At 53.5% G+C, this 69,167-nt stretch overlaps 3 protein-coding genes across 4 annotated transcripts in view; 2 read left to right on the top strand and 1 right to left on the bottom strand.

The window, feature by feature from the left end:
- Positions 1-6,242, top strand: part of SLC10A3 (solute carrier family 10 member 3) — a 7,012-nt gene extending 770 nt beyond the window's left edge. Inside the window, exon 2 of one of the 2 annotated variants that reach the window (XM_031944420.1) lies at positions 3,144-6,242. In XM_031944420.1, the coding sequence (XP_031800280.1) occupies positions 3,299-4,729 (1,431 nt within the window). In that variant the 5' untranslated portion in view covers positions 3,144-3,298 and the 3' untranslated portion in view covers positions 4,730-6,242. The remainder of the gene's footprint in view (positions 1-3,143) is intronic. The other variant, XM_003774661.4, reaches the window with a different exon arrangement.
- Positions 6,243-19,114: 12,872 nt separating this feature from the next.
- On the top strand, positions 19,115-26,480 carry UBL4A (ubiquitin like 4A). The gene is made up of 4 exons (XM_031944399.1): positions 19,115-19,307; positions 19,580-19,685; positions 22,690-22,898; positions 23,717-26,480. Exons 1-4 carry the CDS (start codon positions 19,260-19,262, stop codon positions 23,825-23,827), a joined length of 474 nt encoding a protein of 157 aa, XP_031800259.1. The 5' UTR covers positions 19,115-19,259; the 3' UTR covers positions 23,828-26,480.
- A 7,470-nt stretch (positions 26,481-33,950) lies between these two features.
- On the bottom strand, positions 33,951-62,079 carry PLXNA3 (plexin A3). Its single transcript, XM_031945197.1, has 33 exons — positions 61,669-62,079; positions 58,222-58,902; positions 55,844-56,383; positions 55,368-55,550; positions 53,676-53,804; positions 53,486-53,586; positions 51,690-51,813; positions 51,445-51,601; positions 51,262-51,361; positions 49,360-49,474; positions 48,250-48,450; positions 47,253-47,349; positions 46,846-47,036; positions 46,618-46,763; positions 46,231-46,351; positions 45,675-45,811; positions 44,737-44,907; positions 44,313-44,406; positions 43,997-44,236; positions 43,731-43,874; positions 43,402-43,636; positions 43,128-43,270; positions 42,742-42,998; positions 42,470-42,536; positions 42,148-42,294; positions 41,847-42,006; positions 41,226-41,329; positions 40,837-40,933; positions 40,034-40,224; positions 39,243-39,412; positions 38,147-38,359; positions 37,416-37,566; positions 33,951-36,077 (listed from the first exon to the last, which is right to left on the bottom strand). The coding sequence occupies exons 1-33, from the start codon at positions 62,062-62,064 to the stop codon at positions 35,982-35,984; spliced, it is 6,099 nt and encodes a 2,032-aa protein (XP_031801057.1). The 5' UTR covers positions 62,065-62,079; the 3' UTR covers positions 33,951-35,981.
- Between the last annotated feature and the right edge of the window lie 7,088 nt (positions 62,080-69,167).

Genomic DNA, 69,167 nt, shown 5'->3' with positions numbered 1-69,167 from the left:
GGGGAACCCGCCCGCGCTGCCCGGCTCATTCATCCCAGCGTCTGTGGCAGAAAGTTTGCTCTCCCTCAATAGCTCTGAGGTTTAGTACCCTCAGAAATAGGGGGGGGGGGGTGGAGGGGGGCGGCTGATGTCAACACTCATTCTTCCTAGGTTTAAGAAACCTCACGGAAGGACCACTTTGCCTTCCTTCCTATTTTCTAGCTCTTTAGGGGAACTTTTCTTCTTGCTTAACTGCACCATCCCTTTTATAGAATACAGAAACGGTTGTGCTTCCCCAAGTCACTTCACTGGGCTTCTCTCCCGAAATCCAGCCCCAAAGGGAAAAAAAAGGGGCTGGGGGGTGAAGCAGGACGGGAAGGAGCACAGCACAATGAGCTTGTTCTTTGATCTTCGCTTGCCACTCAACAAGTTGGGCAAGAGGGATGGATGTCTGTGTCTATGGCAAAACCGTGGCCTCATCCCGTTTCAACAGCTGAGTAGGAGCAATTAAATTAGGCGATGCCACCGCTTTCGTCATAGGGCATTGTTCCACATCTCCCTTTCCCAAGTAGTCCTTTCTGCTGAGGGCTTCGGTAGGTAAGGCAAATGCGGTTAAAATCTCTGAGCTTTCTGGACCTGCTACGGATTTTATGGGAGCAGCTCTGGGTCAGTTTCCTATCTCGGACTCCAAGTAGTTCCCCCCATGAAGTGCAAGAAGAGGGGGCTGAAACCTGAGCCAGTCTCCCACATATATGAGAAAAGAGGCCTTCTCAGAGAAACTTGCTGTAAAATTTTGTTATTACTTCATTGTTTCTGATACCTTTTATCCGAAGGTAGTTTCCCCATTCTCCCTTTTAATGGGGTCTAATATTGCTTTTGCTTTGCTGAGATCATGATTGCTGTCCCTTGTCTTTTTTACTTCAGCTGAAGCATATAGTAGAGGCTGCTTCATCTTTTTTTTTTTTTTTAAACTTTGAGTGTGTGTGTGTGTGTCTTTTCTGTTTCATGTTTCTTGTAAACACCATATTGTTGGGTTCTGGTTACTAATCCATTCCGTTTTCCACCTCCAATTGACGGGTGAGCTCATCTCATTCACATTCACAGTTGTGATTACTGTTTCTTTCCAGCCTCCTTTTTCTGCTTAATCATTCTCTCCTTCTCTTTATCCTATATCCCCTCAAAAGTCTGTTTTGCTCCTGACAACTGCCTCTCTTACTCTGCTTTCTCATTTAGAATCCCCCTCCTTTTCTCTTGTCTCTTCCTGTTAACCTGTTGGGTAATAGAGATTTCTATACCCAGTGTGTGTGTGTGTGTGTGGTGTGTGTGCGTGGTGCGTGCGTGCGTGTCTGTGTGTGTGGTGTGTGCGTGTGTGTGTGTGTGTGTGTGTGTGTGTATACACTTCCCTCTTTGAACCAGTTCTGTTGAGACTGAAGTTCAACCATTCCCCCTCTACTTTGTGAAAGCTCTTGTGTGCCTCTTTTATTTGCGGTCATTTCTCCTGTTCTACCTCTCCCTTCCCCCTTCTCCCAATGCATCCCTTTTTCTCACTTCCTCGGTTTTTTTTAAGACCATTCTCATGGATGCTTTTTTTATGATATTAACGCTATTTTTACTTCCCCCATCTATTCAAATGTGCCCTTCCTTCCCTTCTCCTCATACCAGTGTGATGACAGCACATACCCTTTCTGTACATCTGAGAAGAGAGAGATTTGTTTTCTCATCTCTTAGAGGGTCTATAGATGGTCTCTATAGAGTCTTCCTTGTTCTAAAGTCTGTGATCCTAGAAAGGAAGAGTTGAATATTTGAAAGGTTGAAACCCAAGCACAGGAAATGGTCTGAGAGAAACTGAGCCGGGGGGTCTCAAGAACCTGATAAATAGATCCAAGCGTGTGATGTGCACCATCACCAAGATTCCTGACCTGATGTGAAAGCTTTCCTTCCCAGAACCCTCGGAGTCACGTCATGTGAATAGCTGCTTAACAGAACGGGGAAGGCAATTGAATAAGAAACTACTCCCTTTGGGGGGGGGGGCTTGGGGAGGGTGACCACACCTTGTGGGCATGGTCCTATCTCTTGCTCCAGCTCAAATCCAGTGCTTTTAGGTCTTCAAGGGAGCCACTGCTTTCTAATCCCAGACAGACATATGTAGCCTGCGTAAGGATGTCAAGTATAGATTTGGCCACAGCCCCCAGCTTTACGTGCATGGTCAAAAACACGTAGCTGGAGGGCCAGAAGGGACTATTGAAGTCATCTGGACCACCATCTCACTTTACAGATGAAGAAACTGAGGCACAGATAACTCAAATAACTTGCCTAGACATTAGGGTTTGAATACAGATCCCTAACCTCAGGGGCTCCCCATGGCCAGCAGGCTCCAGCTTAGCACGCCAGACCTTCTATAGTCTGACCCCACTTCCTTTTCCAGTTTTCTTGCCCACTGCTCCTCCTACATGTACTCTAGTTCTTGGCTATACTGTTCTTCCCATCTCCCCTCACTGTTCTCCTGTCACAAGACTATTAAGTAGAGTTCAGCATGGTGGCCCAGAAGGAAGGGGACGTAATGGTGACTACTGTCGGGCCCTTGGCAATGGGAAACTGAAGGGGGGAACTTTCTAGTCTATGCCTTCTGGGCATACAGGCATTGCTATGAGAGTCTTCAGGAGAAGGGGCTGTCTTCTCAGACCCTGGATCAGTCAAAGCCCTCCCTGGGCTGGGGAGGGGTGGAGAAGCAGGCAAAGTGGGGAGAGAGCCAAAGGAAATGAAGGGTCTGGGGCCTGGTATGGCCAGCTACTCAGTTTTTGCTGAGACAATCAGGGTTAAATGACTTGCCCAGGGTCACACAGCCAGGAAGCGTTAAGTGTTTGAGGGCAGATTTGAACTCAGGTCCTCCTGACTTCAGGCTGGTGCTCTCTCCACTGCGTCACCTAGCTGCCGCTTTGATTCTAGAGCGGAGTCGGTTTCTAGGGCCATGTGAGGCTCTGGTAGGTTGGAGCTGTAAAAGCTCACGGCTACAATGAAGGAAACCCTGGAGAGGTGGCAGGCTTCCAAGAGAAGAGTCCTCCTCTGTCTTGCTTCTGGCTCTCTTCCGTGGCCCAACAGCCTGGGCTAACTGCCCCCCCCCCCAACCTGCTTTTCTCACACTTCTCCATCTCTCCTCTCCCCAGGCAGGGCTGTGCTGTCAACAACAACAGCAAGACAACAGTCAGCTGCCCAGTTCTCTCCCAGGTCCACCTCATGGTACTCGTTAGGAGGCCCTGCTGAACCCACAGACTTCTCTCCCCGCCTCTCTTGAGTGGATGGCTCCGGTCTTTCAGCAGAGATGGCATTAAGCAGCAGCAATGGCAGAACCAGGGAAAGTGCTGGCACGGGATGGGAGCGTGGCTGTTCATCGCCCAAACGCGCGCTCTGGTGGGCCGTGCTGCTTGCCGGCCTACTCGGCGGGGCTCGGGGAGTCCCCGACGCTAACTTCAGCGTGGCCCCCGGCTCCAAAACCCCACTCTCAAAGGGCAGGTATCTGAGCATTGGGGAAGACTCCGTCATGGAGTTTGAGTTCCCAGAGAAAAGCAAGGGCATCATCGTGGTCTCTAGTTGTTACCCAGCCCAGAGTAACAGGACGGCATTCGGGCCCGTGTTGAGCGTCACCTCTCTGGACACAGAGGTGCTGAGCATTGAGAACGTGACCGCCCAGAGCTGGGACAACAGCCACTTTGTGGTGAACATCCAGTCTGGCCTGGCCGGCCTGGCGCCGCTGCGCATCCGGCTGCTCGACCTCCAGAAGGTTCCCCCTATGTTGATCGAGGAGCGACAAGATTTTCTCATCAAAGTTTCTCCCGTGGAAGACGATGCTCCCGGCCACCAGGGAGGCCTGGGCCGCTTCTCGGAGAGCCCGGTGCTCTACGTGCTGCTTCCGTTCGTCTTCGTCAACAAGTGTGCGTTTGGTTGTAAGGTGGAGCTGGAGGGTTTGAAAGGGCTGGTGAAGAGTCCCCATCCGGTGCTGCTGGGCATCGTGGGCCAGTTCCTCCTCATGCCCCTCTATGGCTTTTTAATGGCCAAGGTCTTCACTCTGCCCAAGGCCTTGGCGCTGGGACTCATTATCACCTGTTCCACGCCCGGCGGGGGAGGAAGCTACCTTTTTAGCCTGCTCCTCGGGGGGGACGTGACCCTGGCCATCTCCATGACCCTGATCTCCACGGTGGCAGCCACGGGCTTCATGCCACTGTCCTCCGCGCTCTACGGCCACCTCCTCAGTGTCCACGAGACGCTGCACATTCCTTTCTCTAAGATCCTCCTGACCTTGCTCTTCATCGCCATCCCCATCTCCGCCGGCATGGTCATCAAGTATAAAATGCCCAGGGTTTCCAGAGTCCTGCTCAAGGTCATCAAGCCTTTCAGCGTCGTTCTCATCCTAGGGGGGCTCTTCCTGGCCTGCCGAATGGGGGCTTTCATCTTAGCCGACGTCAGGCCCCCGATTGTGCTCGCGGGGCTGACGGTGCCCCTGGCTGGCCTCTTGGTGGGCCACACTCTGGCGGCCTGCCTCAAGCTCTCCGTACCCCATCAGCGGACAGTCAGCTTCGAGGTGGGCATACAGAACAGCTTGCTGGCTCTCGCTGTGCTTCAGCTGTCCTTCCGACACCTGCAGGCTGACCAAGCCTCCCAGGCCCCCTTCATCGTGGCCCTCAGCAGCACCTCCGAGATGCTGGCCCTCGTCATCGGCCACTTAGCCTACAATAGCCTCTACTCTGTCACCTAAGGCTTCTGCCTTCCTCCTCCTGCCCCCACCAGAAGTTATCAGATACCAAAGGCCTTCAGTCTCTATGCACTATGCACCCAAAGTCCGGGCTTAGCTTTTTTTTTAAACCAGTGTTTTTTTATTCCTGCCGGCCATGGCCTTCGGTGCCAAGAGGAAGGGGCAGGCGGCTAGGGAGAAGGGTTAGCGAACGCATTTGAATAAAGAGAGAGAAGGAAGTTCTGAGTGATGAAAATTCTCTGCCCTCTTGCATTTGGGAGAGGCCGAGGGGCGGGGAGGCCGAGATCCCGGGCGTGGGCGTCAAGGGTAAGGCGGTACCTGCGGCTTCCAGCTTGCCTTTTGGCAAGTAATTCTTTAGTTGCCGTTCCCAAGAACGGCAGAAGAAAAGCCCAGCTGAAGCTTCCAGAACCCGGACCTGGCCATTTGGGGTCGTGGATTCCTATCAGTCTACCCGGAACCCCAAGCCTGGCTCTTGTTCTACTGCTGCCCACAGCTCACTGACCCCATTATACCCGGGCCCCTTTGTTGCTGCTTTGTTTGACATGTTTAAACCTACTGGGACCACCGTCCCGGGTCCAGTTATCTCCTCTCAGAGGACTTAGGCTCCCATCCCTGTGGTATAGGGAGCCTAGCACTCCATGGCTTTTGTGCCCCGAGGAAGGCAGCTTTTAGTTTCTTCAAAGAGAGGAGTCCAAGCCGTTAGCATTGTCTTCAGGGACAAGCTCGGGCCCTTCTCGGCCGGCCCTCACGTCCGCGTATTCCTTCCACTCCTTATGGACGAATCAAAAAGGGTAATTTTTGTTAGGAGAGGGACACCAGAACCCTCACCTGCCCCTGTCTCTTTCTCCAGTAATTGTGACAAGGTGGAAGAGAATGACAAGTATCCAGCCAGGTTGGCTTTGACTATGTGTGTGTGTGTGTGTGTGTGTGTGGCTGTTGTGACCATGTGTGTGACTCTGTGCCCCAGCTCGGGGGCAGAGGTAGACACGAGCTGAACAGCTACCTGATGCCGTTCTCCCGTGAACTCCTTGAAAAAAGAAGGGTCTCGGGGAGTGTGTAGCATTGCAGCAACTTGAAGCGCAGTGGAAGGCCCTGCCCTGACCGCCCCCCCGTGGAGGCACCCTTCTTGTGGCCCATTCTTGGGTCAGGTATCTGGCAGCTTGAGTTCCTAGAGGGAGCTCGATCTGTGTGTGCCCACAGCAGAAGGGGCTGGGCTTCTTCTGCCCACGGCTGGGATCAAAGCCCCACCCTCTCACCAGTAGAAGCTGTCATGGAATGGAAGCTTGGGTAGCTGCCACAGTGTGGCCTCCTGCTTCCACCACTAGCCCAGCCCAGTGCAGCTTCAGCGACTAGTCTGAATTTTAAGGGCAGGAGAATTGCCTGCAATGTTTTCCAGAAGCCAGGCTGCTTGTGCTTCCTTTAGCTGCGGACTGTGGAGGGGGAGTTATATTTTTACATCATTTCTTCTTGTATTATTTGTTTTTGAATTCCAATTATTAAAGTGATTTTCATTGGATTTTTATGATTCCTGAAGGCTTTTTTTAAAATAAGCAACAAAAACCCTTTGAACCTGATGAACTGAAACCAGATTTAGACGTAGGCCACAATAACACCCACATGGGGGAATGGCAAGACCTCTTCAGACTTGATAGGACCTTAGTAACTGCGATCAGGGAATGCTGCTTTAGGCAGTGCACTTTCTAACATGCTTGGATTCTCGGGTGATTCAGTGGACAGCGAAGGACCAGAAAAGCCAGAGTGTGATACTTGCCTCGGACACTAGCTGTTCGATCTTGGCAAAGTAACAACTTCTCTAGGCCTCAGTTTCCCCATCTGTAAAATGGGGATAATAGCACACATGGGTAAAGCACTTGCACGCCTTAACAGTGTTATATAAATGCTGTTGTTCAGTTACTCAATTGGGTTTGACTCTTCGTGACCCCGTGGCCCCTCTGTCCTCCGCTCTCTCTTTTTTTAAATAGTATTTTATTTTTTTCCAAATACATGTTACAATATCTCTCAACATTGACCTCTGCAAAACCTTGTGCTCCAAATTTTTCTCCCTCTCCTCCCCTTTCCCCTCCACAAAAAGCAGCAATCTGATATATGTTCAATAGTAAATTTTAATTAAATTACATTTAATATTAAATATGGACAATTCTTCTAAGCACACCTCCATTTTCATCACATTGCACACACACACAAATCAGCTCAAACAGGGGAAAAAGACAAAGGAAAAACACGGGCAAACAAACAGAAACGTCTGATCCACGTTCAGTCTCTCTCGTCCTCTCTCTGGCTGCAGACGGCTTTCTCCGTTCCACAGCTATTGGAATTGCCTTAGATCATCTCATTTTTGAAAAGAGCCAAGGCCATGGCAGTGGATCATCACATAATCTTGTTATTGTGTACGATGTTCTCATAATTTTTTTTTTTTTTTTGGCAAGGCGATTGGAGTTAAATCACTCAAGGTCACGCGGTGAGTGTTAAGTGTCTGACTGGGTTTGAAATCAAGTTCTCCTGACTAAAGAGCTGGTGCTCTCTCCACGGTGTCACCTGACTCACCCCCACTCTTGGAGCTCATGTTTGTTGTTTCTATCCATCTCATCCTCTGCCGTTCCCTTTTCCTTTTGCTTTCGATCTTTCTCAGCATCAGTCTTTTCCAGTGAGTCCCATCTTTCATTTTTAGCCAAAGTATTTCAGCTTCAGTATTTGTCCTTCCAGTGAATATTGTTGCTGTTCAGCATGATCCCATTTGAGCTTTCCTTAGCAGAGATACTGGAATGGCTCGCCATTTCCTTCTCCAGCTGCTGTTACAGGTAAAGTAAACTGAAGCAAATAGGACTACGTGATTTACCACAAACAGGATCATACAGCTAGCAAGTATCTGAATCAGGATTTTAATTCAGCTCTTCTTGACTCCAGGCCTGGTATTCTATCCACTGTGCAACCCAGCTGTCCTATTCCACGGAATAGTCAGAGACAATTTCTTTTCCCTCAGTAGTATTTTATTTTCCAACCTCGCATAGTTTCCAACATACATTTTTATAAGATTTTGTGTTCCAAATTTTTCTCCCTCCCTCCTCCCCCAAGACAGCAAGCAATCTGATATGGGTTAAACATGTACAATCCTCTCAAACATATTTTATTATTTGGTATGTTGTACAAGAAAAATCAGACCAAAAGGAAAACAAAACCACAAGAAAGAAAAAGCAAACAAAGGTGAAAATATTATGCTGTGATTCACATTCAGTCCCCGTAGTCCCCTGACTAGATGCGCATGGCTCTCTCCATCCCGAGTCTATTGAAATGGCCTTAAATCACCTCATTGTTGAAAAGAGCCAGGTCCATCACAATTGATCATCACATGGTCTTGTTACTGTTCTCCTGGTTCTGCTCACTTCCCTCAGCATCAGTTCACGTAAGTCTGCCCAGACTCTCTGAAATCATCCCACTGGTCGTTTCTTATAGAACAATAGTATTTCCCATCGCATTCGTATCCCACAACTTATTCAGCCATTCCTCAACTGATGGACAGCCACCCAGTTTCTAATTCCTTGCCACTACCAAAAGGGCTGCTACAAATATCTTTGTGCATATAGGCCCTCTTTTATGGTAAGAGTTCATTTCTCTGAGTATTGACTGATTTGGCTTCCAAGGAACTCTCAAAAGTCTTCTCCAGCATCACAATTCAATTCCTCATAGTCCTAGTGTCCCAGTTAGACATCACTACTAGAAAAACCAGAGCTTGGACTGTGACTGGCAGCAAGGTGATGTCTCTGCTTTTTTGTGTGTTCTCCAGATCTGCCAGAGCTTTCCTTCCAAGGAGCAAGCATCTTTTCGTTTCATATATAAATGTCGGCCATCTTATTTATTATTAAGGGACTGGCTACCTTGAAGGGCTTAGTTTGTTCCATGGCGTTTCACTCAGTTTTGCTCTTTGGTCTCCAGTTAGTGGGGTAGACAAAATATAAACCATTAGCCTCCTGGCCTGCTGCCCTCAAACCAATGTGACTTCATGTTTTACTCCCTGTTTACTCTTGATATAAAGCAAACAAAAGCACCAGACCTGCCAAATGCCTGAGAGCCTTAGGAAACCGCCATGCCTTAGGTGAGACTGCTGGGCATCGGAGCCCCAGTGCTCTAAAGTGGCTGTGGATCAGCATCTAATCGATCTTCTCCCTCCAAGAGATTCTAGGGTACAAAAGTCTCGGTGCCCAAGGCAGTGGTTGACTGGGTAGGGGCTGAACTATATCAGAGTACTGGAAAGTGTCCAATTGTTCAACAAGCATTTATTAAGTACCTGTTGTATGTCAGGTGCTGGGAATACAAAGATGTGAAATGGGTCCTCCCCTCATGGAGTTATAGCTTCCTGAAGAAAATGGTATGTGTGCATATAAGCACGTGCAAACATATATCATGGCTGGGTTTCACGCTCCACAGTCAGGCTAGGGAAAATTAAGAAAGAAGCCAATCTAATTCAAGGCTCAGGGCACTGCTATTTCCTCTCCTGGCAAGAAACACTCCTCCAAAGGCACAAACTCATTCCTCTTCTGAGCTTCCCTGTTTCTGGCAAGAGCACTGCTGTCCTCCCAGGCACTCACGCTGGAAACCCCCAACTCTCAATTCCTGCCACATCTGTGCTGGAGTCAGTCATACAGTCGTGTTGACTGATTCCAATCTACATTCCAGGTAATCCTTCTACTGGTCAAGGCCACCCACCCCCTAAATGTGTCTTAATCCCATTCTGTCCTATCTTCTCAAGCAGATTACCACCTAATCATGGCCATTCTCTCTTTCTAATCTTCAGTCTCTTCCTGTTTCTTAGTTCTTTCATTTTGACCTCCAAACATTCTCATATGTCCTCCCTCCTTACAAAAAATGCTTTCACAAGGCTATCATTCTCTCAATCTATTTAATCTTGTATCTCTCTTCCTCCATAAACTCCCAGAGAAAGCTGCTTATACGCATCGACTCTACTTCCTCTTCTCACTCTTCCCCTTCGCAGTCTTGCTTCCAACCTCACCATTCAGCTGAAACTTCTTTTCCCAAAGTTCCCAGTGATGTCTCAGTTGCCAAATCCAACGGCCTTCTCTCAGGGTTCATCCTTCTTGATCTCTCTACAGCATTTAACTGCTCTCCCTCTTGTCTCTAAGTTTTTATGGCACTACTCTCTCCTTGTTCTCCCACTTCCCTTCTTGTTCTGCCCCTAACCATGATTTTAGCTCAAGGCTCATGCTGGGTCTCCTTCTCTTTTTCTGCACTCTCTCCCTGGATGAGCTCCCATTAATTCAATGATCATCTCTTTGTAGTTAGAGGTCTCCCTGCCTCAAGTCTCTCCCTCCTCCAGTCCATCTTTCATTCATCTGGCAAAAGAATCTTATTAAAGGTCTTGTCTGATTATGTAACCTTGTGGCCTCCCCTGGTCTCACTGTCCCTGACACTACCAATAAATTCCAGTAATTCTCTGCTTCTTGCAGAAAAAAAAAAATTAAATCCTCTGGTTTGTTACACAAGAGAATCAGAAACAATGGAACTTATAACCCAGTGTTTCATAAATGAGAAAACAAAAATTATTTAGGAAAAAACTACCTATTGGATAACAACAGTGATGAAAAGCAGAGAACAGTCTCTCAAAAATTATGCTTAGACCAACACTTTACACCATATTCCACAATAGTTATGTGACCTTAATATTTTTTTAATTAATTTTTTTCTCAATAGTGTTTTGTTTTTCTACTTACATGTAAAGAGTTTTCAATTTTTGTAAGACTTTGAGTTCCCAATTTTTTCTCCCTCCTTCCCCTACCTTGCTCCTTTCCAAGCAACCTGACATAGATTATATGCGTACAATCATTTTAAATATATTTCCATATCAATCATATTGTGAAAGAAAAATCAGAGCAAAAGAGAAAAAAATACAAGAAAGAAAAAGGTTTTTTTTAATTTTATTTATTTAATAGCCTTTTATTTACAGGTTATATGCATGGATAACTTTACAGCGTTAACAATTGGCAAACCTCTTGTTCCAATTTTTCACCTCTTACCCCCCACCCCCTCCCCTAGATGGCAGGATGACCAGTAGATGTTAAATACATTAAAATATAAATTAGATACACAATAAGTATACGTGACCAAAACATTATTTTGCTGTACAAAAAGAATCAGACTCTGAAATTTTGTACAATTAGCTTGTGAAGGAAATCCAAAATGCAGGTGGGCATAAATATAGGGATTGGGAATTCAATGTAATGGTTTTTAGTCATCTCCCAAAGTTCTTTCTCTGGGCATAGTTGGTTCAGTTCATTACTGCTCCATTGGAAACGATTTGGTTGATCTCGCTGCTGAGGATGGCCAGGTCCATCAGAACTGGTCATCATCTAGTATTGTTGTTGAAGTATATAATGATCTCCTGGTCCTGCTCATTTCACTCAGCATCAGTTCGTGTAAGTCTCTCCAGGCCTTACAAGAAAGAAAAAGTAAACAATAACAACAAAGGTGAAAATAGTATGCTTCACACTGCATTCTGGCTCCACAGTTCTTCCTCTGGATGTGAATGGCATTTTCCATCCCACATCTATTGAAATTGTCTTGGATCACTACCTTGCTGAGATCAAGTTGATCATCATACAATGTTGCTATTACTGTGTACAATGTTCTCCTGGTTCTGCTCACCTCACTTAGAATCAGTTCGTGTCTTTCCAGGCTTTTCTGAAATCAACCTGCTCATTGTTTCTTATAGAACAATAATATTCCATTACGGTCATTTACTATAATTTGTAATTACTATAATTTATACAAGACTATAATGAATATAATTATTCATATACTATAATCATAGTCATTCTACTATAATTTATAAACCATTCGCCAATGATGGGCATCCCCTCCATTTCCAATTCCTTGACACTGCAAAAAGAGCCACCACAAACATTTCTGCATCTGTGGATCCTTTCCCCTCTTCTGTGATCTCTTTGGGATAGAGGCCCAGTAGTGATACTGTTGGCCGTAATTCCAAATTGCTCTCCAGAGCGGTTGGATCAGTCCACAACTTTACCGATAATGCATTTGTGTATGTGACTTTAATATTAAAGTTCCTACTATCTATCCTAGCTTCTTAAACCATGGTTCACAACCCCATAGGTGGGGCTCACAAAATTATGATTTAATATCAAAAAATGTTTGATTTGTATGCTTATTTTATATATCTATATACTTGGAGTCACGTAAAAATTTCTCAGGCAAAAAGGTGGCACGAATGGCAAAAGTTTAAAGAGCTCTGCTATTCACTATTAGATTGTTGATGGTGTGTTATAGGTCAATACGGCCATTCTGGAAATTTATTTAGAATTACGCAAATTAAGTGATTGTAATCCTCAGGCCCTTTGATCCAGAGATTCCATTTCTGGGCTTGTACCTCAAGCATGACGTTGATAAGAACAAAGTTTCCATATGTTCCGTGTGTAGATGCCCGTGGACTAGGAGGGGCTAAACAAATTGTGGTACATGAATGTAATGGAATATTATTATACTATAAGAAATGACTTGTGTGACAAATACAGAAAAGCCCGGAAAGATCAAGATGAAGTGATGCAGTGTGAAGTCAGCAGAGCCAAGAAAACAATATACACAGAAACTGCAACGGTGTCACTGGAAAGAATCACACACATAGAAAAAGCAAAAGTGAATGTTGTGAAATTATAAAGAGCAAACAGCCCTTGAAAAAATTTATAAAAGAAGATACTTCCACCCCACCTCTTTGTAGATGTGGAAGGTCTACAAGTTATGTACATTGCAAATGTTTCCAAAATTTCTCAATGTATTGGTCAGTTATGATGATTTTCCCCTATTTAAAAAAAAAAAACCTATATGTTATATTGGATGGTTTTCTGAGAGGTGGAAGGGATATTGAGGGAGAGTAAAAATAATTTTTATTCCAGCAATTTTATATATATACACACACACACATAACTACATAACTCTACATGACTCCAATCCAGCTACACTGGCCTTCTTGCTGTCCCTTGAGTACCTCACTCCATCTCTCTTTTACTGGCTGTCCCCAGCCTCATTCCTCTTCTGAGCCTCCTTGGAACACTCTGCTCCCTTCCCCTCACCTCCTGAGACCCGTAGTTTCCTTCAAGACTCAGGTCAAATGTCATGTTCTGCAAGAGGACCTTCCAGGTGTCCCTCCCCAAGCCTGCCATGTTACTGCCTTTCCTCTGAGATTACCTTCCATTTATACTGCACACATCTTATATGTGTACAGTTCAATTTAAAAACCCATTTATTAAGCACCCACTATGTGCCAGTTACTGTGCTAGTTGTTTGCATGTTATCTTCCCCATTAGAATGGAAGCTCCTTGAGGGCAGGAACCCTGTTTTGGACTTTTTTTGAATCCCTAGTGCTTAGGACAGTGCCTGACATACGGTAAGTGCTTAATAAATATTTATTGATTATTACTTGATGGTGACTCCCAGATTTCTAACTACAGCCTGAATCGCTCTCCTGCTCAAGAAACACCAGTCACAACTTCTTACCTTTAGAAGCAAGTACAGACTCCTTCATTTGGAACTTAAGGTCCTTCACAACCTGGCTCCAAGCTACTTTTCTAGTTTTCTTCTGCACTATTCACTCCTCAAACTATGATTCAGTCATATCGAATCTCCAATACCATTTCCTTTTAGGAATTATTGTGACACTGAATAGTAAATGTCATTCAAAAAAGCTATCATAGCCACAATAACTCAAAAGAGTTTTAAGCAGTTGTAGTGATATGAAATTGTGGCTGAGGGCTGAGAGCCTTCCGAAAGATTGTGAAGATACAGAAGGGAAGTCCTTGGGGAGACTGTGGAGTATGTGTAGACACTAGGACAGGTTCTGGTCTGACCACCCTGTCAATCAGTCAGTGAACATTGATTAAGCACCTACTAAGTACCAGGAACTTCTCTAAGCACTGGGGATATAAAAAGAAGCAAAAGACAGGCCCTATCCTCACCCTCCCATAATCTAATGGGGAGATGATATACAATTATGTACAAATAAGCACTAGACATGAGAAACTGGAGATCACCAACAGAGGGAGCCAGTAGTATTGGAGGCAGGGGTGGGGGGGAGTCAGGAAAGGTCCTGCTGATGAAATTGATGTAGATAAGCCAAATGATAAGAACGAGGAAAGCAATTGGTGCCAAATGATGGGGTTTGGTAGCAATTCACATATGAAGAATTCACAAGGGCCTTTTCCTTGCCAAAAGGTACATTTATTTATGAGAAGAGGTTATGGACAAAAGGCCCATATTTACATATTTGTAAATATGAACTAGATTTGGGAGAGCAGATAGTTAACGATGAGAGGGTTTTTTTTTTTTTAACAATTAACAATAGAAGAGACAAGTTCCCCAGCAGAGCTCACAATTAACCAAGAGAAAGGGAATATGCCATTGATGGGCAGGCTAAATCCATAGAGGAGTTTAGCCCCCTAAAAGGGACAGTTAGCTATAAGAAGGGAAAAGACACCATAGGCATGGGGGAGGGGGTGAAAGAACCATGAAACAGAATGCTATGGCAGGTTAACCCCAATAGGGAGTCAGAAAAAATGGCACAGACCATGTAGGGGAAATTTAACCTTGGCTTTCTGATTAGATATAATAAGGTGGGGTTTCCCAAGACTGAGCTCAGCCCCATTAGGGCCCTTCCCTACTTGCCTTAGGGAGTAATCTTATTGGTACTTCAGGTTTTCTCTGCCAGGTCTACCTAGTTAGCCAGGACTTCTTCACTATGTTGAAGAGAAAGCTCTCCAGTTGCCTCACAACTTCTGATGAGAGACTGTGGGAAGGGGGAAGGCCTGAGGATCTACTCTGAGGCTCTATGGCTTTAGTTCTAGGCCTCTGCCTTTGTTCTTTTCTTTTCTAGGTTAAAGGGAGGATATCTCCAAGCTTATGTGTTCTGAAGGATCCAGAGAGTAAGGCACAGGAATCTGGGAACTGGAGTCCAGATCAGGTATAGCAATCATCCCAAGTTTTATCCTCCAAGGAGCAGGACTGACCTTTAAGGAAAACCTTTGGGATCCCAGATAGTAGAAGCTGAGTAGAAGTTCATCTGGCAGAAATGCCTCATTGGGACATGAATTTGATGGGAGGAAGGATATGTAAGAGCTGAGTTAAATTTTGAGCCTACTGCCTCCCAGAGACCAAAGTGATGTTAATTTTTGCTGTAGCTTTGAAGTAAATAGTCTTCTGTAAATACTCATTAACATCAGAGGACTATGATGAGATTGACAAGGGGAGCCCCGAAACTCTTTCTCTTTTTCTGCCTCTAACTTTGGGGGGAATGCCAAGCTCTCCCCTGAGAGACTTACCCCAGGGGATCAAGATAAAGTTGTTTCATTCTGATATCTGGGTGGGACTGGTTGAGTCCAGGACTGCTCCTACTTGGCCTGAGTTGGAGATTAGCCCAGAGACACTCATTCAATTCCAAGATTTTCTATTCTGATTCCAGCTAAAACTGCTCCCAGCCCCCATCAAGAGCTGCCTCCAGCTTCTAGCCAAAATTTCGATTATAAAGAGAGGCAACTTGGGGCTCATTCCTTGCAGGGGACCCAACATGCCATGCCAAGGAACCTTTCTCTCCCCCTGGCATAAACTGCAACCCTCTGCCCGCTGAAATGATGTTCTCCTTCAGCATTACTCCCTCTTTATCTCTCTCTCTCCTATTTCCCTAACAAGGCCTTATTCACTTTTCTCTGCTAGGAGAGGATTTTTCTGCTAAAAACTTTATATCCCTCTGTCGGGACCTTGCCAACCAGGAATTCAGTCTTTCTAACAAAGGTGGACTTCCCAATGCCAGTAATAAACTTCTTTTTTCCAGTCTAGCTTTTTGGGTTCATAAATTCCTTTATGAAGGACCTCTGTGCCGCCAGAAGGGGATTCCCACAACTCCCTGCCCTTCGCCAAACCTCATCATTTGGCTCCCTGACCGAGAGTCGAGGAGAACTGAACCTCATCATGATCAGGGGAGCATTTCCTAGTTTGAAATACGCTTGTGACAAATTTCTCTTAGTCAGAATGTACATTTATGTAGGAGAAGAAGTTACAGACATAATGAAAAGTTAAAACAGGCATCAAGAGTGGTAAATATGAAATAGATTTGGGAGAGCAACATGGTTAGCAAGGAAAGGACTTGGAAAAAGCCAATTAATTTCAATTAATTAGGAATCAGGAAGGGACTTGGGCTTATGGATCGGAAATAAAAGGCTGCCTTTTTGGTTTCAAAAATGTGTCTCTTAACCTAGGTACCTATTGATGCAAGTGACAGGGGTGGGGAGCAGGGGGAGGGGAGGAGAGGGGCTGAAACTGTGTCCCCTTTTGATCTGTAAAGAAGGGAGATTCCTAGTCTCAGATCCTCCTAGGAAAGCAGATCTTCCCAGACAAGTTAAGAAGTCATCATTCAAGTGGGCTTTTCTAAAGCAAATCACCCCTCCTAGGTGGCAGGATCCTCCTTCAGGAACCCTTCAAAGTGATTTCCATTCAATTGGAGATCTAGGCCTGATATTGAGAAGTAGCTAGGCCTGGGGACTTTGGCTTTCTTTTCAACTGGAAACCGGAGCCTCAGACTCCTACAAAGGGCAATTCTAAACTGTACATTTTTGCAGCAGTCCCAAGCAGTGTGCTTTGCTCCTTGGCACAGCTGCCTGCCCTGGCAGGCTCCTGTGAGAGACCCTCTTCTCAGTGCCAAGAAACTCCCTTTTTTGCCACTAATATTTTGGGTTCCTGAATTCTTTCCTATCAAACCTGTGCCGACCCGAAGGGGAGTCTCACCTCAACTCTGCACTGCCACTACAACAGTATCACATGAATGTAAAATACAATCTTTCCTGCATTTAGCAGGGAGGCAGTGAAGTTCTTGTACGCTCAAGACATGAGCTAGGTCTTTTTAAGTTCCAATTTCTACAGGAAGCTGTTCCAGGTTCCTTCAGATGCTTGTACCCTCTCTCACAAAACTACTTTTATGTTTATTTTGTATATATTCTACATACATATAAGTAATAGGGATTTGGATTGGTGCTTTACACCACAGGGAACATGCCTGGGAATAAACTCACATGGACCATCCCAGAAAGCATACATTGAAGGGTCCCCCTGGAAGGTTCCAGGAATTCCAAGATATATATATATGCCAGCACAGAGAAGGGCTAGTGGTTTGAGATGATGAAGCAACTAATTCCCTTACTGGTCACTAAGCCCAGTGAGCCAGTGGCTCATTGGGTCTTTGAAAGGATCCACCTTCTCTCTCAACTGTGTGTAAGTTTCAAGGCCATTCTAGCTTTTTCCACAGAAGGCTGGGGGGTCACATGAGAGTCAGTGCTGGTGATGTGGCTTATGTAGACTCCAGATGATGGCAGGCACCAAAAGTTGGGGTTCCCTGGCCATTGTCTTTGGCAAAAAGTGGATTTATTTAGGGGAATAGGTTACATATATATTTTTAATATTTATATTTTTTTAATATATTAATTTTTAAAATAATTAATGATGGGAAGGACAAGTTCCCTAGTGGAACTATTGAGGGTGGAAGACATCCCACCAATGTTAGAGTTCCCAGGTCGGTGTCACAGATATGGTAAAAGGGTTCCCAGATTGTTTATCTCCAGGTTGAGGGGCAAAGATTTATTATGCTGTTGGACTAAGTTCCAAAAAAGGATGAGCAAAGAACCAGGAGCAAGAAGATAAATTCATAGAAATAAGATAGAGATGAAATGCTTCATGCCACTGATATGTTAATTTTATAGATTAGAGGTAGAATGGAGGAGTGGTCGGCATGCACCTCAATATCGAATTTTATGGTTTAGAGGTGAGGTTAAGGAGTAGTCTGGTATGGACCTCATCATTTTTCTCGGAAACCCTATTATCACTGACCAACAGATCTGGCAATCAGCAAAGTTTGTAGGACTATACTATAATATTCCCAAGGCCAGGAGACTTTAGGATCCTTAACAAATAGATTGTTAGAACAATAGCACTTCTAAAGTCTGGGGGCCTCAGGATTACTGCTCTATTTCCCCTGGAAGCTGCACCCCATCAGAACTTCATATTTACCAGGAGAAAGGAAACAAACACCCCATGAGGCTGGGGCACGCCCTTAGCTGACAGGCTAAATCCTGAATGGATCTTAGTGCCCGGAAAGAGTCAGCTGTAAGGAGGAGAAGTGGGTCTGAAAGGAGAGACAACACAAGATATACATAGATAGAGAGGTAGGTAGGTAGATATAGATAGGTAGATGATAGCTAGATAGATAAAATCAGAGGTGGAGATTCACACTGGAGGGGGGAATTACTCCTAACCAGCTCTGCGTTTGGAAAAAGAATTAATTCCAAGTGTTCCCATTCTATGGGCTATCCACTTCTAGAGTTCTATTATTAAAGACTTTTAACCACCCTCTCAAGTTCAAATGAGTTATTTCTCACAGAGACCAAAGAGTGGACTGGCTTGCCAAAAGACATGGACTTGGACTTGGAGCCAGGCAGACACGGTAAAGTTGAGGCAAAACATGAAATTTCTCACAAAGTGCTTCATGTTAGGCGGTGTACAAGTTATGGTCACTGAGTCACAATAACTTTGTTACTTGCTTATTTTGTATTTGTTTATTATTTGCTCAATATGCCTGTTGTGTTCAGCATTATTTTGGGGAATGTAGGAAACAGTTCGGCTACATCTGAATCTTTGTACATGGAGGACCCATCTCCTCTCCCCCAACTACGAATAAATGGCCAAATCGAACCCGTCCATTACGTTCCACTTTTAACTGCTTGTTGGGCAAGTCCCCCTGGATGTCCGAAAGTCATCCTTCTGCACCCGACCTAACTTCCCCATATAATTGGTTTTGTGCGCCCCCCCCCCCCCCCAGAGGACAATGACCCGGGGAAAGTCGAGCTGCTTCTGGGCCCGCAGTTTACCCAGCGGGCCTCAAGTTCTGGCACTTGGGCCTCTGGCTTTGAAGAATAACGGGGGAACCGATAGTCGGCGGGTGGCTCCCAGCCCCCAAAACAACTGAGTCAATTTCCCTCAGCTCAGGAGTCACCGCGTGACACTTCTTCTTCGGCCCGGCTCCTTTCTACCCCTCCCGCTGTCTTCTAACACCTAACTTTCCCCAAGTACCGACGGGATGCGGCCGTTATTTGCCTCCAAAGACACGGGGACATTTCCGAGCTCCCGGAGTCCTTTCCCCTCCCCCGCGCCTCGTGGCTTCCCTCTGACAGAGGCCGGCCCGGGGCTTGGCTGGGAGAGGGGGGGGAGAGGGGGCGGCGCCGGGCGCAGCGGACCTCCGAGCCTGAAGAGGGCGCGCGCGTCCCGCAGCGGCCTCGAGTCTCACATCCGGTCCGCCCCGACCCCGGCCCCGCCTTCCCGGTTCCCGGCAGCCTCGAGGGCCAGCCCCGCTCTCGCTGGCTGTTGGTTCCGGACGAGCCTGAAGTTGAGGTGGCTGACGGGGAGGTGCAGTCCAAGTCCGCTGGGAGCTCTTAAAGGCGCCGCTCCCGCCGCAATGCAGTTGACCGTGAAGGCGCTTCAGGGCCGGGAATGCAGCCTCCAGGTACTCCCACCGCGTTTTGAGAATATTGACTCCCCCCCCCCCCCCACTCTCTCTCCCGGCGGAGGGAAGGGGGGTCATGTGGCGCGCTCCCAGGGGCCGGGGCGATTGGCTGGCCCAAGCGGGCTAGGGCTGGGCGAGGTGGGGGCGGGGCCCGGGGCCGGGGCAGCCCCCTCCCTCCCAAGAGGCGGGGGGCGAGGGGCGGGGCGTCGAGGCTAGCACCCGCCTCAAGTTCCACCTCTCTGCTTGCCGGCCCCGCCTCGCCCCGCCCCCAGGTGCCCGAGGACGAGAGAATCTCCACCCTGAAGCACCTGGTGTACGAGAAGTTGAACGTCCCGGTGGTCCAGCAGCGGCTGTTGTTCAAGGGCAAGGCCTTGGCAGGTATCGGTCTCTCTGGGCCGTCGAGGAAGGGGGAGGGGAAGGGAGGAGCTGGGGGCTGCCTTCAGCCGCGGGGGGGGGAGGGGAGGAGAGGGGGAGGGGGGAACCTCCAGTGGACTTCTGTCCGTCTGGAAACTTGGCTTAAATGTCTCTGAGTGGGCTGAGCTCTAGGGATCCAAAAAAAGATGCACAAGTCTTTGCTCCCCAGAGCGTTGTAACGCGTGCCAACAAGATCAGGGACAAAGCGGAGACAGTCGCCCAGGGAAGACCTTGATTTTGAGAGGGGTAACGAGGGGGAACTGGGCCTTGAGGGAAAGCAGGAGGCAGAGATGAGGTGGGAAACCGGCAGAGGCAGTGCCCGGAGCAGGGGAGGGGGGGGGGGGCGACCAGGGACTTCTTGTTCCGGTGTTACTGGATTAAAAAACACTTGAGGATGTGTCAAGTGTGAAAAGACTGGAAATCTAGAGAGTTTATAAAGAGGCTTGAAGGCCAAGCAGGATTTTACATGTGATCCTACAGCTGAGGGGGAGCCACTGGGCTTCATTGAGGAGGGGGAAGGAGTGATATAGTGAGCACTGCACTCTGGGAAAATCCTTTAGTAGCTGAATGGAGATTGGACCCGAGTGAGGAGAGACTTGGGGCGGTCCAGGTGGGAAGTGAAAGCCTGTGCCAGGGGATGGCAGCATCAGAGAGAAGAGATGGCAAGAGATGAATTGCAGGCCTTGGCTGTAGCTCAGATATGGGAAGTTAGAGTTAATGAGGAATCAGGGTGACCCCTAGGTTGTGAGCCTGAGGACCCGCTGGGGGAGTGTCCTCCACCATAATAGGCGAGGGAGGAGAGGAGGAAGAATAAGGGGACAGATGAAGAATTCTGTCTCAGACATACTGAGTTTCAGTTGTCTCCTGGACTTCCAGTTTACATATCTAAGAAGTAATTGGAGGGCCAAACTTAAGGTTAGGTCAGGGGGCAGCTCGGTGGCGGAATGGATAGAGCACCAGCCCTGAAGTCAGAAGGACCCGAGTTTAAATCTGGCCTCAGACACTTAGCACTTTCTAGCTGTGTGGCCCTGGGCAAGTCGCTTAACCCCAACTGCCTCAGGAAAAATAGTAAAGTCTGGAGAAGTAGATTTGAGAATCATCAACATAGACATGACAATTGTCATTCCATGGAAGTTCATGCACAGGGCCCGGAACAGAGTCCTGAGGGACTCACAATTACCAGGCATGACTCCTATAGGGGAAGCTCTACCAAAGAAGCCAGAGAAAGGCTAGTCAAGTAGGAAGCAAACAGAGAGAGTGGGGTGTCCCCCAAATCTAGGCATTATCTAGGAGGAAAGAATGAGCAGCGTTAAGGACAGCAGAGGGGTAGAGGACAAAAAGAATGTGAAAAGGCCATTAGACTTGGCAGCCAGGAAGTCATTGGTGACTTTGAAGAAAGCAGTTTTAGTAAAATAATAAGGGCAAAAGTCAAACTGTAAGGGGTTAAGAGGAGAGCGAGAGGACGGAAAGTGTGTGTACTTGTTTGGGACAAAAAGACCCACCCAAATTGACTACTCGGAGATCACTCATAGAAAGCAGAATTCTTTATTAGAATCTGGAAAAGCGGACCCCATCCTGGTCTGGGAGCCAAATTCACAGCAGGAGGGAGCCACTCCCTTGGAAATGTACACAGTATTTATACATTTCAGACAAAGAACCTCCAAAATCCCACCCTCTATATGTTGTGATTGGTCACATAAGTCTACCATTCCCCTACTTGGAATGCGGTAGACAAGGTGATGTATGGCTTCTTAGGCCACATAATCCCAGGAGGACAATGGGATGTAGTCCGGGCCTTATCTAAAATCACGTGACTCCGGAGAAGCCAAAACTGAGGCCTATAGGCTTGATCTACTTTAGCTAACAGTCTCTGATCAATATGTGCTTAATCTGTAAATTCTTCCCCTTTTCCCACACACTGAATGTAAACTTTTCACTTTGTTTAGCTACAAAGGGTAGAAGAGCTATATAGGATGATGGCTAGAAGAGATGGCTGGATCAAGTGAGTTTCGGGGAGCAGGCAGTTGGGAATGACCCAGAAAGCAGAAAGAGATGGATGAGTGAGAAAGTGAGGACGATAAGTGGGGCCGATCTATTGCAGTAGACAAGATGGAATGGGTGAAGGAGGAGGAAGTGGCAGAAGGTACCTAAGTGAAAGGGGACGAGGAAAAGAAGAGGGAGCTATCAGAGAGTGGTCTTAGGGTTTTGTTTCTTTTTTTGTAACACAAGTTACAGGTGGGCTGAAAAGGTTTGGAAGAGCCATTATGCAGAGGAATGGGTGAGTCGCTAAGAGGTATGGTAGGATTGCCTCGCAGCAGCAAGGCTCCAGCGGACGTTATATAATAAAACTTACTGTGTTTGGCAATCTTCTTAAATTTATAAGCCTTAGAGTAATATTTTTAAATGCACGCAATAAACTACATAGGATTATTACAAAAGCTATAAGTCATTCAGATTTTTAAAAAGTTCACAGACTCCAAGTTAAAAACCTGCTCTAAGGCTCAGAGCAGATAGAATGCTAGTCCCTTGGAGGCAAAGACTGTTTCCTTTTAGATAGCCCTAGCACTGACTGCACCTGACACACAGAGGAGCTCTAGGAAGTGCTTGTTGACTGATGCATTGAGCCAGAATGGGAGAGTCACGTAATGTCGTTGACTTCTTTCTAGTCATCCCAAATATTACGATCTGTACTCGGAACCTCTTGCAGCCCTCTCCCTTCCCCCAATACATGGCTGGGCTCCCCGAAGTGGTGAAGGAGCTCTGTGGAGTTAATTGAGGGCGTCAGTTGGATCTAAAGCCCAAGCTAGCCCCTGGAAGTCAGGATATAGGGTAACAACCTCACCTATTCAGCAATAAGGAGGTGTAAAGGAAACTCGGTGCCTGTGATGGGAGGCTTTGAGTTGGTTCTGTTGGATGGGAGATACCGGAGTCCAACATCACCTCCTCCTCTTCCTCTCTCTCTTCCCAGATGAGCTCCGCCTTTCAGACTATAGCATTGGGCCAAACTCCAAGATCAACCTAGTGATCAAGCTTCCTGACGAGGGGACGACCCGACATCCGCCCTCAAAGCCTCAGGTCCAGTCTCAGCCACTCCCCACCTGGTTGCTGGTCTCTCAGATCTTGGCTCGACACTTTAGCACAGCTGATACCAGGAAAGTCCTAGACCAGCTACAGAAGGTAAGCTCCAGGGCTCTAAGGATAATCTTGCTCCTTAGCCTGAACTAGCACTCACAACATCTGTAATATTTAGCTAACTAACTTCCAGCCCTTAGTACCAGAAATGCAGAGTTGAAAGGGAGCTCAGATCTCATCTCTTCTACAGAGGAGTATGAACATGAGGCTTCTGGCTCCAAGCCAGTAGTTTTTTCCAGCTCACCGGTAGTCTCTCCCTCCCACCTCTTCCCTCTCAGTTGGGGAAAAAAGACAAACAGAACCCTCTCACCAAATAAGCCTCCCGTAGAACCACCAGATCCCTCATTGGTCATGTCCACAAAAAACCGGCTTCATTGAGTGCTTGGGTTGTCCCTCCTCTCTCAGGCTGCTTTGTGGGGCCTCTGGGATCCCGGTGCCTTAGTAAGTTGCTCAGAGGAGCTCGTCTTCCATGGTTGGTCATCCCCACAATGTTGCTGTGACTACACCATGTTCTCCTGGTCCTGCTCACTTCGTTCTGTATCAGTTTACGTAGGTCTTCCCGGGCTCTTCTGAAACAGATTCCCCTTGGCCATTTCTTAGAGTACGAAAGCATTCCATCGGTCACATGCCGTCCTCGGCCACGTCCCAGTTGGTGGACGCCTCTTCGGCCTCCAGTTTTCCTCACAGAAACAGCCATCGTATTTTGGGATGTGTGGGGCCTTTCCCTCTCTCTTGCCTCTTTGGCCACCCCAGCTTCCTTCCCGCTCCTCTGATATAGTGCGTTCCTCATGACTGGGACCAGAGGTCAAGGCCGTGTGTTTTCTCCCTTCCCTTCCCGCCCTCCTCCCTCCTGCTCCCCACAGGACTATGATCGGAGTCTTCGCCTTCTGAGCTTGGATGATATTGAACGTCTGGCAACCCGTATGCTCAACTGTACTGTGACTGAGCCTGTGGAAATTGGCTTCCTGGACTAACTCCCCCCATTCCCCCTGCCTGGAAAAAAGCAAAACCAAACCGAACTCTACTAGGGATGGATGGAGTAGTGGAGGTTGGCTTTCTGGCTGAAAGCCGGCTCTGCCCTTGCCGTCTCCATCCACCCTCTAGTAGGCGTGGAAGGAAGGAAGAACGAGGGGAGTAGTATTAGAAAAGGGGGTTGGCTTTTGTAGTGCAGAGTGGGACGGTGGTCAGGGACTGCCTATTAGGACACCTGCCCCGCCCCAGTTTTCCCCAGGGATGACAACTGACTTTATGATGTCACCGTCAGACTCTGCATTTCAATTATCCTTGGCCCTTGCTCCCAATGCTGCTTCCCATTGAACACAGAATCACGGGCTTTTTTCTGAGTATAACCCTTTTCCCATCGTGAATAAAACCTAACTGCCAAAGGGCAGCCTTACAGAGAATCAGAAAGCCTTGGGAGAAGGGAAGCCTTCCTTCCTCAAGCATGAGAATTACTAGAGCTGCTGCCTTCCGTGGCAATGGCCTTGCTTCTTAAAACTCCCCGGCCTCGAGGCTTGGGGCATTTTGTGTTCCTATTTAGCCATCCCCTCTCCTTGGCTGAAGGTGAGGCCCTTCCTAGATAGCTCTTCCGACTCCCACTCCTGACCCACGCTCAGGGTCAGTGCTTGGGTGATGGGGCTGTGGTGAAGCTCAGGGTTACTCATCGCCATCATGAGGCCTCACTCTGTGGGTGGTCCTCAGGGGCTTCCTGTCTCAAAGAAAATCTAGCCTAGACCTATTAGGCAGCCATGAAGAGCACTTGGCTCCAAGTGAGGGGAGGTGGGGGTGAAGGAGCCCCCAGGGCCTCTCCTACTAGGAAGAGAGAGCCTAGCTTTTCAAACTTTTGCTTCCACTTAATTAAACATTATGCACCTCTACTCCAAGCTTTGGATTTCTTGTTCTCTTGCATTAAGGACCAGCGATTTCTTGGATTTCTTCCTCATCCCCACCTTCCCTCGACTGTCCCTCCATAAGATCAATGAGTTGTCACCTAAAATATTACTGTGCCCGATTCACCGGGCCTCTCCTAGCTGACTGAAGCTAATCTCGGGAAGAGACAAAACCCAGGAGCTTCCAGGAACTTGCAGTAGTCTCCACTAACCCCCATTCACCCCTGTTAATGCAAAGCTCATTTCCTGAGTCAGCCATGTGCTAGGCCCTGAGGAGAATCAGCTAGCCTTTAGCAGCTGAAGGTTTGCAAAGTTACTTTATCAAGATCTCAGTGGATCCTCACAACCACCTTGGGGGATAGGTGCTATTATGATCCCCATTTTACAGATAAGGAAATTGAGGCAGACTTGTCCACAGACAAGTCAGTGACTTGTGCAGGATCACAGCCAGGTAGCATATGAGACTCCAATCTAGATACACAAAATCAGAAACCATCACGGCCCTGATAGAGGTGATAGGAAGAGGCACCCGAGAAAGATTTGGATGGAGGTTTTGACCAAAAATCAGAGGTCCTGCACCCAGAGTCTTCATTTTGATTTGGGGGAAGGAGAAAGTGGTACTCGGATCAGCACAGTGTTGGTGGAATGGGGAAAAAGAAAGGGAAAGATCTGAAACTGGGTAGAGGAAGAGGGCCGCCTTTACTGGGCCTGAGGCTTGGGGCAGGAGGATAAGGGGTGGGGAATGGTCCCCGTTTGGCTTGGCCTATCCTTGGAGCCTTGAAGAGGGCAGGGCTTGAGCCTGTTCCCAGTCTTCAAGCCAGCCTTTCCTAGTGTAGCTCACCCTCCTCGTTAGGCTTTGGCTCCCCAAGGTGTCTGGTATCCTGTAGCTAGCCCCGCCTGAAGGACATGGGGTCAGTCCAGGGCCTGGGTGTCAAAGGCTTATGGGCTGTGTGGAGCTCCCCAGTGAGAAGGCCCACTGCTCAGCTTGCCCTACTGGATCCCTGACATCCCAGGTCAGACGGTCAATGAGAGCCGGACTTGGGTGACTGGGGGGAAGGGGACACCGGCCACAACCTTGAGAGATCATCTCCTGTGCCTGTCTAGCCAGCCTCTTGATTGTGGCCCCAATCCTGTGCCCGGTGGAGATGGAACGAAGCCCGCCATCCTTCCACATCGCTTCCCTCAGCCAGCTTCTGAGCTCCTCCTCCTGTGTTGTCCATTTCTGTCCCTTGACCTCCTGCTTCCCTCTCCCCAAGACTGAACTGGGAGATGGAGTAGCAAAAGTCAAGATCTGTGCGTACCATCTGGCCTAGCACTGGATCTATACCCCCGATAAATCGAGGAAATAAAAAGGACCCCCACGTAAAGCAGCAGCTCTTTTCGTGGTGGCAAAGAACTGGAAACTGCCCGTTCCCTGGGAGATGGCTGAACAAGTCAGAGAATCCTATTATGCCATAAGAAGTGATGAAGGGGATGCAGAACCAGGAAAACACCACACCATAACGGCAATATTGTCAGCATGAGCCACTGTGAAAGACTTCGCTGCTCTGATCAATACAATGATCCACCACGATTATAAAGAACCGCATGATGAAATACTTTGTCCACCTCCACATGGAACCGATGGACTCGCAAGGCATTATCAAAACACCTTTTCTTTCTTTTTTCTTTCTTGCTTTCTTTCTTTGATTAAGGGAAGATTTTGTTTGGCACGACTAAACACCTTTGTAATGGTTTTGTTTTTCTTGCGTTCTAAATTTAGAACTCAAAACTTAAATGAGTATCAATATTTTTTATGGAATTGGGGAAGGAAAATATTTTTTAAGCAAGTAGTGAGAAACTAGGTGAGCTAGAGACTATAGGAATTGGAGAGGAGAAGCAGTGAAGCAAACGTTGGGGTTCAGTGCGGGGAGGGGAATCGGAAGGGAGGGCCCGAGCATGATTGTGTTGGTCAGTGAGGAGCCTGTCAGAAGCAGATGACATGGCATGAGGGAAAGAGTACCCATTTTGAAGGGAAGGCACATGGGCTCAGGACAAATTCTGCTATTTACTACCTGTGTTTCCTTAAACTATTTCCTTTCCTTTGGCCTTTTCCCCAAACTAGAAAATAAATGGGGTGAACTAGACAGCATCTAAGGTCTCTTCTAGCTCTAAATCTAAGGCAAGGAAGTGTGGGGCACAGAAGCAGGGTCAACATGTTAGAGAAGCATGCAGTTAAGTAAAAAGCTAGGTGGGACTGCAGTCGATTGAGTGTCAGGCTTGGAGTCAGAAAGACTCCTCTTCCTGAATTCAAATTTGGCCCCAGACACTAGCTATGGGACCCTGGACAAGTCACTTTAGCCTATGTGACTCAGTTTCCTCCTCTGTAAAAATGAGCTGGAGAAGGAAATGGCTATCACTCTGGTACCTTTGCCAAGAAAAGCCCAAATGGGGTCACAAAGTATTAGACGTGACTGAAAAATGACCAAACAAGAAGATAGCAGATTGATAGCTGGGGATGGGAGGGAGGGTTCACTCAGAGTCCCAAAGTCTCAAAGCCTGGGGCTTTGAACTCAGTCCTCTGACTAAATCCAATGTTTATTCCACTGTGCCTAAAAAAAAATCCCCTCCACCTTAGCAGGAGCTTTGGACCTCCCTCAGTGTCTTACTACCAGGAGGCTACAGATTAGAACATTGCTCTAACCCAAGACTGTCCCAATATCTCTGCCCACTCAAAATGTAGCTGGACTGGTTGCGGTCTGGAAAACAGCTGCAGGCGTGACCATCCCTTCTATGACTAAAAGCCCCCCCCGCCCCAATTTACCTATGTGCTTATGAGCATTTTGACCCGTACAAGGGAAACGAGGTCCAGGAAGCCATTCTGATGTGAGGTAGAAGTGAAACATGAGAAACTTTTGGCAGCTTTTTATGCAGAGAGCTCTGGACAGTGCGAGCATCTTGTGTTGTCAGTACCCACCCGTGGGCCAGGGAGAAGCCTCTACTTAAACATTCTCTGGACCAACCTAACTTGCGGGACTTCCATTTTGCATCATATCCCTTTGCTAAACTTGATGCTGGGGGCAAGGTAGCCTGTTCCCCAATTGAATAACTCTGACTTGAGTTTCCCTTATATGGAGTTCCTTTGAATGATGTTTCTATGGCATGATTTTCAAACCCCTCCAACTCTCACTGGATCATCACGGTAGTCTTGGTGGTGTTGGCCATCCCAGTGATCTGCCCAGTTCAGAGCAAGGGCTGTCCAATGATCCCTTCTTTGAAATGAGACCTTTAGCTTACTGATGGGTACAAGGCTTTTCTGTGAATTACAAGGCTTCCAGTGAGCTCATTGGGGAACACTGTGATCTAGAAGTTTAATGCATGATGACAGTGTTGGGAGGTAGGTGTCTTGAATGATTATCACTACACCCTAACTGTAGGTGACGTACATCTTCGATAATTAGATTGTTAAAGATGAAAAAGACTTGAGAGAGTCAAATACGGCCTGCTCTGGAGGCCATCGTGAGTATTGTAAGAACTGCAGCCAGGAGCAAAGTCATTTTGCCTCTGACTCACGGGCAAATGTTCTGACCCTGTAACTAGTCAGAGCATACAGTGTCGGGCAAGGTGAACTGTTCCTAGGTCTCATCCTAAAGGTTCTATCTGCCATATTGTCCCATGGTTCACTTTCTTAGAAATTGTGCTCTGGGCTCATAACCATACAAGTTGATACCTGGCTGTGGCCTGCCCCGAAGTCAAATGGTAAACTGCAGATACTGTGTAGTATGCGCCGTACTCCACACTAATATCAGTCATCTCTCAAGCACCTTAACCTCGACTTGCACATTTCCTGTGAAGTACTTTTCCGCCTCATCTCAGCTACTTAGAGAGATGGTCCTGCTGCCACCCACAAATATCCCTCTTCCAATGCTCATGAGCTCTGAAATTTCATCATCACAATCTGGTAATTGCTCATCTTCCTTGGCCTTTCAGCCCCACTTGATGCGTCATCCCTTCTCCCTCTCCTATCCCTTTCCCCCTCGTTTCTTTCTGAGGCCATCACCCCTGCACAGGCAGAATTCTCCCTCTTTTCCCATCTTGACTCCTTGGGGAACCAGTTCCATGCTGTACCGATCTGTTCCCTCGGGCCTCTGTCCCCTTACCATATAGCACCGGTCTGCCGAGGCCTAGATCACTTCCACGATCTGCTGCCTCCATTCCCATTCATATGTTGCTGAAACGATGCTCCATTACAGTTTTATTAAGCAGTAGCAACTGGGTCCTTGCTGCAGCAAAGCAATACTTTTATACCTCCCCAACTGACTCATTGCCCACTCACCACGGTAGTTTTTCCAAACCTTTTCATCCTGACTCCCCCCACACCCACCCCATTCAAAAATCTTTGGTGTCAAGTCCCTATTTTTTGGATTCCATTGGTTCCTTTTCACCCCCAGGATCAAAACCCAAATCTTCTTCTGTCAGTCATTCAAAGACCTTCATAACTCTCCTCCTATGCTTTCCCTCCTTCCTCTTATAGCCCTCCATAGACTGAGTCCAGGGACATTGGCCTCTTGGGTGTTTTGGGAATAAGCTACCCCATCTCCTGACTCCAGCTTTTTTTTTTCTGGCTGTCCCCTGTGTCTGAAGTGTACTTTGTCTCTCTTACTCATTCTCTCACTGTCTCCCCCACCTCCTTACCTCTGCCTCCTGATTTCCTTCAAGTCTCAAGATACAATTTCACTTTCTATGGGAAGTCTCTGACAGTCCTTCTTGATGCTAATGCCTCCCTGTTTATTATCTCCAGATTATCCTGTATAGAGTTTATTTGCACAGTTATTTCCAGATTATCCCACCACCCCCCCCCCCATTAGATTGCGCTCTTTGAGGGCAGAGACTTGTCTTTCTTGTCTGAGCTCTTAGTCACCCGGCTGCTTAGTGCATCGCATCTAGGGGCTTAATAAATATTTATTAGGTAACCACCTCAACTGAGAACCTTGCCTCCTACATCACTGAAGAAAATCAAGGCCATTTCCTAAGAGTGCTCTCTTCTCCTTCTCTTCTTCCTCACCTCACGTCACTTAGAGGTCTTTTCCCATTTATTCCTTCGTTCACCCCTGCCTTTACATGAAGAGATTCCCCTTCTCCTTGCTAAGGAAACGTTCCATCCCATCTTCTTCTGCAGATTGTCCTCTCTGGCATCCCCACTCTCTCACTCATTTTCAATCTCTCCCTCTCTACTGTCTCGTTCTGTGCTGACTACAACCATGCCCGTGCCTCCCCCATCTTCAAAAACCCCTTCCTTGATTCATCCATCCCCAGTAGCTATCATCTTTGTTCTAGCCTTTAGGCCAGCTTGTAGCTCTGCAGTGGAATAACCAGAGCAGGAGCCCCAGACCTCAGAGGAGTTGGCAGTTCAGTCATTCTGAACTTGTAGAGCCTCCTAGCAGGCTGACAGTAACGGAGTTCAGTAGCCGAGTGCTGAAACTACCAACCAGGGACAAGTGAACAGATCAAAATTTGGATTAGGAACTTGTAAGAACTCAGACCAGAACGACAGGGAACAGGCCTTGCCCCAGATCTCACCACTTTGGGAGCACCAAAATCTTGCAGGCCCCCAGACAGAGCTGTGAAAGCAGCAGAAGGATGTAAGAGGATAGAAGCCCAGGCCAGACATCCATCCCACTCCACTCCATAGGAGTTGGCAGAGCACAGCACTAAAATCAAGTCCAAAGTCAAGAAGTAGGTTAGAAGAATGAACAAAATAGAAAAAGAAGCTCAAGATGCCTAACAAGGAAGAAGAGAAAAACTTGAAAACATTTTCAAGCAAAACTGCAAAGAGAAATTCAGTGTGGACATGAATCCACCAAGAATTCCTAGAAGAGTTACAGAAGGAATTTTTTAAAAGAGCTAAATTATGATTTAAAAACTACATGGGAGTAATAAAGGAGGTAAACAAAAGGGAGCAATCGTAGGGAACCAGATAAGATTAAATTGTGAACATTTTCATATGGAGATATGACACTTGTACAACTAAGTCTATCATCAGGAATCACAAAGTCTAATTAGATTAGGCCTAGGAATGACTCTAATGTGTTTTGATGAGCTGAAAAGAAGAATGAAATGTTTGAAGAAGAGGAACACACTAGGAGAAGGGGGTAGGGAAAGGAAGAATGGGAGAAATTAGCTCCAATTTTGTACACACACACACACACAAGTTCACACAATTAAAGGGGGGAGGAGTGACACTTGAACCATGTTCTCATCAGAACTGGTTAAAGGAGGGAAGAATATACATATATACACAGTTGGGTACAGAAATATATCTTACCCAAAGGAGAATTAGGAGGGAATAGGATTAAGGGAAGGGGAAGGGAGGAATGAGAAGGAGAATAGATTAAAGGAGGCATTAGTCAGAAGCTAAATAGATTCTTAAAGAGGAGGCAAGGAAAAAAGAAAAGCATAAGAGAAGAGGGTAAGAATAAGAGAAGGAAATGCAGAGTTAGCAATCATAACTGTGAATGTGAATGCGATGAACTTATCAATAAAACTGAAGATAGCAGAATGAAATAAGAAACCAGAATCCAACTGTATTCTGTATACAAGAAATACTTGAAACAGAAAAAAAACACGAATTAAAATGAGAAACTTCAGCAGACTCTACTATATATCAGCTAAAGTAAAAAAAAAAAAAAAAAAAAAAAAGAGAGAGAGAGACAGATAACAGTCAATCTCAGCCAAAGCAAAATCAAAGAGAATTAAAGGACCATATTTTTGGACTCTTTCAATGTAGAAATCAATCGTGCTAATTTCTTTTCCTCTCTAAAAATACTTATTTGATCAAAGGATATAAAGTTTTTGGAAGAAATCAAAGCTAATATAATAAGAAAAATGCTCTAAATCACTACTGAATAGAGAAATGAAACTTAAAACAACTCTGAGGTAACACCTCGAACCTATCAGATTGGCTAATATGATGGGAAAGAAAAATCATAACTGTTGTAGGGGTATGAGAAAACTGGGACACTAATACACTGTCGGTGGGGTTGTGAAGTAGTCCAACTATTATGGAGAGAGCAATGCTAAACAATGCCCAAAGGGCTATAAAACTGCATACCCTTTGACCCAACAATGCTCCCCAAAAGGAAAAGGACTTATATGAACAAAAAATATTTCTAGCAGCTCTTTGTGGGGCAAAGAATTAGAAACTGAGGGGATGCCCATTAATTGGGAGATGGCTGAGTAAGTCATATATAATTGTGATAGAATAATAATGAAGGAAATGCTTTTAGAAAAACCAGACTGATATAAAGTGAAGTGAGCAGAACCGGGAGAGCATCTTATATGGTAACAGTAATATAGTACGATTAACAAACTATGAATGACAGCTGTTCTGATCAATATGATATTGCAGGACAATTCTGAAGGACTTATGATGAAAAATGCTATCCACTCCTAGAGAAAGAACTGACGGAGTATGAACGCAGACTGAAGCATCTTTTTTTCCTTCTTTTTGCAACATGGTATAGAAATATGGTTTTTATGTGAAATGTTTGTATATATATATAATCGATATCACATTTCTTGCCTTCACAATGAGTAAGGAAAGGATGGGAGGGAGAGAATTTGTAACTAAAACTTTAGAAGACCGTTAAAAATAAATAAGATATCTAAATAAGTAAATTAAACTAACCTAAAAAAAAATTGTTCTTAGAAACAAGAAAGAAACCTCTGGAAAGAGAAGAGGTAAAGATACTGGGGATAACTATGATGATATATGAAAGAGAAGACAGCAACAAAACCTTTTTTTAAAAAAGTACTCAAAATCACTAATACTTAGAGAACTGCACACTAAAATAACGGACGTATCACTTTACACCCATCAGATTGGCTAAAATGACAAATTCTGGAAGGGCTTTAGTGAGCTGCCGATGGAGCCGTCCACTGATCTGACTGTTCTGAAAAGCAATTTGGAGTTATGCCTAAAGAAAAGAACCCAACATAAATTGTGCCTCCCCCTTAACCCCATAATACTACCCTAAGTCATACCCTAAAGACGCAAAAGAAAGAAGACCCATTTGTACAGAAATATAGTCTCTCTTCATGATGGTAGAGTTGGAAAGTGAAGCCTTTTGTTTGGAGAACAGTTGCCCAAAAACGTGCCAAATGGCACGTGTAGGTGATGGGATACTATTGTGGTGTAAGAAATGATGTTTTCAGGAAAACCTGGGGAGACTTAAGAACTGATGCAAAGCGAAGTGAGCAAAAACAAACAACACAAGGATTTAGACAAAGTAATATTCTCAAGGGCAGTTAGGTGGCACCAGTGAGGAGTGCAGGGGCTGGAGTCAGGAAGCCTCATCATCTGCCCGAGTTCTAATCTGCTCTCAGGCCCTTACCAGCTTTGTGACCCTAAGCAAATCACTTCATCCTGTTTACCTCAGTTTCCTCATTTGTAAAATGGTCAGCACGATGACCAAGTGCAATTCTAAAAGACCCATCTCCAGATACAGAAGTGACGGTTGCAGAGGACAGACTGAAACATATTTTTCTCTTCATTTTTGGGGGGAAATGGCTAATGTGGCAATTTGGTTTTTGAGTGACCCTCCATATTTGTTTTGGCTTTTGCTTTTCTTGCCTTCTCAATAGGTGGGAGAAGAGAATTCAAAACTAAAAAATAAAATTCCACAAATTCAATAACCTTGAAAAAATTAATTAAAAAAGACCTTCGATCTCCAGACTCTAGGAATCTTCCTTGGCTTTTCCTCATGATTCCCCTTTGGAGTTTCTTCAAGGCCCAACTAAAGTCCTACCTTTTACAGGAAACTTTTCCTCATCCTCTTTATTTCTAGATCTGTCCCTCTGTTGAGTATCCCCAGTTTATATTGTCTAGATCTTGTTTGTATATTGTCACATGTAGTCTCCTCCTTTGGCCCGAGCTCCTCGGGGGCTGGGACCGTCATGCCTTTTTGTGAATGCCTAGAACCTGGCACATAGTAGGCGCCTAATGTTTACTGATTATCTGCTGCACTGCACTCAGAGCCGCTCCTTTCTTTTCTGGGACAGTGCTAGTATCTTACTGGTAGGACAGGATCTGGGGCACTGCCCAAAGCAGTCTCATGTGGAAGTGCGGCTGTACCCAAAGCCCTCTCCCCGGACGGCAGGACAGAGGTAATGGTCTGGCCTCGGCAGGAACTTCCCCCGCAAAAAGAAGGGGGGCCCAGGAGCAATAAAACAGGTTTTCAACATGACGATACTTTATTACTCAAAAAACAACAACAAAAAATCAGGGTAGATGCCACCCTTGAAGGCTCTGTACCAGACCAGAGAAATTGAAAGGTAGGGACGGTGGGGACAGTGGTCTTTTAGCATCGTGGCACCTCCCAACCCAATGGACGAAGTACCAGATGAAGGCGGCCGACGGCTTTGCGCAGTTCTCGAAGCCGCGGCCCCCAAGAAAGCCAACCGGCTTCTGGCTTTGCCTCCGGCAGCTTTGCCCTCCACCCACCTTTATTAAGCACCTGTTGTGTGAGAAGCCTCCCCCGGCCCAGATTGCTTTTTTCCTTTTTCCGGATGCAATCCTGGTCGAGGGCAGGCCCCTCGCTTATTAATCGCGGCCTAGCTATTCTGTACCGGGTTTCTGTAGGCCCGTGTCCCCGGAGAACCCCCAGAACATCTTGCTGTCCTCTGGGGTCTAGACTAACCCCCCAAGCTGCACCCACGGGCTCCAGAAGGCATGGATGAAAGGGGCAAACCACCCCCGAAATCAGCAGGGCTAAAAGCTACTTCTTTTCCAGGCATTTTAATTAGCAAAAGAAAATAATTACAAAATGAAAAAATAAAAAGCTCATGCGGCCAGGAATGGCTGGGGAGGAGGAGGAGGAGGGAGACGAAGGACAGACGGATGGGCACAATCAGACACTTATTTACAGGGCAGGCCAGTTGCTTGGCTTTGTACAGAAAACATCTACACTTTGGGGCAGTGTACAGAATAAATTAAGGAATAAGGCACGGCCTCTATAAGCTGACAAGCCTCTCTCCCAGCCTGGGCCTCCGAGCCTCTCTCTCCCTCCGAGGACTTCCCCACAAGCCCCAGTCGGCTGCGGCGGCAGGCCCGCAAAGGCCGAGAGAGGCGCTGCTCGAGGGAAAGACGGCACTAGCCCCGGGCTCCCCTCCTCCCGGTCACTGGCACCGGCTAGACCCTTCGTTATTGCTTTGTCGGGAGCAGGGAGGAAGATGCGGAGGAGGGCTCGGGGGAACCGTGCTGGCCAAGCTGGGAGGGCCACTGTCGACCTCAATCCCTTGATTTTAAAGATGAGGAAACTGAGGCCCCGTGAGGGATAGGGCCAAGCCGGAGGTCTTCCCCTTCCCACCTGGGCTCCCGCCACTGCCCGCCCCCCCCCCCAGGCTTAAAGCCTTCCTACCATCTTCCAGATCAGTGAGAGGCAGTGAGAGCTGCTGGCCCCATGACCGCTACACGTGGACGGGCACCCCCACCTATAACGGACTCCTGAGGCACCAGGCCCGGGAACAAAGCAAGAGCCAGGAGGGCCTGCTGGGCCTAGGGAAAAGGAAGGAACGGGGCCGCGGCCGCCGGCTGGGCATCTGCCCGGGGCACGGCACGAGCCACCCTCAGGCAGGAAGAATATTTACAGGGGGGTGGGGGCGTTCAAATTAAATAAATAGGCCGAGTCAGGGCTTTGGGGAGGGGATGTTATAAATACAGGCTGAGGAGAGGTTCCGTTCAACAACACCTGGAGTTAGCACACACGAGGGGAGGGGGGGCAGAGATCAGAGCTTAGAGGGAGGTGGGAGAACCGGGGTCCATCTCTGGGGGTATTGCTGCTGTTGGCTGTGAGGGCCCGACTAAATGGTGTCGGCCCCCCACCCCCCAAAAAAGAAAGGCACTAAGTAAAGACCCTCCCTTCCATGAGGCCAGTTAGACACTGTGCCCCCCTCCCCTTTGGTTTCCGTGGGAGCGTGTCTATCCAGATGTGCCCGGCCCGGCTTCCCCTTCTGCCTCCATTGGGGGTATGGGGAGGCCCACCCACCTGTCTCTCCTAGAGGTAAGGAGACAGAAAGGTTCCCTCACTCGTGCCTGGAGGCAGGCGGCGAGGAAGGGGCCGGGCCACAGGGCCCCTGGAGGGAGGCAGAGAAGGGGGCTGGGCCGTGGGGGGGAGGGGGGAAGAGGGGAGACGGGTGGTGAGGGGAGGAAGCCGAGAGGGGTGGGCCGCCGGCCTCCTTGCCCTCCCCGGCCCCTCAGCCCTCAGCTGTTGCTGGACACCAGGCTGATGACCTGCTCCAACTTGAGCCGCAGCTTCTGCTTCCGGCAGCCGACATCTCGGTCCAGGGCGGTGAGGATCTGTGGGCCAAGCCGAGGCTGGGTGAGGGGAAGCCCGGAGGCAGCCGCCCTCCCGCTCCCGGGGCCTTCTGTGCTCGTGAATCCCTCAGCCTACTTCCCGGGTGCCTTTGCTCGATCCAAGCCTCCGCTTCTCAGAGGGCTGGCCTCCCCACTCCCCGGAACCGGCCCCGCGGTCCCTGCCTTCTCAGCCGCCGGCTTCACCGTCACTCTGCCTCCCAAGCCGCTCTAGACGTGCTCGGCTCCCCCGTGCTCTCTCCTCGGCAACCCCGACCCCTCCAGCGGCACGGGAAGCACTTTTTGTGCCCCTTACGTACTCGCGTCTGTGTGCTGGGGGAGCTGGCGTGGAGGCTCTTGGAGGCCAGGACCTGGCCCGCTAATATTATTATAAGTGCCATGTACTTTACTTTTTTGGTAAGCATTTATTAAGCACCCACTGGTGCCAGGCACTGTACTTTATGCATTACGTATAGCATTCTCTCACTGGATTATGCCAACAACCCTGTTATGAAGGCACTGTTATTTATTCCCATTTTATAGATGAGGCAAGTGAGGCAGGTGAATTGGTGTGTCCAGGGTCAGAGAGCCAGTAAATGGTGGAGAGCAGGTTTGAAGTCGGGTCTTTCTGACTGCAGGCCTGGTACTGTAGCCACTGTACCAGCCTCAGCCCCCACCTCTCGCATCTACCCGTCTGCCAGCAGGTGCTTCCTGAACTGAGCAGAGTCACCTCTGAGCCACAAACCTCTTGCCATGAGTCCCCAGTCCCTTTCCCCCATCCCATGTTCTCCCCTGCCTCCTGGCAATTTCCCACACAGCCTCTTCCTTGGGCCTCCCCCCTAGCCACGTCTATGTGGGTGCTTTTACTGAGGAGAGCGTCAGGATACAGGGGCCTGAAGGGGAGGGTCTGGTGGGAGGGTAAGGGAGGAAGGGCCTCCTTGATTCCCCCAGCAGGAGACCTTGGGGATGGCCGGTCCCCAACGCGTCCCCTTCACTGCGGCTATCTGCCAAGTCCTTCCAGTCTCTGCACCTCACTTGACCATCCTACCCAGAATGCCCTCTGCTCATCCTGTCCCTTCAGGCCCAGTTTAGAAAAACATGCACCGGCCCCCCCCCCCCGGCCTGTGCCCGTCACCGGCCCCTTTGGGTGTTCCCCGGGAAAAGGTCCAGATTTTATCGACCCCGGGCCCAAACTTCAAGCCGCCCCATAACCCAGCTTGGGGTCAGCGGGTCCCAAATAAGCAACTGATAATGAAGATGTGGACACAGGAGGCCAGGAACTGGGAAGGAGGAAAGGATGGGGGTGGGGATGGGAGGCGGGCAGGCCAGGGAAGAGCACCCCACCTCTTCCCGATACTTGTTGATGTAGAAGTAGAGCTCGCTGAGGGCACTGAGGGTGTTGAAGTCATTGGCGTGGAGGCGGGACTGTTCCACAAGGTAGGCATCCATATCTTGATCACTGATCGATGCCATCTTGGAGATATCCCGATAGTACCTGTCGGGGCAGAGATCGTGATGGGGCAGGAAGGGCAGCCAGGATCTCACCTCCCATCTCTCCCCTCTGGGAGCTGCAGACAGCGACACTCCCCCAACGGGCTCACCAGGCTGGCGTCACCTCCTGTACCCTTTTGGTGTCATCCTCTTTCTGTTCCGACCCTACCTGGCTTGTGAGCACCTACAGGAAGCCTAACGGGCTTCGCTCCTCCCTCTTTGCTGCCTCCACGCCATTCGTCTGGCGACCGGGGGACTTCGTAATGTTAGGGAGGCATCTGGTCTCAAGCGGACCAGAGCTCCCCCAAGCGTGGCCGGGAGTGCCCAGCAGGTGCTCGGTAAATGGGAATCAATCCCTCTCTATCCCATACTTCCTTCCCCAGACCAGTCAGGGGCGGGGGACTACCCCCTTTCCTGTCCTCCCTCCATAGTGGGCTAACGCAGCATTAAGACCTCCTTCGCTGGGCCCCCGCCGCCCATTCTGCTGCCGCCAGCGACGGCTCCGGGGAAGGAAGCTGGCGAGCCGCCCCGGCCCCGACACCCAACTCATAGCCTCCAAGAGATCTGCTGGCCACGGTGCCCACCTTTCTACCCAGGTCTTGTAGTTGGGGATATCCTTGGCGTAGAGGAGCTTGTTGGAGGGAGAATCCTTGCCCAGCCGGTGCTCGGAAGTGGAGCAGGAGTCCATAAACGTCTGGGCCACCACTGACAGGCAGGCGTCCGTGATGCTGTTCTTGTGAATGTCGAACACAAACTGGGGGTTCTTGAGGACGTTCACCCAGAAGCGGAGCGGGAGGCTGGCGGGGAGGCCCCGGGTGTTCCGGTGAGGGCAGCACCTGGCTGGCTGGCCCTCTCAACCCTCCCACCACACACCTCTGGTCCAGCATCCACGGTTTCCCCCCGCTGGCGTCCTCCTAACTCACCTCCGGCCGGATGCCCCGCCAAAGCTTTAAGTGCAGGTGCCAGGCTACAGGAGGTATTCCCACCCCCTCAGCTTTCCGGGGGGGGGGGATGGGGGGATTGAGTATTTAGGAAGATGGCAGGGGACTTGAAATAAAGACACTATTCCTGAGCTCCGCCCTCTTCAGGACCGGAATAACTATGCGGCTGATTTCCAAATGCCTTAAAGCCCTTCCTTGGGCTCTGGCCAAGTCAAGCCTCTCCAGCCGTCACACAACCGTTACTCCTTTCCGGCCTCCAGGCCTTTGTGTGCACTAGTCCCTGTCCTCCTCCGTCTCCTCTGAAAAATCTTCAGGGAGAAATCACGGAGCGCCACTTCAGAACTGCCCAACCCATGCACAAAGAGCTGACTTTGTTGTAGGCACCCCTACTTCTAAGCAAACCCAGTACAGGAATGCTGAGATTTCTTTAAACAGAAGAGGAAGCTGTGGCCTCTGGAAGGACTTCCTACTGGGCTCTGCCGTGTCGTCCCTCACTTTATACCAACTGCTTCAGACATTCAGAGAACTCACATAGGACGTCCCCCCTGGGCATGGTGAGGTCCCCCCAGAAGTGGCAAAACAGCGCGTCCTAGGAGCCAAGAGGCTCCGAAGAGTAGGACCGGCTGGCGGGCCAAAAGTGCACCTCTAAAGTTCTGGGTTGGGCTTGGCTCCTGTCTGTCCCCTGTCCCAACCACCCCCAGACAGGATGGAAAGTAGGGCCCACGGGACAGGCGGGTACCAATTGCTCTTCCAGGTGTGCCGCACGTCAGGGTCAGCAATCTGCTGGCGGTCCGCCTGCTCGTCCAGGAAGTCAAACATGTACTTGATGGCGAGAGGCAGGGCCGAGCCACGATGGGCAGTGCTGAACACCGTCTCAAAGAGGTCGTCCACAAACTTCTGCAGGGTGCCCTGGGGAGAACGGTACAAGCTACGTACCCTGGGGGAGAGCCGGAAGGGCCCGCATCTCCTTCCGCTTCTGCTCCACAGGAGGAAACGGGTCCAGCTAGGGGAGGGGGCTCGCCTGGGCCCAGAGGGCGGATCCCGGCCACTGCTCTTCCCCCGCCGCTACTTTTGTCCAGTATTACGGACGAGGGGAGCCCCGAACACCAAGCGATGGCCACAGAGGCCCTAGACGTGACGGGGCTGCGGGTGACGGGCCGGAAGCAGGTTGACATCTGGGGCAGGGGCCTAATTTAAATCTAAATCTAATCTAAAGATGAAACGACCAGTGAGAAGATCAAAGGTGCGCCGAGGACAAACTGCCAGAATTACTCCCAATGTGGTGCTCTAAACCTCTCGCAGAGACACGACCCTGCCGTTTCTGAGCCTTGGGAGGCCGGCTGGGGCCAAGAGCTCGGCCGGAGGACGGCCTCAGTCTGAGCCCAGGGACAGAAGGGACCAGTGTGCCCAATTACTGGGACACGCTCCAGCAGCTGAGGATCCCGAGCCACCAACGGCTATTGTGGGCAGGAGAAAGCGAAGGAACCTCTGAGCCTGTGCCCTCCCCATCTCCAGGCGGTGGGGACTGACCTTTGTTGCTAACAGCCGAGTCAGGTAGATCTCAGATACCATCTTGCTGCCTCGGTCACCCTCCCTATGGTCGACATGGTCGTGGTTTTTGACCAGATGCCACAGTTTTGTGCCCGTCTCCTGATCAGGTGTGATCATGGGTGCCCGAGAACGGAGGCTGTCTGGGCTACTGGAAGTCCGGAGCAGGCTTTCTGTAAAGGGAGGCGAGAGGAGCGCTGGCACGGGGGTACTGATACTTGGGAGTGGGCCGCATGGCCCTTCAAAAGGGCCCCAGCGGGAAGACACCTTTGTGCCAAGAGACGTCAACGTCCTCTCCAGATCCGAGGTGCCCCCAAGATTCTAAGTTGTTTTCAGCTATTAAAGCTTCAGGGACACGTGGGCCACTCTCTCTCAAGGAGAAAAAGGCAAAAGCGAGCCATTACCGTGTCTGAAAACCCACGTGGCCGTGGTCCCTGCGGCAGCCAGGCCTGCAGGGGAGGGAGGTGCAGAGGCAGGCGCAGTGTGGAGCTGACCTTCCCCAAGGACACCTGCCGCTCCCAGGGGGGCTGATCCTGCTCCAGGCTCCCATCTGGGACACAACTTTGCACGATCTCGCAGTCCCTCCTTCTTTCCTCTGTCCCCAGTCTTTCTCTTTTTTCCTCACCCCTCCCCCCGCCCTTTGTCTCTCCCTTCCTCTCCTTGTCTTTCTTTCTCCCTCCTCCTGCCCCTCCCTCCCTCCGTCTCCTCCCCCTCTGTCTCTCTTTCCTTGTACCCCTCTGCCCATTTCTCCCATCTTCTCCCCTCGTGCGGCAGCCCCCGCTCACCGTAGCGGCTGAGGGATCGCGTGAAGGTGAAGGAGTTAGCGATGTTGTAGGCAGATACTTGCTTGGGCACCAGCGCAACCGAGGAGCCGTCTGTGACCTGGGAAAGGAGTGAGAGGATCCCAGACCTAGAGCTGGAAGGACTTAGGGGCCACCTACTTTCATCCCATCTTTTTACACAAGAGCAAACTGAGGCCCAGGAGAGGGGAGTGGCTTGCCCGAGCTCACATGCGAGCAGTAAGGAGGAGAATTGGGAGCCCGGCCCACTTCTTCTGACCCTTGAACTTTTTCTCCTCTAACGGAGGACACGGCGTCGGGGTCAGAAAGGTTGGAGCGGGAGGGTCCCAGCAAAGGGAGGTGCCAGGGCTGACGGCAACGGAAGCTATCCCCACCTGGTAATGGGCCAAGGAGTTGAGTCTCTTCCAGTCACACTCAATCTTGGTGGTAACGTCCTCGTCCTGCAGAATGATCCGGGTCACGCGGCCCTGGCGCCATTCTAGGGGGGTGGAGGACACAGAGAGCTTGACCCAGGGACACACTTGAGCATCCCCCACCCAAGCCCGAGGAAGGAAGGCCAGCGTCCCAAATCTGCAGGGTCATCACGTGTCTGACGGAGGAGGAAACTGCGTGAGATCCCAGAGTGGCACAGCTAACGAGAATTATCATAATGATAAATGTGAATATAATTCCCACTATGTACCGGGCCTTGTGCTAAGCACTCTACAGATGTCACCTTAGAGGATTCTCCCCAAGGCCCCGGGAGGGAGGTGCTCTTATGGCTCCCATTTTACAGAGGAAGACACTGAGGTGGGCAAGCTAAATGACTGGCCCCGGATTGCAGAGCTGACGAGTGGCTGAGGCTAGCTGCAACTTCCCGAGTTTAGGCCCAGCGTCTCTCCGCTCTGGCTGGTGTTCAGTCTGGGGTTCTCTGTGTGTGCCTCACTGTGGGGGGTGTCATGGCGGGGGAGGAGGGGCAGCCGAGGAGAGCCAGCCCCAGCCTTGCCAGCAGCTACCTAAGTCCATGTCGTCCGCCTTGGGGCGCTGGGAGTAGGGAATGCCCTTGTACACGGTGTCCAGCAGCTTGTCCTTGGCTTGGGTGATGGTATCACAATTGAGGACTTTGACAGGGACCTCGACGTTGCCCTCGCTCTCAGGGCACACACAGTGCAGGGTCTGGGGAGGAGAAGGGGGCTCAGCCCGACGTGGCACCTTTGCTTGCTTTGCCCCTTCCTGTCCCACCCTCACCCACAGTTCCCCTGGCAGACCTGGGGTCTGGGGTCGCCCCCCCCTTCCACGTGGCCTGGGAGCCCTCACCAGCATTTTGTAGTCGATCTGTTGGCGGATGAGTTTGTCCTCACTCAGGGAGTAACGGGCCTCCCCCGTGATGGCGTCGATGGGCCCCTTCTCCATCTGCTGCTTGATGGCGCAGAAGAGCATGAAGAGCGGTTCCCCGGCGCACTCCTGCTCCAGAGGAAGCTTCAGTGAGCACCATGGGAGGGAAGCAAGGCCCCCACCAGAGCCCAAGGGGAGCGGGACCCCGGCCCAGCAGCACAGCCAAAGGCGGACCCAGGGCCGCCGGGAGCCTTCCGGACGGCCCAAGTCCAGCATGCCCTGGGGCCTTCAGAGGGAGGCTCACCTTCAGGAAGCGGTGCAGCAGGAAGGTGAACCAGTTTGTCAGCATCTTCTCTGCCACCGATTCAGTCCTAGGACAGGCCACCAGGCAGAAGGGAAGAAGGCGAGTTCAGCCCCGGGCACGGACGGAGTTCAAGTCCCCCCCTCCGGCAAAGACGAGACCGCCAACGTACGGCCCACAAGAGACAAGACGCCCGGAGACACCCAAAGGTGGAGAGGGGAGACACAGGAGGCACTGAGGAAGGAGTGCCAGGGAATGGCGCAAGGGGCACCTACCTGCGCAGCAGCAGCTTGGGGTGGTTCTTGCTCTCCAGGTTCTTCTCGATGAGGTCAGCGAGCAGCTGCTTGAGCAGGCCGGTGGCGTAGTCCATCCGGCCCTGCAGCGCCACCATGGTCAGGGAGGCCACGTTGCCCCGGTCACGCATGGAGAAGCTCCTCTGGGCCTCCAAGGTGTGGATGAAGGTCAGCACAAAAGCACGGCTGTGCAGCAGCTGTCCAAACAGGTGGAGTGCCTTCTCCATGTTGGGAGGGGTCTGAGGAAATCGCAGGGGAGCAGAATGAGAGTAGGAGGCGGGCAGGATCGGGGGGACCGATGGATGGCGGGGGGGGAGCAGGACGGGGCGCAGGGTGGGTCTCAGGGCTTTCCCACAGGGAGGACTCACATCCAGCTCCTTGAGCACAGGGTGCTCCTCAATCCCAGGGAACAGCACTCGCATGGCGTAGGTTTTGTAATCAAGAAAGGGTATCTTGACCCCATCCATGTTATTGGTCAGCTCGTTGATATCTGTCTGAAGCTCGGCAAAAGCTAGGGGTAAAGAAGACACACATGCAAAGGGGCCCAAAGGGCTGCAAGCTAGGAGAGGGGGCAGGCCCTCCCCCAGAGCCGCCCGGCTCTCCCGCCTCTCTCGTCCTCCGGGCCCGGCCCGGCTCCGGTACCTTCCTTGCACTCCAGGGCCACACGCGACTCCAGGTTGTCCATCTGTAACTGCAGCCGCTTGAGGGTACGGTCGGCGTCTCGGGTCTTGCGTTTGTAGGCGATGAGGACGGCCCCGATGGCGAGGAGCAGCAGGCCGCCACCCGCTCCCAGGCCGGCCATGGCCGGCAGGGTCAGCGCCCGGTCCGCGTAGATGTGCAGTGTCCCCGGCCAGAACTCCAGGCCCCCCACCAGGATCTGCCCAAGAAAAGCGAGGCACGTGGGAGCTAGACGGACGCCCTCCGGCTTCTTCCGCCCGCCCTGCCCGCCACCCTCTGCCCCGGGCCCACACCATGACGGGCTGCTTGCCGGTCTGAGTCGGCGAGTCACAGAGAAGCTGAGTGTCAGAGACGGTGAGCGCGCACGGCTGGCCCCCGATCAGTACGGTGTAGTTGAGTCGCGAGCTGCCCGACGCCACCGGAATGAGGTTCTTTCCCTAGGGACGGGCAGGGGAGACAGAGACAGGCAGAGTCACGGCCGGGTGGGTCCGGGCCGGCCCGGTGCCCCGGTTTCCTGGCTAGCACCCTCCCTGGCTCTTTCCACGCCTTCCCCCGACACCTTGAGGATGATGTGGGAGCCCGGTTTGATGTCCAGGACGCCGGTGGGGCCGAGGGGCTCAAAGCTGGGGTTGGGGTAGTAGGTGAAGGCCGAGCGGTCCAGGGTCCGAGTAGCCTGCACGTGATCCAGCAGGAAGCCAAACTCATCCGGATGCTCCCCTTCGGACGGCGGGTGAGAATGGCCATAGAAGATGCCAGGGGCCTTGCACAGCATGACGGTGTCGTTGAGCACTCGGCAGGTCTGAGGGAGGGGGGGAAGGAGAAGGTGAGTGGAGGGGGGAGAGGGGCTCCAGGGGGAGGAAGGTGACTCCACTCACATTGATTGTCTCAATGCCACGATACTTGGCTCGAACTCGCGGCTCCTGGACTGTCAACAGGTGGGTTCCGGTCACAGTGATGGGGGTACTGCCACTGAAATGGGTAGGAGGGAAAAGAAAAGGGCTAAGCTCCCCCACCCAAGCCACCTGGGCCAAGGCAGACCAAGACCTTCCCGTGGCACAGCGTGAGCTTAGCTGGGAGGCTTTAAGTCTGCTTTAAGCAGACCCAGGGCTCAGAGCGGGCAGAATGGCTCAGTCTCCCCACCTGGGCCATGGGCAGGGCCCAGAGGGCACAGGAAGGCTTGGTTTCCACGGGTGGTGCCCAGAGGGCATGGGAAGCCTTGGGCTCCCCGCCCCCGGCTCCCACAGGCAGAAGCAGGGCCCCGAGCCGACTCTCTGGAGTGACCCACTGGGCTGTGCTCACTTAAAGATGCTCCAGGCTGGCTCCAGAAGGGTGATGGTGGGATCCGGAGTGTAGGTGTAGAGCACGGCGGGGCTGGAGATGTTGGCGCGGTCAATGCGGACGGTGATGGCGGCCTGACCGGGGCCCAGGCCCGAGCTGGGGGAGATGCACAGGATCTCCTTGGCACTTCTCCTAGGGAGAGATGGAGTGGGTCAGGGTGGGGGGGACCAGGGCCCCAGCCATCCTCCCAAACAATGCCTCCGCCGGCCTCCTTACTTCCGGAGCTGCCCACATCTATGTGGCCGGCCTCAGCTATTCTCCTGATGCGCTGTCCCACGCCACTACTCTAACCCAACACGTTCCAAACTGACCTCGTTCCCCTACCCCCAAACCCTCCCGGCCCATCCCGCACCGTTCCCTCACCCTCCTGGGCCTTCCCATCCCCACGCCATCTGGAGCTTCCTTTCCTGAGTCCCGGGCCTAGGACCTGCTTCAACCCTCAAACCCGGGTCCCCCTTCTTCCTGTCTACCCTCAACTTGGCAGACTCTAGTGACGCTCCTAAGCTTCCTTGGCTTCTTCTACACCACTCTTGCTGATGCGGCCCACTTTCCGGGCTCACTCTTCCTGAGCCAGGTGGGCCCTAAGGCTGGGCCCCCATGGCTAGGCCCCCGTAGCGACAGCTGTGGCCAAGTCCCCGTGTCTAGGCCCATCTAGGCCCCCATGGCTTAGTCCCCGTGGCTAGGCCCAGGCTGGCCCTCAGGCCCGCCACACGTTCTTTCCTCATCCCCGTCTCCTTTGAATCGCCAGTTTCTCCCAGGCTGAGCTCCCTATAGAGGAGGGCTCCCTGACTCCACCCTCCTGCCCCCAAACCCTCCAGTGCATTTACTGCTCTGGGTGCATGCTGTTTTGCCCAGTACAGAGAGCGAATCCTCGCGTAGAACAGAATAAGAACACCCACCTCACGAACTGGCATTCTTTGTTCCTCACGGCCACGGCCACGCTGCTGCCCGCATCCAAGTGGCTGCCAGAGATGGTGAGGTGGGTGCCCCCGGAAGCTGGTCCTTGGCTGGGGCTTACTTGCTCAAAAGTTGGAGTCTGCAGTGGAAGGAAAGGTCCTGAGAGGGAGAAAAGGCTCCTCCTCTTCCAGCCAAGCCCACCCCAAGACCCAAGGCAGACATCACTCAGAACCCATGGGGGAAGAGAGGAAAGAAGGATGAGGAGGAGAGAGGGAGGGAGAAAGGGCTCACTCGGTGCCTACTGTGTGCCAACTGCTCTGGAAAGTTAAATCCTATTATGTTCCTCAGTTGGGGAATGGGGAAACTGAGGCAGCCAAAGATGAAACGACTCGCCCGGGATCAGAAAGTTAGGAAGTGTTTGAGGGTAGATTGGACTCCAGGCTCAAGAGGTCTCATGGGGGAGAAGGCAGAGACCAGGAATAAAGCTCTGTTCTGGGGAAAAGAAGGCGGGGAGGGAGCGTGGCCCACACGGGTCCGAATCGCTGCTCAGGGACTCACCACGAAGGTGTACAGCTGTTCCGACTGAGTCCGGTAGTCAGCAGAGCAGTCGCCGACACACAGTTCCACGGGCCCTGGCAGCGGGCTGGGCACCAGAGACTCCTCCATCTCGCACACTATCCTGGCAAGCAAGAAAGTGCGGCGAGTGAACGGGGGCGAGCGCCGAAGTCACGAGAGGACAGATCAGCACTGGCCGGGCGCTGCCGCCTCCTTGCCCACCTCTGCTGCTGGGGGGAGGGGATGGAGGGGGGGTCAGGGAATTCACACACGTGTCCACGTGCGTGTGTCCCACAGTGAGAAGCAGACAGAGAGCCGGGCCGCGGAGCTCTCGGGGCGGGGGCTGAGGGCGGCGCCAGGGGAACGCTCCGGCACCTGTGGCTCACTCACCGCTCGGCGCTGATATAGGCGGCAGGGATGGAGTTGCAGCGAACGCCCGCTACTCTCACGCCAACCTCGTGGTACGTCAGGCCCAGATTCTCGCCCAACACCGTCACCTGTGTGCCCCCTTCCTTGGGGCCCTTCACAGGGTAGATCTGTGGGAGATGGGAGCAAAGCAGAGGGTGTGCAAGGAGCTCCCCCTCACACAGCCCCCATCCCGAGAGGACGTGGGCTGACCTTGGTGATGCGCGGATGGCTGCAGCGTGGGTTCCTCTTGCTCGGGTGCATCCAGTTGCCCTTGGGCATAGGGCAATGGGCCCGCAGTTGGCACTTCTTCTCCGAAATGCACCAGCCACACTCAAAGCGGGGATCGGCCTTCAGACACAAGCCGCAACTCTCCCTCTGAGCCCAGCACTTGTACAACAGGGCTGAGGAGAAACGGCCACAGGCCGTGTCAATGACTGAGAGCCGCCCGGGATGGGCTTGGGGGCCAAAGGGAGGACCCGGGGCTGGCGGAGGCCAAGGAAGGAGGGGACTGCGACCTGAAGAGCCGAAGGTTACCAACGGGGGGGCTCTAGATAATCTCGGGGCTTCTGGGAGGCTGGGTGCCAGAGGGGGCGAGGACGATGGAGACCCGCCCTCACCTTTGAAGTTGTCGGGCTTGTCGATGTAGAAGTCGCCGTCCCAGACCACGGAGAAATCTAATGCCACGGCACCCTGTGCATCTCCCTCGTAGGAATACTGAGAGGAGTTACCGTGGAGACGGGTCAGTGTTACCGTAGGGACAGGGAGAGGGGGGAGGGAGCCACAGGACTAGAGGGTATGTGGCACAGGCTGAGGGGAGGCTAAGCTCCCAGAGTCCTCTCCACCTGGAGAGGAGACCCCGGGACTTCCATGGCAACAGGAGCCAGGGCTGCGGCCTGTTTGTGAGCAGCCTCATTCCACATCCCATCTCTTGGCTGGCTTACACACACACACACACACACACACACACACACTCACACACAAAACACACACACACACACACACACACACACATACAGACACACAAACAGACACACACACACAGATACAAACATATACACACAGACACACTCACTCACATACAGACACACACAAACAAAACACACAGACACACACACAGACACATACAAACAAAACACACAGACACACAAAACATACAGACACACACTCACACTCACACAGACACAGACACACACACAAAACACACAGACACACACAAAACACACACACACACACACACACTCACACACAAAAAACAGACACAGACACACAGACACATACACACACAGACACTCTCTCTCTCTGTCTCCAATGAACACCTACCGCACTCACAGATACATACCCAATGCACACCCACAACGTTCACACAAACACACACAGACACACACACTCACACATTCTCATGTGCGTATGACACACTTCCCCACACACGCCTCTCAGCGCTTCAAGGCTGAAACAAGAAGCACAACACCATGATGACTTCCCTGGGTCCAGGCTGCTCCTGGCCCGTTGGGGGTGGGGGGGGGGGAATTCCTGCCAAGGCCCCCTCCCAAGGGGGTCTGGGGGAAGGCAGCAGCAGCAGCAGCCACTGGTTCCCCTGCCCGCCTCCCGGCTCACCGAGGTGTTCTGGCACTGCACGCTGCTGCTGTTGAAGCGGATGGCGGGCACCCTCTGCTGCCTGCCCTGGATGCGGAACACGCACTCGTAATTCTTCTGCCCCGACTGGGGCTGGGGCAGGTTCTTGGCCCGGAGGGTCAGCGGCTGGACCACGCCCACTGGAATCAGGATCTCGCCACTGGGCAGGATCTCGGGGCAGCCCTGTGTGGGAAGAGGACCCGGGGCACTCAGCTCAGTTCCCCTGTGCCCGGCCACCGGAAGGAGCGGGCTCAGCCTCTGCCCCGGGAGACCGGCCGGCCACACTGGTCACCGGCCCCCAGCTGGCGAGCCGAGGCCAGGGGCCAAAGCAATGGAGGAAGCCGGGGTCCCCGGGGTCTCATCGCACAGGCTCGGCCGGTTTCCTCGAGGCCTTATACTGATCCCGCCCCAGAAATAGACAAAAGACAGAACGCAACGCTAGCCCCTGCTCCCTCTGGAGACCGGCCAGTCAATTCTTCCTCCCAGCTGCTTCCTCTGCTGTGCGTGTTCACACGCACACACATAGAAGCCCAAATATGCATGCACACACAGGCCCACATACAATGTACACACACATGTGCACATGCCCCCACACATGCCCACGCGTGTGCATGCAATGCATTCCTGCACATGGGCCTGTGTGTGCGCACACATGCCGACATACACATGCACACGTGGGCCCACCCAAGCGCGCACACACAGAGTACCCGGGCAGGGGCCCTGTTTTCTAACCCCAAACCAGGAACAGGGAGGTTGTCATGGTTTGTCACACGAGTTGCCTCTGGCAGCGCCGTGGGGCCCCAATGCAACCCACTCTCAAGGCCTGGAAAAAGGGCCAAATGGCCCCCCCCCCAATTTGAACTCCCACACGTTAGGATGAGGTTAGAACAGCTGCACTCGGTGGCAGAGGGGCCTCCCCGTGGGCACCCGGAAGCTCTGGATGCAGACATCACAACCAAGCCGCTTGCCGCCGAAGGAGCTGTTGGGGCCCGATGAGCAGGGGGAGGGGGGCGGGGGGGGGGGAACCCGACGTGGTGGCTGGTCACCTCCACGGGGCGGGAAGAGGGGAAGAGGCAAAGGCACGGCCCTCACCTCGGTAGTGTTGACCCGGCCCTCCTGAAAGGAGCACTCCCTGGCGTTGTCTGTGCACATGTGGCGGTACTTACACCAGTGACAAGGGTAGGGGCTGCTGACACACGACAAACACCTGGGCGGATAGAGAAGCAGATTCAGCAGCGAGAAGGCGAACGAGCCGTTGCCCGGAGGATCCGGAGCATGTCCGGCTTGGGCCCCTCGGATGGACGGCGGCGCAAAGTGAGGGCCGAGTCATTCAGCTGGGCCGCTGAGAGACGGCGTGGGCGGCCCAGACTCCCGGATGCTAGGTTGGAGCTCTCGACCAACTCAAGGAGAAGGGGGTGGGGGGCTGATGGCTAGAGGTGGGTCTGCGGGGAGGAGGCTTTCCTGGTGCCCTGATGCTCTCCTAAAGCTCCAAAGTGGGAAAGAGTTCTCCAGATCCAGGGCCGATCCCCAAGAGCCCCTGGAAGTACATTCACAAGGGGGCGGAGCCTGACAAGGCTTGGGGGGCCAGGGAGCCGGTCTTGCCCTCCTGGGTATATTGTATATTCTTGAGCTGGGGGGGAGACCTCAGTGACCCTCCAATCCCAACCACGGCTAAACGGGGACTGCAACATCCCCGACCAATACTCACTTAGTCTTTGCTTAAATCACTAGGATGTTCATCCAGTGCCTCCGCCAGGAGGTCAGAGGCCAGTGTGAGCACTGGCTCCTAGGTGGCATTTCTAGAGTATTTGAAAGTCGCCAAAGCACTTTATAGCCAGCATTTCATCTGATCCTCCAAAAGGTCCAGGAACTACAGGCTATTCTTATTCCCATTATACAGGAGAGGAAACTGAGGCTGAATGAGGCTTTGCACAGCTAGAAAACGTTGGATGCCGGATTCCTGCCCGTAGGCTCAACCCAAAGGCCTCAAGGAACCGGCGCCCACTCTTCCTACACAGGGTGGTCTACAGTAGCCGGGGACTACCCAAGACGAGCCTTTCATCTTCTAGATGGGGAACACGGGGCCAGCTAGTCGCCCTTCCCCGCCAGCCCTGCCTCTGGAACCAAGCAGACTCCCGCTTCCTCCACTGCTGGAAAGAGCTGAGGCGGCTTGGGCCCTCGGTGAGTGGGGCTTGGCCGGGCACGGGTTCTCCCCTCCTCCTGTCCCTTCTCCCTGTCACTGGCCACTCAAACTCCCCTTCGGGAGCCTGTGGACACAGAGTCCCAAAGTTGGGCAGCGGGAAAGGCCCAGGAAAGACCAACTGGACAGATGACAGCCTCCGCTTCCTCACTTGGAAAATGAGGTAGCTTCTGAGGACCCGTCCGGCTGATATTCCCCAGCTCCCTGACCCTCTCTGACTGCAGCGGGGACAGAAACGGGGTCTCATGAGCTGCTTAGATAGGAAAGGACAAACCTGGATTCAAAGCCTCCTCCTGCTATTTCCAGCTTCTTCCCCTCCCTGAGTCTCAGTTCCTTCTTTGGCAAAATGAGGGGGGTTAGACTGGGGCCCTTCCAGCTCTGAGGCTGTGTGTGTGTGTGTGTGTGTGTGTGTGTGTGTGTGGGCATGTGTATGTGAGAGAGAGACATTGGGCTGGCTGGCCCTTTGTCTCTCTGCCCTACTTCCTCATCCGTAACCCGCGGCCGGCCTAGAACGAGGGGATCACACACCCTTTTGGGAGGAACCAGACTGAAACACCATCGGGCAGTAGTTAGCAAAAGAAATGAAGCCGCCGTCCAACACGGCTCACGGCAATCATGGTCGTCCGGCTGGCCGCGTTCTGACGCCGCCGCCCCGAGCCGCCGCGGGCCGGCCGAGTCGGGGGCGCGGGCTCGCTGGCCCGGATCTCCCGCGCGTGGGCCCTCCCTCTGGGAGCTGGGATGTTCCCTTCCAGGGGGCAGACGGGGGCAGAACCAGCCTCGGAGGCAAGACTCACGACTGGAAGGTGCTGCAGTTGTAGAAGACAAAATCAGCTTGAGCAAACTTCAAGCCAGTCTCCTTGGAGTGCAAGTAGAGCTGGACGGTGGAGGTGGCGCCTGTGGGCAGAGTGGGGGTAGCCGGTGAGCCGGGCACTCCGGTCTTAAGGGTGTGGCTGCGGTGGCCGCTCACGCCCACTTACCGTGCCCTCCAGTGATGGCGGGGATGTCCCGCAAGGAAGGGGACAGGCACTGCAGCTGCCCCGGGCCCAACAGGGAGGCCTCGTTCTCTGCCAGGGCCTCAAAGGAACAGCTCACTCCCCCTGTCAGGTCAGGCACGTTCTGGACCACCAACGTCACCTGGGGGCCAGGAGGACATGGGGGCCAAAGTTCAGAGGGGCCCCGGGGCCCGGCTCCCCGGCCCCTGTCCCGCCGGCCCACGCCTCACCTGCACCTCGGGTACGGTGACAGATATGTTGCTGGGCCGCACCGACACGCGGACGCATTCGCTGAGCACCTCGGTGAACCGGTGTGGTTCCCAAGCCCGGGGGCACTCCCCCTCCCGGCAGCATCTGGACACACACACGTGTGGAAGAAGGGGGGGAAACAGCCTCAGACCCCCGAGAGGACCCTCGGCCACGGGCCGGACTTCACGCCGGCTGTTCCGGGGCCAGCCGGGCCTTGGCAGCCAGGGAAGGGAGGAGGCGGGGCCAGAGTGCCAGGCAACCGCTGGGCCCCCAGAGGCCCGAGGAGCAGACGGACGTCATCAGGGGCTGGAGTTTCCGCTCCTTAGCGGAGCGGAGGCCTGGGGACACGAGGCAAGCCAGGTCTGTCCTAGGTAGGGCCCGGGGGATGAGGCAGGAAGGCAAGCCATGGGGGACGGGGAGGGGGAGGCAGCCACTGCCAAGTGCTTCCCGCTTTGCAGCAGTGCCTCGCGCTTCTGCCAGGAAGCGGCTTTTTGTGGGAACGGAGACACAAAGGCCAGGTGCCCCAGAGGCCCCAGATCGAGAGGGCTGACGTCCTCCCCTCTCTCCGGCACGCATGACCCAGAGCGCCCCGGGCGCATGCCCGTCGGTCCAGCTCTGGCGCAGAGCATGTCTGAATGGCGCGGGGGCCGGGTGAGAAACCGCCTCTCTTGCGAGCTGCCCTGGGAAGAGGCCTCTGGAAAAGGGAGAACCCGCTGGGCTTTCCGTCCTTCCCGTCTCTCCCTCCCCGCCGAAACTGCTGCAAAGATCGCCCCCCATCATGGGGCCGGATAGAAAGTGAGGGCCCAGGACCATAGAAAGGCAAGCGGACAGGCTTTCGGGGCACGGCTTCCAGGGCTTGAGCCGACCACTAGGGGCTAAGCACCAAGGGCACAGCCAGCCTCAGGTACCACAGGACCCCAGGCAAGCTGCCGAAACGGACGGCTACCTGCCTCGGTCCCCTCCATGATCCAATTGGGACCAGAGCGGCACCTACCTCTTGGGGTTGCTGGGAGGATCAAACGAGCCGCTATCTGTAATTTGCTTAGCAGAATTTATGGCATATAGTAGGCTCTTAATGAACACTTGTTCTCTCCCCCAGTGTTGCCCCCAACAAAGTGGCCTCTCATGTCACACTCACTTAGGCCCACGGCTCCCAAACGGCCTACCCAAATGAGCCTGGGAATGGGGGGAGGAGGGGGCAGGGGTCCCTGCTGGCCCTCCTGCTCAGGGAGGAAGATGAAGATGGCCATCTTCGGGGCTCCCTCCCACCAGGTCCTGCTCATACGGGGGAGAAGGAGAAGAATAAAATTTTGGTTTGTATTCCAAGAGAAAATGTGCCCCCGGTTGACCATAGAAAGAACCAGAAAATCCTTGAGGACACGGGGGGTGTCTCAGGAAATCTCTGGCCATGAAACTTGAACCCAAGGAAACAAGGCAAGAATGCCCCCCAAGGTGGCCTGTGAGGGCCCCAGCCTTGGACATGCAGGGCCCCCCCCCCCCCTGCTCTCTTGGCTGTGTCTGCCCTACTTCTGAGAAGTAACCCAGGCAGCCTCCTTGGAAGAGGACTCACTTGATCTCAGAGGAAGGCAGACAGCAAAAGGAACCCTGCCTGCCAGTGCTGGGTGCTCCAGGGCCAGGGGAGAGAGGCCCCCTGCCCTGCCTGGCTGCCTCTGTTCCGGCCGGCCTTCTGGCCACAGACCCCCCCGACCTGCCTGGGGAGCCCAGGAGGGAGACTCAAGGGGGAGGCCAAAAGCTGGCCCAGCCTTTGCCAGCTTACTTGTTGTGAAGCACACACCAGCCGCAGTGGGGATCCCCCGAGCCTAGACACGCCCCGCAGTGAAGATACTGCTCGCAGGTCTCCACGGGGACCCGGCTCACCTGGGCAGCGGAAGGGAAAGGGTTCAGTGGGCCAGCAGCAGCTGGCCCTCCCCAGCCCTGCTGGCCTCCCGCCCCCTCCCCGCGGGCACCTGCTTGTCACTCAGGAGGTAGATGTACTGATGGTCCGGGCTGAACAGAAGGTCTCGGAGGATGGGTCTGCCCTCCGCCACGGGCACCGTCTCGTACAGATGGGCGTCGTGGATGCCGTCCACACGGACCTGGGCCAAGGAAGCAAAGGGAGGGGCTCCAGAGGGAGGCCGTGTGGGCCTCTGCCCTCTCCCTGATCACCCTTGCTAACACTCACCTCCACTCTCAAGCAGGGAGGGGGGGAGTGGGAACGGAACATCCCTGCGTACCAGGATGCTATCAGCTAAGGCAGGGCAGGCGGGTGAGGGATGCCAGGCCCGGACTGTTGCTTGGGCACGGAACACAGGCACACTGACTTAAGCCATGTCCCAAACACGCTGGCTTCTCTTTGCCTCTCTATGGAGGCGGTGCCAATGGGAACAGCTGAATCTCCCCCTATCACTTCCCTAGCCCCCCACCCCCGATAAAGAGGGTGCACTGACCCCAGGGAAGAAAATTCTTCCCTAAGCCATCCCAGAATCCTCAGGAGGAGGAGAAAGAAGGAACATGCTATAAGGTACTGAGTATTTAAAAGAGCTAGGGCTTCGAGGAGTCCTGGGGGGCCCAGCTTGTGCTCAAACTGAGCACAGCAGGGCCAGGGCCCTGCTTCCCATGAGCCTCTAGCTGAATCTTTCAGTCTGGGGAGTTCTGTCCCTCCTCTCTTGCCCCAAAATGGCTCCCTGACTCTGAGTGGGGAGGGCCAAAAAGACTACAGACCCAAGGGTCACAAGAGAAGCCCCAAATCAGGAGATTTTCACATGTAACGGGGAACTGAGGCTAAGGAAGGAAGGAAAGAAGGAAGGAAGGAAGAGCTGAGTCAAGCTGAATCCCAGAAGGACCCGGGAGAAGGCCAGGTCCATCTGCAAGTCGGGGCTAGAGCAGCACCCACGGCTGCCACCTCTAAGCCATGCCACGGGAGGGCCATCTTTCCTCACCCCCACCTCACAGGAGGCAGGAACAGGCTGAGAGAGGGAAAGAGGACACACAGGCTGCCCAAGACAAGAGCAGCTTAACTCCTCCCTGCCATGGTCTGACCAAACCCCGAATGGGAATGTGCCGTGAAGTTTCCCGGGCCCAAACTTCCCAGAGGCCTTGAGAGAAAGGAAGCCAAGGAGCCCAGCAGCCCAAGTCACTCTGGAGGGGAGGAGGGCGCCAAAGTAAAGCAGCTGAAGATCTTGCTCAGCCCCCTCCCAGTCTCCACTAGCTCTGGGCCTGAATGTAGTCTCCCCTCATTCTCCCAGTAACCTGTCACCTCTATCTGGTTGTCCTATGATTCACAGCCACTGCTTCTCCCCCACTCCAGATCCTTCCCTGGCTCCCCAATGCCTACAAGGTAAAAATCCAACTCGGGAGGGGCACTGAAGGCCGCTCACTGCCGGGTTCCTCCACTCGGGCCCAGATGGTCTCCTCATTGTCCTGAATACTGCTGGGCTTCTATTCCCATCACCTGATCTCCCTGCAGCGCCCTCACTCAGACACCTACCAGGCTCACCTGTTCCCAGGACCCCCTGCCAGCCTCAGTCACCACACTGCACCAAGCTTGCCGAAACGCTGCCTTGGGGTGGTTCTGTCCAGCCTTGCCCTGCACCAGCATGGCACCTTTTCAAGCTGGCACTTGAAGCCTAAGCGGGGGAAACCACCGCCCCCGGCCTTACCTTCTTAAGATTGCCGTTGCGGGTGCCAATGAAGACCACTGAATGCTGGCGGTACGTGTAGGCAGCCACACTGGCCATCCCGTCCGACCGGTCCTCGAGCAGGGGCAGCCCCTCGATCACCTGCAGCCCGCCCAAGGGCTGGTTCAGGACCAGGCCACAGAAGTTTCCGTTTATCTGCATGGGCTGGGGGTGGAAAGAAGAGAAGTCTGTCCTCTTAGTTCCCTGGAGGGGAAGAAGCTAAGACCTCCCGTTTCCGGCTGCGTTGTCCCAAACCTGGTCAAAGGCTCACGGATGTGGCCAGAGTGTGCTTTGCCATCTGGGTGCCCATCATCCCCCAACCCTCAGCCTGGGGCCCCTCCAATATCGCTGAAAGAGGGGAGGGAGAGGCGAGTGGAGACAGAGAGCAAGTTGGGGAAGAGGGAGACGGGGAGCAAGGAGGGGAAGAGGGAGAGGGGGGATCTGGGGCTCACACTCACCGTATTGATACAGGGAAGCTCCTTGTTCAGCAGCCAGGGCAGGGACAGTTTGCCCTCTCCACGGTAGCAGGACTGGATTCGGCGTCGAATGTGGGCGTTGATGTCCCTGAGAGTAAAGAGGCAGAGCAGCGTCTGGCGGGGCGGGCTGGCACGGTTCTTCTGCCCCTGGGAGAAGATAGTAAAGAGCACGTCCTCGTCCTCCGACAAGCCCAGCGTCTGCGCCAGCCGGGGACCGGGCTTGGCCAGGTGGGCGCTCTGGACCAGGCGGAACTCCACGCCGTCTCTGGAGCAGCCGATGGGGAATTCCACATAGGAGTAGAACTCGGAATCACCGGCACACATGCGCACGATCTTGGATGTGAAAAATTTCTCGCCAGCCGCATCTAAGAGCGTCTGCTGGGTATCGAGCTGCAGTGTCAGGAAGTAGACAAACGACTCGCTCCCAAAGCCGTACACGTAGTAAATGTCGAAGGCCGGGTACAGCGACAGGGTGTCTGATGGGATTTTGATCTGTGAGGAGACAAACTCGTCCTGGTACACCTGAGGAAGGAAAGGGAAAGAAAGGAAAGGAGGGAAATGAGAAGGGGAAGAAAGGCGAAGTCAGCTCTGGCCCTAAGCCAACAAGCGAGGCTGGGGAGGGGGGCCCTCCATTACACCCACCTGAAATGGCTCTAGAAATCGCTCCCCCCCCCAGCTTGAGCCAAGGCAAGTTCCAACTTGTTGCAAGAATCGTTCCCAGTTCTCCTCCCTTATTTAACAACAGTTGCTATTGCTAGAATGAATCTACATAGTCTTGAGAGCTGGAAGGACCCTTAGACGCCATCAAGTCCAACCCTCTGATTTTACAGATGAAGACAGTGAGACCCAGGGAGTTTCAGTAAGTTGCCCAGTGTGGCGGAAGTGCTTCATGGCAGAACTGGAACGAGAACCTAGATTCACACACTACTTGCCTTTTGGAAAAGTTTGGGGCTGTGGAGGGGATAAAATCCTAGAGGGAAACTGCCAAGAGACGCCCCAGCCGCGACACGTGCCCACGCATGTGGCGGGATGTGGACAGACAGACCCAACGGCTTGGTTGGGTGGCCAAGAATCTGCACACAAGGCCGATATATTCGTTGTCCTTTCTCAGCCTAGAACGCCGCACGGACCCCGTTCTGTGTCCGTGCAGTCGGTCTGTTACTGAGCCTTTAGGAATTGCTTAGTGTTCCAGGTAGTGGGCCAAGTGCCGGGGACAGAAATGCCAAGCGAGGGTGATAGGCCCTGGCCTCGGGGATGAGTGTGATCCTAGAGGGCAGGAACCGTTTCCATTCTCATTTAAGTCACCGGCATGAGTGCTGAGCAGTGGACAAAGTTGGCGGCCTTCTGTCAGGCTGCCCTAGGAGACCCCCAGGTGGACCCCAAGTGAGTGTCGGACGCCTGGCCACAAGGCTGGCGCCCAAAGTCCAACCATTCCCAAACACCTTCCCCAGATCCACCAGCTGAGGACTCTTGGGCAAAAAGGAAATGAGCCGAGTCTTGACTTACATTGGCGGAAAGGGAGAGGAGGAAAGGGTGCCCAAAGAGGGGCTGTTGCTGTTGAGTCAAAAGCTGACTCTTTGGGACCCTGTGGCCGAAATGTTCAGGGGTTTTCTTGACAAAGATCCTGGAGTGCTTTGTCATTTCCTCCTCCAGTTTTATACAGGCAGGGGTTAAGTGACATACAGCTAGTGTCTGAGGTCAAATGTGAATTCTGGCCTTTCTGACTCCAGGTCCAGTGTTCTGGTCTCTTGGTCACCTTTGGGGGGGGGGGCACTAGATCCTATACAGGGCTTTGGGCTGAATTCAGGTTTGCCGCAAGGTCCCTTGCCCAATCCGGTCTATGATCCATAAATGTGGGTCATATATTCATGTGTCACTGCTGAGATCCCAGCATCCCCCCAGGAAGTGGAGGAGAGAGCTGGGGAAGTGGTGGTCACTCTGAACCCCCTTATGTGAGCACTGTGGCCCAGCAGACCCCACTTGGTCCTAGCTCCTCGGCCCCAGAATCCATCCTTTGGAGCCAGGGACAGCTTGGCCAAAAGGCTTGAGTTGGCTTAGGACCCACCCCGCTCTCTGCCAGAAGACCTGGGGCCTCCCAGCCTCCTGAAGAAAAAGCTGCTGGCTTTCTTTCCCCCCAGCCATCTCCCAGAAGGGAGCGTGACAGAGTTATTAACTTTCAGCTTCTTTTGTGACCTTCGAAGGCTGCAGTCATTTGATCACCGATACTTCTCAATCCATCCCCGATGAGAGCACTGGTGGCTCTCTTCAGGTAGGGTAGCTTTGAGCACCTCCTCCCCCCCCCTCCCCGCAGCAGGAAGCTGCTCCCCAGACCACCCTCCCACGCCCACCGGGCCACCCACCAAGCTGAACATGTCGGCGCTGTCCTCGTCGCGGATGAGCTTGCGAGAGCTGAGGGTGGGGAAGTACTCGGACTTGCCGTCGATGGCTGTGCCGATGAACAGCTTGCTGGGCTCCGATCCCTGCTCCACGATGACCCCAGCCATGGTGTCTGGCTCCTGGGCCCCTGACAGATAGTGCTCCTTGCGATGATGTGGCTCGCCCAGTTTAAAAAGGTCATCGAGGCGAAGGAACTGGCAGATGCCCTGCCAGATGCTGCCACAGGCTACCAGGCGCCGACTGGCGTAGTCAATGAGCAGCAGTTTGTTGATGTTATCAGTGGGTACCAAATGGTGGGTGCAGACCCGCATGCTCGGAGGGGGATAGCAGCGGGCATTGTCTTCGATGGGCCCGGTAATGTGGGCCCGCAGCTCGGTGAGGTTGGGGGACAACTTGAACACCCGGTTCACGGCCCCCACAAATACTTCCCCCGTCCCCCGGTGCACGGCCAGGTGGGTCAAGGTGGTGTCGGCTGCAGAGAAGGTATGGAAGGGGCCCACGGTTGGTAGTACCTCGCGGGGAAGGGGCAGGAGCAGCAGCAGCAGCAGCAGCAGCAGTGGTGGCGGGAAGGGGGCCAATGCCTTTGCATACGGCACTGTGGGGTCCCCCAGAGCCATGGCCGGTCCTGGGCAAGTGGCTGAGTCCTAGGGGAAGATTGGGGGAAGAGGGAACGAGGTCGGGGGGTGTTACGGAGATGTACCTTGGCCATCTGACCAGGCGGACTGGGTGCAGGGGAAATGATGGGAAGGGCCTGTTCTCGAGTTGTCCTTCTGCCAGGAGCCCTCCCTACCGGTCACACACCTGATCCGACGAGGACGGAACAGTGAGGATCTGGCCTGAATGCCCCCTGCCCAGCCTTCTCGGCAGCTGGGAGCCCCTTCCTCCCAAATGTCAGACTCAAGAGGGAGGGAGAGAACAAAGAGCACCGTGATCGGGGAGGGAGAAGGTGGCTGGTCACTGAGTGGTGCCCAGAAAGCACCCTCGGCCTCCTAGAGACCAGTTCACTAGTGTCAGGCCCTGGGGGAGACGGGCCACACCCAAGGGGTCCCAGATAACCCTGGCCCAAACGGGCAAGAGCTCAGAGGCTGAATCCCCAGAGCCCCCCCCATCTGCCTCTGGAGCCCCAACACCCCATGGAGTCACAGGTGTGTTGTCATGTGGGGCTGGCGTCCTTGCCGGCAAAAGCTTGGCTTTTCCCCTTTCTGGGACCTGGGATGTGTGGTGCTGGGCGGAGAGTGGGGAGGATGGATAACCTCGAGGCTGCTGCTGTCCTTTCTTCTGTGCTAAAGCTGGCCAGCTCCTGGGGGAGGGGGGCTGGCTTGGAGCAGAGCGCGGGCCCCCACGGCCCCTCCCAACCAAGCTCCCGCAGGGTGGAGCTAAGATGGAGCTGGATGGCTCCGATCCTGAAGTCCCCGGGCCAGACCGCGCGGAGCTGCCATCCCCCCATCCCCCGAGTCTGAATCCCCACCACCTGCAGCACTCCACACACGGACACAAAGCGGAGTGTGGCCTGGGAGGGGAGAGGGCTTGCCTTCAGCCACAACACAGCAGGTCAGAGATCTCTCCCTCTGTCTCTCTCTGACACACACACTCACACATACACAGACACTCGCTCACACGGCATCACCAAGATACACAAATGCAGCGCTAGCCAGACACACACAACAGCCATGAACACTCAAACACTCTGATCAACAGCCTGGATGGAGCCCAGCACAATGCACATGGGCAGCAGGACAGGACCTGAAGGCTTGGACTCCTCCAACCTGCCTCCATGTCGGAGGCAGGGAAAGGTCTGACCCTGGCCCACCAAGGGAAACCTTGGGGCATCAATCAGTCCACCCCAGCTGTGGGGCTCAGGAGAGAGGCAGGGGCATATGGTACCCCCCTTCTATGCCAATCCCCCCCCACTCACTCTCAGCCCCCTGACTCTAAAATTCAAGGATCCCACCAATCACCCCTACTGCTGTGAATGGGCCCCCCTCTTGCCCCAGGTGGGCACCCTTGCCACGTTAGTGAGCCTGGATGCTGACAATGGGCAGGGACAGCAGCGCTGGAAGATACTGTCCATTGTATCATTACATTTGGGGACGGGAAATGTAGCCCATGAGGTGAGACTGGCTGGAGGTGTCCCAGAGCTTGAGAAAGGGCTGCTTTGGGCCCGGGGGTGGGCACCCCATCTCCGGTAGCCCCACAATGAATGGTGTCCACTCCTAGGCCACACCCACTCCATGGGCCCAGAGATGGAGGAAAACAGCTCGGGGAACGCTGGCGCCGGCCCGAGAACCATGTCACTGGTTTTGCCCGTGCCTGCTGTGGTGGAGGTGGCAAAGCCCGAGAGGCCAACATGGGTGGAGGGGGTGGGGGGATGGGGAGGGGGAGGGAGAAGGGAAAGCAACGCTACCATCTGAAAGGGGAAAGCAAAAGCTCTCCAGCCAAGCTCCAAGGAGGCCCAGAAAGACTCAAAAGGGGGGAAAAAGAGGAAGGAAAAACCCCAGTTTCCAAGATAAACAGAAAGCAGACCAGGTCTGGGGGACACAGGAGAAACCTGTGAAATTGCAGCCACGATTAAAGTGTGGCTCTGGTTATTCTTTGCTGGGTCAGCTCCTGGGACCGGAATGTGGCCCAGAGCCTTCCCCATGTACCTAAGCCCAGAAAGGAGGCACATGGTCCAAGCAGGGAGGTGTGCAACCTGGGAATGGGGGCAGAGCATGGGAGGGCTCTGCTTAAGAACCAGGGGTCTTCCATCTGACTGGGCCCCTCACCCCCTCACCACCAGGAAGAGGGAGGCCAGTTATTGAGCCCCAGAACCCCCAGCCTTTCTCTGCTGGGACTCCCATTTTCTAAGCCGCCCTCTAGACCCAGAACTCGGCCATCTGAACACCTTCCTTCATCCACAGCCCCAGAAACTCAGCCCCAAGTTGTCTCCAGCTCCTCCCTCTGCATGCAGCCAGTTCCCCGTTCCCACACAAAGAGCCCCAGTCTGCAAATGCCCAAACCTCTTAGTTCTTCAACCCAAGCACTTTGGGCCTACTTTGGGGTCTCTCTGCCCTGCCCCGGAGTAGCACAGAGTTAGCGCGGCGCACCCCCCAATTACCCAAGTGATTGTCACATCGATCCCAAAGCACCAGCAACCTCCCCCTCGCCCCCCAGCTGGAAAGTCGAGGATTCAAGGGGAGGGAGGGTCTCTTGCCCGACCCCGACCCCGAGCCCTCCAGGAAAATTTCACCAAGTGTGTGTGTGGGGGGGGTGGGGGGGGACGGGGAGGAAAGGCAAGCTGGGGCCGCACCCACCTCCAGCTTCCCCAGTACGGGCAGACAGGTGACTGGGGACGGCGCGAGGAACAGGGATGGGGAAGGGAGGCCCCCAGGGGGCAGGGGGATTCCCGATGGGGGGAGGGGGTCACCTACCTGGAGCTGGACGCAAGGAACGGCGGGGCAGCACCCCGGAAGTTTACACCGGGGCCCCCCCAAACACTGACGCCCACAGTGGTCGGCGGGAGGGGGCCGCCAGCACGAGCCAGGCCCCGGATGGGGGGGGGGGACACACTGGCTGGCCGCCGGGGGCGGGGGGCGGGGCCAGGGGCCGGGGGCGGGGTGTGCGCACCCGCGCCTCGGAACCCCGCGGCGGCGGCGCCCCGGCTCGGGCTCCCTGTCGTCGCTCAGCCGCCCAGTGGCTGCGGGCAGGCCGGGGCAGCCCCTAGAAGGCGAGTCCGTGGCTGCCGGGGTGCCGCCGCCGCCGCCGCCGCCGCCCACACACTGCGCCCGCCGAGCCGGCCCGGGCCTTTTAAACTCGGACTGTACCATCCGGCCTGGGAGGGGGCGGAGCTCGAAAAGCCGGCCCGCGAGGAGGGGTCGAGTCGCAGCACCCCGCCCTCAAAGCCCGAGCACCTCAGTTCGGACCCTAGATCCTCGTCGGTCGCTCCTGGGGAGGGTCATCCCTGGACTCCCTTCCACGAGGAAGCAGAAAGATCTCAGCTGAAACCCCCCTCTAGGCTAACAGTGGTAACGTCTCTATTGGTGAATGCTCTCTCTCAAACTCTGTCTCTCTCCCCTCTCTTTTCTCCCCCCTCTTCCTCCATCTCTCCCTCCTCTCTCCCCCCCCCTCCCTCTCTTTCCCTCCCTCTTTCTTCCCCCCTCTCCCTCTCTCCCTCCCCCTCCCCTCCTCTCCCTTTCTCCCCCTCCCCCCCTCGTTCTCCCTCTTTCTCTCTTTCCCTCTCCCCCTTCTCTCTCTGTCTCTGTTTCTCTCTGTCTCTCTCTTCCTCCCTCTCTCCCCCTCCCCCCTAACCCCACCTTCCACATGGAGCCATGTGCACTCCATGGCAGGGAGGGAGGGAGGGAGCCAGGGAAGCCGGGAGGGAAGCAGGGAGGCTACTACTTGGCTTTGCCTCCCACACCAAATGGGTTGTGTGACCATGCTACAGGATTGGGCATGTGTTAGGCACAGACAATTCTAAGTACCCAGGACCAAGAGAGGCTGGGAGAACCTGCCTGCCCCCTGTTGCTCAGGATGCTGTGGGAATCAGTCTCCACCTGAAGGGCCACCTCCTTTCCTCCGATCCCCTATAATCAACTGATATTGATTTTTGCACCTCTCCTCAAATTTTGGGAAACCTTCTACCCCATCATATCCACCCTTAAACTCAGCACATCCCAAACGGGTCTGTAATTTCCCCTCCTTTAGGTTTCATGAACCCCTCCCACCCTTTTCCGCCCAGTCCTCCCCCATCTTATCCTTCCCCTATCCGCTTTCCAAGGGGTTTCAAAACCGGGTTCTTAGGAAAACTTTTGGGGCCCCCCAGGGGTGAGGGGAACACCGAGCCGGGGTACGGGGGTTTCCCCTTTTGGGTCCCCTTTGTTTAAGAAAGGCGAAAAAAAAAAAAAAGGAAAAAAAAGGAAAAAAAAATGGGGTTTTTTAAAGCCCCCAAGGACCCTTTAGTTTTAGAAGAAAAGGGGCCCTGGAAAGGGGAAAGGGAAAAGGGGGAGAAAAGAAAAGGGGAGAAAGGGAAAAAACGAGGAAGGGAGCCCGGGGTGAAAGGAAAAATGGGCGGGGGGGGGGGAAAAGGGGGGGGGGGGAGAAGGGAAAGGGGAAAAGGAAAAGGAGGAGGAAAAGGAAAAGAGAAGAAAGAAAGGGAAAGAGAAAAAAAAGAAGAAAATGGGAGAAACAAAAAAGGGAAAAGGGAAATTTGGGGGGAGGGGAGGGGGGGAAAAAAAAAAGGGAAAAGGAAAAAGGGGGGGGGGGGGAAATAAAGAGAAAAAGGGAAAGGGGGAAAGGAAGGAAAAGGGAGGGGAAGGGAAGGGAAAAAGGGGGTCAGGAGGGTTAAAGGGGTGATGGGACTGGGAATTTAAACAAGACCGCGGAAGGAGGGGGGAGGGGATCCAACTTTCCCAAAAGAACCCTGTGGGGAACCCCGGGGGGAAGGGAAGTTGGGGAGGCCCTAGGAGGACATAGAACCAGGTGCTCCCCTTCTGATGGGAAGGATTGGGGAGAGTGGTTTGGGGCAGGGGGCCTTCACTTTTGGGCCATGGGGAGTGTGGACCATCCCAGGATGGTGGCAGAAAATGCTTGAGGACAAGGACAGTTGCTGCAGTCTGGACAGCACCTCATCTAACACAGGTCTGGTAGAGGTGGGGGCCCAACATCCAATTCCACTCTAGTGCTCAGTCTCTCCCTTTTATTCTTGCTCTGGGAAAGGAGAAAGGGTGGGAGGGGATGTGGAGGGGCAGAGGGGACAGGGATGGGAGGGGGGACGTGGGGACACGGGGGGGGACAGAGGGGACTGAAGAGAATAACTGTTTTGATGAAGGTCTCCTGATGACTCCCTGGGTGTAAGTTCATCAGGCCATTTGCTTCATTGGGGAGGATTTTGGAACTCAAAGCTTAAAAAAGGACCAAGATAAAGATTGGGAAAATGGGATGGAAACAACAATGCTGGACGGTCAGTTGGTCCAGCCAATCATCCTGCAGGCAGAAGACCCGAACCGGGGGCTTGGCCAGCCCAACAGTCAGGGTCCCAAGGGCCTCCCCAGACTCTCAGCCTTGGCTGGCACCCGGGAGGGCCGAGGTCAGCAGAGACAGACGTGAGGCCTCACACAAGTTCGAGAATCAGCTCCCCAAGCACAAGCCGGGGAGGCCTGATGGGACACCAGCAGTGGGGCCAAAGGGAGGGCCAGCTTGTGCAAGTCGGCACCCCCAAGAGCACAGGGGTCCGGGGCTGCTTTTGGCCCAGCCATGGAGGCTTTCTTGACAGTTTCTGAAGGCAGGGTAATGATAGGAGCCTTAAATAGATTCATATAAATATGGGACAGAGCCCAGGGGGGTGGGGGGAGCTGTGGCTGGGAGTAGGGCGAGGTTGTACCAAAGGGACGAGCCTGCTCCTGCCGGGCTCTGAGGGGCAGGACCAGGAACAGCCACCAACAGGAAATACGTGGGGCAGGCTGAGGCTGAGGGTGTGTGGCAGCTGTGGCTCAGCTTTCGGTCATGGCTGAGCACGTGCCCTATTGGGGGGTTCTTGGCACAGATACTGGAGCAGGTTGCTATTTCCTTCCCCATCTCATCTTACAGATGAAGAAACCAAGGCGGACAGGGTGAAGTGACAAGTCCCGGGTCACACAGCTAGTAGCTGAGGTCAAATTGGAACTCGGGGGGAAAATGTGTGTCGCTGACCCTAGGTCCAGCACTCTAACCACTGCACCCCCCAGCTGCCTCTGGGATGGGAATGCTTCCCAATACTTATTAAGGGGTGTATGTGAGTGCAATGGGCAGCCTCCATGGGGGTGGATTCGAGGCAGATTGTGACAGTACGGTGAGGGATTCCTCAGATAAGCAGCCTTCTAAATCCCATTCCTCTGACCTGGGCAGTGATACGGCTCTGGGACAGGGGGAAGCAGGAGTCTTTCAAACCGAGGGGCAGCGGGCTCGGTCACAAATGCCCCGCTCTCTTTGCTCAGACTGCCCTCCTTGCCCCTGCCCACGCCCTCCCATGGATCTGAAACCAGAGACGTTCATACATTCTGCTGGCACTGCTGTGAACCGGAGACACTTGGGAGGCTACCACATCTGCCCCCCCCCACCTGTATACTTGCCCCAGCCCTACCCTCACCCACCCAATCACAGGCCCCTCATGGTCCCCCATGTCCCCCCCCCAGCCGGCCACAGGTTCCCACCCATACTCGTCCCCACCCCAGCCACATTGCCCCCGGATCCCCCACCCCACAAAGCCACAGCCCCATCATGTGCCCCATGTCCACAGAGCCGGCCACAGGCCCCTCTTGCACGTCTGCAGTTAGCCACGGGCCTCCGCCTCTCCTCCTCCCCTCTCCTTGTACACAAGCCCAGGGCTGGAAAATGGTGCCCGCTCCATCAGTTCCTGAGGGCACATTCAAACAGCAGGGCCCACATTTGGCCACGAGAGGCCCCAGGGGTCAGGACTCAGGTTAGGAAGCTGGGGCCCAGACAGAACGACCTGACTGGCGGCTCCCTTTGTCCGATGTTCGGGACTTCTGGGATTTCATGATTCTGCAGACATGAAGCCCCTCCCCAGTGTGATCCCTCGGTGGTTCTCCCCACCAATGCCCCCCCCCCTTGCAGCAAGTGCCGGGCCAGGCTTGAGTCCCTCCAGGAGCCGGGAACAACGATACTCCCGAATGCCAGTGTGGCCCCCAGGCATTTGCTGGACAGACGCCTCTGTGGGTCCCTGAGCACTTTGTGGGGGGGAATCTGCCGTACAAGGAGACCCAAAGGAAAGCAGCTGGCCCCCAAGTGCCCTGGTGGGGGCTTCCCATCGAGGTACCCGCACCCTCCCTCCAGAGTTCAACCCCCTAAAGTGGCCCTCCCTCTTCCTCCCTCCCAGATGCTAACACCTCAACAGATGGGGAGAGGAGCCAGGCCCGGGTTCTGGAAACCAGCCCCCTCCCCTCCCTTCCATATAAGGGAGCTCAGCTCAAGATGGAGCTCACTCAATTAGCAGCCACCCAGTACCAGGCCTGGTTTCCATGGTGACAGAGATGAACTACACAGCCCCGGGCTTAGCCGAGCCCACCAGGCCCCGGGCCCAACCCCCAGCCCCGGAGCCGCCAGAGTGCCCATCCCTGGACGCCAGGGCTGAGCCGAAGCTGGGAGTCTGATGCGGGGGCGCCCCCCAGGGAGCAGACAACAGCTAAGGAGGAGGAGCCGGAGCTCCCTCCGGGAGCGAGGCGGGGCTGTCTGGGGAGGGAGTGGCGCTGGGCCCGGGGCCATGTCAGCGGGGTCAGGGGGGCCACAAGGGGGGGCCGTTCTCCTCCCCGGTGCAGACGGTCCTCTCCAGGGCGGCTGCTTCCCTTCTTTGGGGGGGGAGGGGTGTTCTGCGGGCAGCCCCAGCAAAGCTGAAGCAGTCGTTACTTGTACCTGCGATCCCCAGAAGCCCTCGGTCCCGGAGTAGGAAACTTCCTCTTGGCTAAGGCCTGGCTCCTCCGCAACCCTCCCCTAGCACCTGGGAGTGGCAGGGGCTTCCAGAGCTCAGTTTCCCTTTCTGAAAACTGAGGGGGCTGGGCTCCAAGGACCCTTTCACTGGGGGCACGCTTAGAATTCAGTGAGTCAGTGTGAACAGGAGCACGCAAGCACACACACACACTCACACTCAAGACACACACACACACTCACACTCAAGACACACACACACACACACTCTCTCCCAGACAGACCCCCCCCTCCCCCAAACCTCCAAGTGGATCCACAATCCTTAACCTTTTTTCCAACCGCACAACACCCTCTGTGGTCAGCTCTCCCACCCCCATTTACTGGAGGGAATTTCTGCCCCCCCACCCCCCCTCAGAGACCTAACCGCAGCTCTTCTGAGGTGTGTCTGGGATAGAAGGAGAGCGCCAAGAGAGGAAGATTAATCACCGCCCTTGGCCAGATTGGGGGAGGAGGCAAGAGCCCTGTCCCGGGTCACCCATCAGGAGGGGGAGGGGAAGGCCCGAAGCTAAGCTTCCTTCTACCACAATCCTCTGGGGGTTCGGAGTTGAGTGAGGAAGGGAGGAGGAACGGCAGAGCTCCTCCTCCCCCGGCCCTCTCCCCCTGACTTGGCTGTAGCCCTGGGCACCGTCCGGCTCCCTCTCCCGCATCCTGTCTCTCCTCTCCGGGAGTTGGGGACCCCTCTCCCGGTCTGCCAGAGGTCTGGTGCTCTTTCCCGGTCTCCCCTTTGGCTCGCGCCCACCAATCATGGGCTTCCTTTTCCCTGTAGCCCCTTTCTCCGGGCAGCCCCGCAGACCTCGCGGAGTCGGGCACGTCTCCGCCACCTGCTTCCCAAACGTGTGCCTCCGGCCCTAACCAAGGCCCGGAGCCCAGCATTCGGCCACTTCCCCGTGCCAGGCGCGGGCACCAGCCCCGCCCGGGGCATCCTCCCCTCAGCATCAGCCCGGTTCTTCACTCCCTCATCCTCCCAAAAGCCTGGTGGCCGGCCTCGGCGTCCCGTGTCCCGGCCCCCCTCTCCTCAGCCCTCCCCAACCCGGGCCCCGGCTGCCGGCTCCCCGCACATCCGGCCTCAAATCGGCCTCCAAAGTGATCTGCCTAAAAGTGACGCTGCCCTGGCTTAATAATCCCAGCGGTTCCCTGTCACCCGAGGGCCGGATCCTCTGGCTTTGTTTGGCAAATAGACTGGAGGGTGGGACACTTCCTTCTCTGGGGACTTAAAGCCCAGGTTGGATGACTTGCTCAGGGTCATGAAGCTGGTGGTACCGGGGATTGAATTTCAGTTCAGTCTTCCTAGCTCCAGGCCCAGTGAACTAGCCACTGAGCCCCCTAGTTGCCAGTCACCCAGGGGATCTAGCGGCAAATGTTCCGCTTGGCCTTCGAAGCCCTTCATAAGCTAACGTTGCCCCAGCCTCTCTGGTTTTCTTCCACCTTCTCTCCCCACTTCTTCCCCTCTTACTCCTCTGGGATCCAGCGACACTGGTCTCCCACATGTTCGGAGAACGAGTCCCTCCATCTCTGGGCTCTGGGCACTCTCCCTGGATGTCCCCCCTTGCCCAGAATGCTCCCCCTCCTCCCCACTGCCTCCTCCCTTTCTTTGAGTCCCAGGCGGACCCACTTTCTCCAGGAAGCTTTTCCCAGGCCCCACCCTGGTGCCAGCGCTTTCCCTCAGTAGGTTATGGACCATTTCTCCCTCCTGCAGCTTGTTTGTATGGTTTTCTCCCCCCCCCCCCCCCCCCCCCCTCTTTGCCTTCCTTTGCGCCCCTGGCACTTGGTACGGAGCAGGGCACCCGGAAGACAAAGTTTACCAGATGTTTATTGACTGACCCCTCCGGCCCCTTGCCCCCAGCTCGCCGCTAGGGGAGCCCCAGTGGGCGAGGGTGAAGGCTGGGAGAACAAAGGGGGGCCCCCCGCAAGGGACCCGGGGCCTCGGTACGAAGCCGACGGCCGCCTCCTTCCCGATCCCTCTTCCCTCACCCCCACCCCCACCCCAAATCCACAGCACGTGCACTCCCCGCGCTCCCCAGCCCCGCTGGCTCAGGGCGTGGGAGGAGCCTTCTTTTTGCCTCTTCCCAGCCCTGAATGTTGTGTAGGAAGCCCCTCCGGGCCCCGGGCCGTCCCGCGCCCGCCGGCCAGCGAGGGCCGCCGGGGGGGGGGGGGGGGGGGGGGGGCTGGGGGGGAGGAGGGAGAGGCCGACTGGGGGGAGAGCGGAGGAGGTGCCGAGCCCCCCCCCCCCTCCCCGTCTCCAGAGCCGGAGCTTCTGGAAATAGCCCCTCCCGGTAGCGCTTCCTGAAGAAAGCTCCCAGCCCGCGCCCTCTTTCTCCCCTCCTTCCTTAACGGGAAGCTTGAGTGTGAGAGCTGGGTGAGAACCGGCGCCCAAGGTGCAGGGTGAGAAAATCGGCCCCGGGGATGGGGGCGGAGGTGGCCAGGAAGAAGCTGGAAGTCAGCTGAGCGGCAC

The sequence above is a fragment of the Sarcophilus harrisii genome, chromosome X, assembly GCF_902635505.1.
Source record: "Sarcophilus harrisii chromosome X, mSarHar1.11, whole genome shotgun sequence".
In the NCBI taxonomy this organism is placed as follows: Eukaryota; Metazoa; Chordata; class Mammalia; order Dasyuromorphia; family Dasyuridae; genus Sarcophilus; species Sarcophilus harrisii.
The sequence above is the reverse complement of the archived record's forward strand: the minus strand, read 5'-3'. Positions and strand labels throughout refer to the sequence as shown.

Coding starts and splice junctions, on each gene's coding strand:
- UBL4A (XM_031944399.1), top strand. CDS start 19,260: ATGCAGTTGACCGTGAAGGCGCTTCAGGGCCGGGAATGCAGCCTCCAG. Junction 19,686..22,689: donor CAAGGGCAAGGCCTTGGCAG/GTATCGGTCTCT, acceptor CTCTCTTCCCAG/ATGAGCTCCGCCTTTCAGAC. Junction 22,899..23,716: donor TCCTAGACCAGCTACAGAAG/GTAAGCTCCAGG, acceptor TGCTCCCCACAG/GACTATGATCGGAGTCTTCG.
- PLXNA3 (XM_031945197.1), bottom strand. CDS start 62,064: ATGGTACAGTCCGAGTTTAAAAGGCCCGGGCCGGCTCGGCGGGCGCAG. Junction 43,875..43,996: donor GCTCCCACATCATCCTCAAG/GTGTCGGGGGAA, acceptor GCCCGTCCCTAG/GGAAAGAACCTCATTCCGGT. Junction 41,330..41,846: donor GGCGGACGACATGGACTTAG/GTAGCTGCTGGC, acceptor CCACCCCCCTAG/AATGGCGCCAGGGCCGCGTG.